The 72,089-nt window shown below is 41.5% G+C and overlaps 1 protein-coding gene and 1 long non-coding RNA gene across 23 annotated transcripts in view; both read right to left on the bottom strand.

Annotated features, from left to right (window-relative positions):
• Nucleotides 1-21,375: 21,375 nt before the first annotated feature.
• On the bottom strand, nt 21,376-25,197 carry LOC136018226 (uncharacterized). Its single transcript, XR_010614307.1, has 2 exons — nt 25,166-25,197; nt 21,376-23,539 (listed from the first exon to the last, which is right to left on the bottom strand). It is a non-coding gene; the product is annotated as an uncharacterized LOC136018226 (long non-coding RNA).
• Nucleotides 25,198-47,791: 22,594 nt separating this feature from the next.
• FOXP1 (forkhead box P1) overlaps nt 47,792-72,089 on the bottom strand; it is a 386,150-nt gene continuing 361,852 nt past the window's right edge. For 20 of the 22 annotated variants that reach the window (XM_065686924.1, XM_065686908.1, XM_065686906.1 and 17 more), the window contains 7 exons: nt 70,139-70,340; nt 69,954-70,033; nt 69,199-69,300; nt 64,444-64,565; nt 62,283-62,352; nt 58,618-58,784; nt 47,792-52,781 (listed from right to left, as the gene is read on the bottom strand). In XM_065686924.1, the coding sequence (XP_065542996.1) occupies nt 52,637-52,781; nt 58,618-58,784; nt 62,283-62,352; nt 64,444-64,565; nt 69,199-69,300; nt 69,954-70,033; nt 70,139-70,340 (888 nt within the window). In that variant the 3' untranslated portion in view covers nt 47,792-52,636. The remainder of the gene's footprint in view (nt 52,782-58,617; nt 58,785-62,282; nt 62,353-64,443; nt 64,566-69,198; nt 69,301-69,953; nt 70,034-70,138; nt 70,341-72,089) is intronic. The other 2 variants (XM_065686928.1, XM_065686923.1) reach the window with 1 other exon arrangement.

The following is a 72,089-nucleotide window of genomic DNA, read 5'->3' as shown; positions in this document are numbered from 1 at the left end:
ATGTGATGTGGGTGTGCTAGGAGAATAAAGTTTCTTTTTCAATCTCCCATTCTTCTCCTTTCTCTTGATCAGGAACTTTTTAGGAAAACTGGTCAGAGAGAACCGCTTGGGTCATTGAGTCCAATCTCTTGCAACCTGCAGGAAATGTTAAGTTGAAATGTCTACAAAACATCTCCTCTGCTTGACCCCAACTCTTCAAATTACAAACTCCCTTCCCAACCCTCTGTTCAAACTGTATCTGTAGTAAGAGACCCAAAGCAACCACCGTAGCATGGCACTGGGACTGAGGACATTGGGTTGCCAGCTTTGTATTGTGCACTGCTGCTTGCTCTCTGCAGAATCAAACCTTTGGTCTTGGTTCAGAGATCTTGCAAAAGTGCATGTGAATACAGGATTTTGTGGAACTATGTGTTTGCTCAGGGCAATTTCTGCTTACAAATTTGAATATTTTTACTATCCACTTCTAAGTCATTTGAAGGTAAAGATGTTTAATTATGTCAGTAGTCAAACTTGAGTCTCTGTCAGCTGCTTTTGGCTGTAATATCTGGAAACTCAGGGGCACAATCAAATACGAATGCCAGGAAGACTAAGAATAATATAGCTTACTAGAAGACTTCTCAGCATTCAGTTGAAGGGTCCAGGTGCAGCCAGTTTACCAGCTTAAAAAGAACCACAAATGTTTAAATCTCATGTCTCTCACTTTATTTTATAGATAATACCTGTATATTATCAAAGAACAGGTGAAAAATGATGGCTAACTCAATAAAACACAAAAGCAAGTAGTTCTTTTGGTTCTTCTGGTCATTTTTGCTTGTACTAGGTCTTTCAGCAGTTAATTTCCCTATTTGTGTTAAGGTTAAACCACAAAGAGATAATCTTGAATCCTAGCCCTGTTTAATCCAGTACTTAGTCAAGTGAAGTTTCTCTGTCTATACAGTAGGATGGAATCAGAATTAAGCAAAAAATATTCATACAAATTTCTCTGCTGTGCATGGGATGAGGAACTAAAAAGCAGCTTGCAAAGCAAGCTACTTCCAAAGACGATAATTCCATATGATAAGTTTTGTACCAATGTCATATACGGCCAGTTAGAAACTATTTCAAAATCAGAGGCATCAAATTTCATACTATTTCATGTCAAAGATGCATGGCTGAATAATTCCTATTAAAAACATGAAAACACGCCAAATGCCGAAAAGTGAACAACTGAGCAAAAAGTGAGGCAAAGTGTTACTAATGTCTGCCAACTGGTATTATTCACAAGTACCATCAATCGCACATGAGCAACCTCCACTGCTGCTCCCCCAGAACAAGAAAACCCAGCTCACCCCTAACTTCTAGTACTGTAGTTGTCCTGTTTGTGGCTAATGCTCTTCTCTGTTGTTCAGAGATATCCTCTAGTTCTGTGCATCTGTTTTAACCCTAGCCAGTCACTTTGAAGCTGACAGTAAAAGGGAAGAAAAAGCTATTCAATTAAAACATCTTTAGTGCTATTTAGAATGCAGATGAGCCCCTCAGCAATGAGGAAATTAGTGTTTTATGGTGAAGCATTTATATAGTTTATTCTATATTTGAACCATAATAAATTACATCCATTTTTTTACAAGAATTATAACTGACATGCTGTCAGAGCTGTACATGTACAGGCTTAGAAATATACATAATACTTTGAAAGCTGTCACATTCAGTACAGTTGTAAACATCACCCTGGGTTACCAAACTGTTATCTTTAGGTTTACTTCTTCAGATAAACCATGGGATCTTTGCACATTTCAACCAGAGAAAAATCAATTCTCTCTCAAACAGTTGCACAGTAGTTTGCCACCCGTACTTAAGTGCACAGCCTCATACTAGCTGAATTCTAGTTTGTGTCTGTTTGCAAAATATCCACAGTCATGGACTTTTTAGTTTGGTCTGGAGAAACACTAGAGTGACTCATTGTCCTCCCTCATGTTGGCATTTTTCAACCCTAAAGTGCCACTATTATTCTAAATTAATAATTTTGATGAAGAATATTTAAATGTATGTACTACATTGCAATGCTATTACTATGGTGTCACTTCTGTAGACTGATCCTTACGAAATGCTTCTACTGTGTAAAAGGTTTACAGCTTTTAATAAGTCTGTTGAATTGTTAAAAAATATCATTGGAGAATGATAGCTTTGTTATGGGATCCTCTAGGAGGGTTCAAGTTCTACAGGAATACCATTACTCTTGATTATGTTCTTTAGGATGCTGAAGTCAAGTTACCTCAGATGTTACCTTATAACTGAAATTAATTTCATTTTACTTCCTTGTATACATTCTTTCCTGTTTCTAAGTAGAAACCAAATGCAAAAAGAATAAGGGTTTCCTACTGGAAATTTTATATAACTAATTAATAAACTCTACCTTGGCCTTGAATGAAGAGGATTTTAAACAGAGCTGTGATTCAGCTGCAGAAAGTGTGGTTAAATTGTGTCACCTCTGCCTCCAGAAGAATTTGCCCTGAGTTATCTGCCCCAAAACAAACCCAAGGGCTTCTCTGGGTCTCAGACTGCTGCAGGGGTCCTGCAAGACTTGCTGGGCTAGATGAAGCTAACTTTGGGGGAAAAAATGCTTTAACAGCTATTTCCTTGGGGTTTTTACGTCCTGAAGAGAGCCTGGAGCTTTGTGACTGGTGGCATAGTGCCCTGTTTCTGCCCATTAAGTAACACAAGTGGGAGCAGGTGCTGACGGCTCTATCCAGAAGAGGTTTCTGGGTCTGGCTGAAGCAAAGCTTGAGGCCCCAGGGAGCCAGAAGGTCAAAAAAAATGAAACTGAGTGAAATTCAGGTGCCTCCACCTCAGCTGGCTCCATCTCCTTTTGGGGCAGCCCCCAACACCCTGACACTGCTGTCAGGTAGTGTCATGGGTTTTTTCCACTTCAGGTGGTAGAGGTCTACACCAGAAAACCATCTTCTTGAATGGACTTGGATGCTTTTCCACCAAAAAGCATGAGCAAGTCTTCCCATTCTTTGTAGCTCTATTTATTTGAGGTCTGGTAGTGCCAAATGGCATCAGGGGTCCCACTGTAGCGGGCTCTGTCTCACAGAAAGAAAAGGAGGTGCCAAGCCCCAAGAGCAACCACCACTGCACACAGCAACGCTTATGCTGTTGTTACAGTTAATTTCCTCCTCTCTTTGAACCATCTAAATTCAGCATGCATTATCCTTCTGTTATTTATGTAAATGTTTAGATTAGGTAATATTTTATTCTACAGTGAATGACACCATAATCCTCCTTATTCTTTTCCTTTATCATAAATATTTAGTTTGTTTTTAGCTTGTGGGACTAAACACAACGTTTTCATTACTGTAAAATCTTCCCCTTTTCTTCTCCTGCAAGCATCCCTGGTCCCCTGGCAGTACTCTGCCTCCCAGAACATGCTAATATTGCTTGCATTACTGCAGGATTACCACAGTGAAGTATACACTTGGTATTATAATTCATAATGTTGCTTTAAAAGATTAACCACTCCCACGGCTGTGTCTGGTAATTACAGAGCAGAGTTTTTTATGTAACAAAGAACAGTGTGCACAAAATGACTGGCAAGGAGGTGTTTGGGGTGTGCTTTGTTTTTCAACCTCAGAGAAAACCAGATGCAAAATTGATAAAGGAACACGAGAGTGGGTTTTAAGCTGAGATACTTCAGTATATTAGTAATTTAACGGATTTACATGAAGGAGATGGCACGTTGGCCCCTGGAATGTCACAGACTGATGCAGTTGGCAAATGCTAGCTCAGAATACTTCCATGAACAAATCCAAAATAATGAATAGACCTTCTGGAGTTTTCCAGGCAAGTGAGTGCGCTGGTGAAGAGCAATAGTTAGTTTAGCCTGTCAAGGTTCATTCTTTTTCAAAACTTCAGTCCTCCCTTGATGCCTTCTAATGGTTTTTTGAAACACCAAAATGTTTTTGCATGAACAACATTACCCATTGTGCTTTAGCTAAATGCATTTCAATGTCAGACATAGTCCTGGTTTGAAATTGCCTGCTACCTACCCTTTCCTGAGAGGATCTCCAGGGAGGGCAGCCAGATTGACTTTAATCGGCCAAAGATAGAGAATAGGTTCTTAATGCAATAAACCAATTGAGTATGCAAAGTCGCATTAATATGTGGGACCTTGATCAGTTTTTATTAAGGGATCAGGAAATGCTTTAATTGCTTAGTGACAAGAGCATGTGTTTGTTAAATTGCTTATTTGTGTTTATTTCAAGTCCTTGGGGAACATGGTAATGTGTCCCATTGTTGTTTGAAAATGTGGGTCTGGCACCCAAACCAACTGCACACAACAGACACTGGTCTTGTACCAAGTGTTGTTTCATTAATATTTACCACACTCCCATTTGGAGAGGATGGCAGCCCTTAGAGGAACCTCCGGTCTCTCCTCGCTTGGCTTGTCCAGAGTCAGTCATGCTGTGACAAAGTTGGAAATCTTGTACTTAAATGAGGAGTCACTCACTGTCTGTTAAATGAAAGTAGCTTTTAAAGGCTGCTGAATGGTAGAGCAACACTTAACGGATTGTTCTTGCTTTCACAGCTGGAGATGTAATGGTTGCACACTCTTACAGAAAACTCCTAAAAGATCTCAGAGCCTGAGGCAAAGCCCGTTGAAGCTGTTTGTGTCTTTCCATTCATTGGACTGGCCTTTGATCAGGCACTAATACATAACGATAGCTTTCCTATACCTTTTCTGAATGGGGTTTTAGAGTAGAATTGTTCCCTACTATAGGATTGCAGCAGTCCTGAGGATAGATCTGCTTTCTTGGCTGGAGCTGACCAGAAGCCTTGATGGTACAATGATGCCTGGCACTCTGTGCTGGGAAGTATTAAGTTTGCTGTGAATTTTCTTGAAAAGTCCCTGGCTAGCACTCATTCTAAATATAAAACTTCCTGACATCCTAATACTTCTTTCCTCTCGATTCTTGCCTTACTTTGGAAGGTCAGTTTTCCATCCAGCAGCACCACCTGGAAAAGCTTTCCTTCCTGTTTTCTCTAAATTAGCAATTTAAAATACCTTTTTTGATGGAGAAGGATAGACAGTTGCAGATGATTTGGGTTCTAACCAGCTTTCCAGTTCAGTATCCAGCACTGTAGAATGCATCTACTTCTGTAGAAGGAGCCTAGGAACGGTCGTATCAATATACATTACAGGCTTGTCATAACTCACTCATTTCCTATTTCAAACAGGAGGAAATATACTTGAACATATCTGTTGTATCTGTCAAGACTTCTCATTTGTCAAACTATTAGTGGTCCCTCTGTCAACATAAATAAATCTGTCCATAAATCTTGACAGGTATAATCATTTGTTGCATTTGAAAGGCAAGTCTCTAACATTAGACCCCTTTTGATTCCTAACATGATTATCTTTAAAGAAAGACATTTCAGATGCCTTCTGAATCTGGCCTCTGTCAAATGATTTCTCTGCTCTTGCTGAGTTATCTACTCTTACGAAGTAAGCAAAGGCATAGTTCCTGCTGTCAACTCTTTTGAAGACTACACGAATCATTGGCATTGTGGCGGCTCTGATGCCCTATCCTGCAAGCATTTATGTTCCTGTTTGTCAGACTATGCTCCCAGTATGCTTATTGTTCTTTACAACTAGGTTTCTCATTCCTATTCTGAGCCATTCTCCTGGCACCAAGTTGCCCTTTCTTTACTTTTGGGAAACTATCAAAGAACATTCTTTGAAGGTATTCCATCTGACGCTGCCGATCTTTGCAACACTGTTGCTGTTGGCAAACAATCCGTACCCATATAAGAGAATTAAGCCTCTGAAATAGCCATTTAAATATGGGCTCGAAATGGCTGTTTAAATATGGGCTAGCATAACTTCAGATTGAATTCCATAACACCATCACGCACTTTGCAAGCTCCCCTGCTGCTCTGTGGCACACTGAGGAGCTCCAGCCTTACAAGGCTCTCCAGAGAGATATGAAGTGACCTTGTTTCTGTGCTTGATGGCCTTATGTTTGTAATTTTGCCTGCCTTATTAAGTTAACAGCTATCCAGCATTCACCAAGCTGGAATCTGAAGTGAGGGTCTTTGGCCAGATTTCAGTGTCTCAGCAGACAGCTCTGGCGTATGACCCAGAAACTGGTCAATGCACAACTGCCAGAAGGCAACCAGCAAGTCCACAGCTTGCATGGCTTCATAACATTCCCTGCCACATGGAAAACCTAAAGCACATGCTTTTGCAAGTAAGAATGAGCCAGGAGGCTGCTATGGCTGGGATTATGGGAACTACACTGAATCTCCTGGGAGCTCCCGCAGGAGCTGTGGTACTTGGCACCCAAGCTCCTGTGTGTCACAGGCATGCCCAGCTTACACAGCCATGGGAAATTAGCTAGTGAGTGCTGAGGATCCCAAGACTAATGTGTTCCCTTCAGTCTTATGAAGAAAGGAAAACTCTAGTGTCTTTCTTAAAATGTATTTAAAGTTCTTCATATTCCCTCTTTTAACTTTCCACTCCTTCAAATCATCTGTGGTTTACCGCAGCAAAGATTTTTAATTGACAGAATTTCAACTTGTGCTCTGAAGAGACTCATTACTTCACAGGTCCTTTAGCTTCATGGGGCCTTGGTACCATGTGGGATATTTCCTGCTTTCTTCAGTGGATCCTTACCACTGAAATTAAGTTTTTTTGATGAGTTGCAGAAGAAGCCTATTTACCAAGAACAATTATTTCAGAGACATATGCTTTTCCTCCGGACTTTATGATGCTTTATACAGGATGTCCAGATGCAGAGTGTCAAAATGCAGCAGTTAGATAAGGTTACCATCTGATTCACAGCTCTCAGTGCAGACAGTTATTAAACAGCTTTTTTTTTTTTTTCCATGTTGAGTCACAATTTAGGATAATATTTTATTAGAGCTGACAATATGCCAGAGCCTTAAAGATCTATACTCACATGTAGGTTGTGAGTAAGGGAGGGAGTTCAGTCCTTCACTTCAAGGCAGGGAATCTAGAGAAGTATTTAGTTACATTTGTGTACCAAGTCGGTTCTAATTAAAACGCTTAGAAATATTTAGTCGAAGACAGCTGTCTATAACCTTGCTGACAAAACACAGCGAGACTCTTGGTTTGTGTAAACCTGTTGAAGCCAAGGAGATAAGCACCTTGCTTTCATAGAGCTGCATGATATGGGTTATGTGCTTAAAAGCAGAATACAAGTTCATCAGGGTTCAAACCATCACCTGCATGTCTTGATACCACTGGAGGGTCTGCAGGACTCTGCAGCCTCCACGTGAGAACTTCTGAGGGTCTGAATTATGGAGGTAGATGCATAAACTAATCTACACCCTGACCTTTCGCATCTGTGCCTATCAGTGCTCCCTGTACAACCAGCATCCACTAGATCTCACCACTGCTGTTTCTGGTTTTCTTTCTCCTGGCCAGGAAGGATGCTGGGCTCTACAGCTTCCTTTTCTGTTGACTGGCAAGATGGTACTTTGTCAGGTAACTGCTGTTGCCACCAACTGCAAAGCTCACTGCATCTAGAGTATAATGACACCTTCTAAGCGCTTCTTTTATGCGTTAACCTACTTGGAAGCAGAGGCTTATGTGCAAATTCTCTCTGTATTTTGTGAAGCCTGGAACAGAAGCCAGATCTGAGCTGAATTTCCCCCTTCCAAGAGCCAGCTGAATCAAAATTCCCTGATGCAGACATCCCCAAATTTTATGGGTGCAAAAGATGTCTTGATCCAAATTTTGCAGTTTGCTCCCATCTCTGCTTAAAACATAAAATGTATGTTTTTAGGGGAAAAGGATATAAACATCTTGTTCATGTTTGAGCTGAGAATGTCTTTTTTCTGTAGGCTGTCAACACAACTTCAAATGCATGCAGCCTGTCCAATCTGACAGACAATTTGCATATTTGTGGAATGCTAATGCCAAGTTACTGTATACATTTGTACATGAAAGCATTAGAAAGTTTGAAGGATTAAAGGTGGAAATGTATCCCCCTCGGCCTCGATTAAAGATCAAGACAGCACATCAATAGATGGCTGACAAATAACTGCTGCTTTGCCGTTTGGAATGGCTTAACCCAAAAATAATAAAATCCAAGCTATTTCCTAGGACATAAATAGCTGAGGGCTTTACACGTGCTAATTGCCAGAGCGTTGTTTTAGCCTTTTGAGAGTGCAATGTGGAGTCTGGCACATTCAGTGTGAGCCCTCTGACACAGTGACCCTCTTTTGTTTCTCTGCTAGCTGTCTGCCTGGGACACAGCTAGAGCTCCAAGGGCCACCCCAGTGTAAATGCATCAGTGTCTATTTCTAGGGCTGTACCTTCTTCAGTTTTCTTTTGGGTCCTGGAAATTTCTTTGAGGCCAGATGGAGGTGCTTGGCCCATGTAAAAGTGACTTAGCTTGCCATGAGATGGGTGTCAGGAGGAGCAGCAGCAGGTGCTCCACGGTTTTCCATAGAAAGATGCTTGCTTGGCTGCATGCGTCAAGATATATTTTAGAGCCTGGCTCTAGACACACTGATTTGAAAATGGAGACTTTGAGTCTTAAAAACAAAATATGCTGAAGAACGAATTTGCATGGTTCCTCCTAAGGATCAAAACCTGATATTATTTATTTTACATGCACTAAAAAATAACTTCAATAAGATGTTCCGTGTTGGCCAATGGGTATAATTTAGGACCAGACATTGGCAGCACAGGACAGAGAAAGCAGGAGCTAGTCAAATCTTTCCCCAAGTCTTTGATCCAAAACATGAATATCGCTTTGATTCAGAAAGAGTTTGGCCAGCCTTTTTTTGCAAACGGTTGCATGTCTCTGCGCTTTCTGGCTGGGGGAAGTGGAAGTGGCAAAGCCTCAGATACCTGGGAACCAAGAGCTGAAAACTCTCCTGGAAACTTCTCATGGTCTAACAAAATTCCCGGGCCAGCTTCCAGCCTGAGCGGATACAGACAACCAGCCAAACTGAACCACCAAATCTGTCAAGATTCAGTCATCATTTAGGAAAGAGGGCCGGGATTTTCGAGGGAGTTTATAAGAGCTGGACACCCAAATCTGTTTAAATCCCAATGGGAGTTTTGCTCCTCAATTTCTTGTACTCCACTGAAAATTCTTGTCTACTCTCTTCAAAGCCCTTGGGCAACACTTTCATCACAGATACACCTCTCCACCAAAAGCACAAAACCTCAGATGCAGTTGCTGGAAGTGTGCAATTCAACACACCCCGAAAGCCCCAGGCTACACTAGAACTCTTGACCACAGTGAGCTCTGCGCTCTGTGTACAGGTGTAACTCTAGGTACCCCAGTTTGAAAACTTCATCCTTAATGCGTTCAGAGAAAGTATGTTGTTGTTTTAAAGCACATTACTCAGAGGCTGAGATGCCTTTCTACTGGGAACAGCATTACAAAGCCAGTCTCCGCCTGGATGGCTATTCCAACATGGACCTGACAATTCACATGTAGGAAAAGCCTTCTCATGCATTCACGGTTTAGATGACCTCCATATATTTGTTTAAAAAATAATTAGGCTTCCTTAGCCTCTGTACTGTTGCATTTTCCTTGTTTTCCTAAAGTAGCTTTTCCTGTAGCACTCCCAGGCCAGTACAATGCTGGCTTTTAAAAGTGATTTGTCTGTTACCAGGCAGTTTTAAACTTTTACTTCCTAAGTCCTTGCAAACCAGCAATACAAGGAGACTAAAAAAATCTCCTGGGGATTGTTTTTATAGTAACAGTGAAAGCTTAAAATGCTGCAGCAGCAGCCAAATTATTTTTCTTTTAGTGGAAACAATACCAACAACTGGAGTCTACACACAAATCAGTTTAAAGCTGCCCATAAAAATGACTAACAAACAAATGAGTACTACATTTCTTTTTATCATTTACTCTTTATAAAAAGCGACAGTTTGAAGGCTACTAATTTGGCAAGTTATTTGCCCTCTATAGTCAATGGGTTGTTCAGTGATTAAAGAATATATAAAACATGAGCATATACATGCTAATACAGTCAAACATTTTTGGGTGGTTTAGGACACAGTTCACTTTCTCACCCACTAATAGAAAACCAGGTAAACCTGCGCAAAATGTAGTCACGGGGCAAAGTTTGATTTCAGAGATCATTTTCAGGAACATGCTCATGACTAAAGTCCAAGTTCTGTTTACTTTCTGTTACACTCCTAAATTGTTCAGAAGGAGGGTGTCCAAAGATGTGTTGTTACCTCAGGGCATAGAGGAGTATTTTCTCCCATGACAGAACAAATGACTGCTTCAGCACAGTTGAAATCAAACATTTAAAATATTATTAATTACTAATGCTAATTGTTGAGAATTTTTTTGAAGAAGTCCTACATGCTATCCTTAGGTAATTACTTTTTTAAATCTATTCCTAAAAATTGTACTTGTTGGCATCTAAGTGTCTCCATCTCTCTTGAAAATGGCATTTATGTTTTTAAATCACTTACTTAGGTTGGTTTTGAAATCTTTGCCTGATATTTCATCATCTAGTTGCTGGCAAAGGCCCTTTCCATACCTGCAAGCAGTAAAAAGTGTATTACTCCTGAAAGTAAGGAGCTAAAAATAATACTGGACTCAGTCAACATAAAGGCAAAATAGAAAACCATTAGTTCAAGAAACTGAAACAAGAGAACTTAAAGCTCTGGCTGCAGAGCAGGGAAGTGTTTCAGAAGAGATTTGCAGCAGTCGCTGGTCTAATGTATTCATTGCAGCACATGAAAAGTTTAGGCAGATCCTCGGGGTGTTGTTAGATGTTGGCACCATGGCACATGCACCCCGGCTCATGCACCCCTGCATCTCTCTATTAGGATCTGTGATGCAGGACCCGTTGCTTCAGTAACAACTGTTTTACCTGCCCAAATGAGGTACTGAAGGCAAGGGCAAGTATTTTATACGGGGTGTGTGGCTGTACTCTGAACCCGATCATTTATCTTCAAATTCAACATGCAAGCTCTTATGTGTTGGGCATCCAAATAGTGTGTTTACCAATGAGGTGAAATAATAATAGTGGAGTTTATCAAGTCCTACAGAAAAGGAAAAGTTGCTCATATTCTGAATCCTCCACAAAGACTGCATTAGCTAATAATTACTTACTAATTTGCATTAATAGTAGCCATGAGAATTAGACAAAAAATCCTGGTCCATAAGATGGAGATTAAGCCAGTAACCTTCCAAACCAAAAAATGTCTTCGTTCTAAGTACTTTCTAAAATGGCCACTATTACTGTGAGAAACTCTGTTCCAGTGTATATAAAACACAGTGGAATAATAACATCTCATTTGATTATACAAAGTAGTTTTTTCCTTAGTGTTTTAGTTCTCAAAATTCCCAGAATACACCACATTGAAACTGCTCACTTGAGAAATTAAGTACCGTATGTGATAAGACAGTCATGTGAAATTTTTAAGCTGTCATTAAAAATGATTATAATTAGGACAAACTATATGAAAATGCTTTAAAATTGAGACCCTGGTGAATTAAAAATTAAGGGGTATATTATGTATTATCATGTTGAAGGGCAGGGATTTATGCGTGTAACTCCCATTAACACTTATGTGTGTTGCAGTCACAAATCCCTATGCCTTGCGATGAGCATACCCCCCCCCACCTCGTTTGTTGTTGCTGAACCACCTCGGCTTTCACAGTACTCCAGCACAATACCTCTGCCTGCTGAGAAGCAGGGGAACAGCAAATCAGAAGTTTAAACTGTTTCCTTTACAAGTCTAGGCCCCCAGATAGAACCAAATGTAATTCCTCTAAGCAATACCTGTACTCCCTTGAGTAAGATTTACTTATGAAAAGTAACTGTCACAGAGTCTGCTCTTCCCTGTAACTCCTCCTGTGCTTTTCCTTATGCTTAATAACTAGGGGTTGGGCTGCAATCATTTTTATTATGTCTCCTCTAAATGTAGGAAGCCTGTTGCTGGGGATGGGCTTGTAAAAGCATCTCAGTCAGGAGCCTACAAAAGGAACTGCGTTCATGGCAGTGTGCAATTCTCACGTGGCGAGCGAATGTACACATGTATAATACCATAATGACAGTGTACCCTAATTAAACACACTTCTTTCTTACTCTGGTGGGGTGTAGGACTAAAGCCTGAGCGGTGAAGAGGAGTCTACTCAGTGGCTATACTGGGCTTTGTGTCATAGTTAGGTGAGGGATGAGCTGCTGTGGTTTAGGCTGCAAAATGCTACCTGTTCACTTTAAGTCTCAGGATAGCTGGTGCTTTCCTTATAGCCCCAGCATTAGTAATTATGTGAGTTTGTATCTTGTTTTTTACTGGAAAAAAGGTAGCTCATGTTCTTACAAAAGAAACTTTAATAAGTGAACCCTAAAAATTTTTTTTTTAATTATCATTATTTTTTAATTTTTGATCTGTATACAGAAATATATAGTTTTGGTCATGGAGTTTGTCTTGTGCTCTCATCATCCCCTTAGCTCCTTTTTACGTCCTTGGATTTGTCAGTACTGATATCACTAAGGTAAGCTAGCTCATCTGTAGCTTGGGGTTTGCTAAGAGTCTTCTAATAGCACTAAATAGAAATGTCTTGTCCTACTGCTTTTATAAATGAACCCATACTACTTCTATTTAAAATACATTAAAAGAATGGTCATATTACCACACTACAGCTTACAGCAAAAAAACCCACAACAAACCACAGCTCATACCTCGTACCTTCCTGTGGCATGGCAAAATTATAATTATACTAATACACTACATTCTTCACAACATATTTTCCCTGGGGCCAAATAAATAAATCTAAATAAAATAGATATATGTAGAGTCAGTACCTCTCCTATTTTATTAATTAGCACCTGAGCAAAATGTTTTTCCTCCCTGTTGCCAAGTCAGAAAAAGCACTGATGAATTTTCAAGGAAAGTAATGAATGCCAGGTTTATTTCTTTATTGGTACCTGTGGATTCTGTTGTATTGCTGGTTAACAGATGCAAGCGGGCAATATAACTATTACATCAGGCAATAATATAGAAACCCAGGCAGTTCCTTAGCAACAGCCCAGCACTGATTCTTGCCAGCTATTCTCTAGGATTCCCTCAGACACAGTAAGTGAAGAGGAGTTGGACAATATAGTCTAATTTTGAGAAAGGAATAAAGCATGAAACTGGTGATTTTCAAAATCATATTTTTGCAGATTTCTTACCAAATCAAAAGAGCTAAAATTGAAAACTGTCAAAAACATTTCAGCTCAAGAGCTGCATAAACTTTTCCATTGTTCAGGCAGCTAAACAGACACAGCTATTTTGCTTTGTATCTTGTCCACAAAAATAACAAAAAATAAAGATCATCATAATTGAGCCTCTTCAGCTTGTTGGACTGAAACTGGATTTTGTGGTGTTTCTTTTTGCAGATTCACTCATCGATTTAGCCCAGGAGTAAAACATTTTTCGTCTGTTCTGTATGAATTCCACAGTCAGTCAAATCTGGATGCTGATGGAAAATTTCATAATAAATCATTCTGCTTAAGCCATATAGACCGTGTGTGTGCGTGCACGTAATTTTGAGTGTACACAAGATAAAAAGGTGCATTTCAAAGCACTGTCACTTTCAGATGTCACTAGATGATACAGTTTCTTAGCTACACATTGCATATTGTAAGAAGGACATCTGCTTTATATATAACTGGAGATTCAATGAAGCAGCAATCTGGGATCTTTTTTATTATCCATAACTTTCTTTGCAATGGACCAATCCAAGCTTGGACTGTCTCGGTATTTGGAGAACATTGTTTCCACACTTTGGTTTAGTCCAATATGGCACTCTGTGTCAAGCTCAGGTTTTGAGCCAAGCTTCTATGAAGGATGGTGCTCTTTCATCTATGTATGAATTATGTCCTTTCAGAAAACAGTTTATATTTAGAATAAATAAGAACAGACATACATGCACAAGCGCATACGCTTATGGACCCAAATGCACATGCTTCCAGGAACACAAACATGAACGAGGAGAAAATATTGTAAACCAGATGTTCTCTGGGTTTGAATGCTCCATTGGTTTCCATACACCATGTAAGGTTCTGGTCTGCTAAGGGAGCAGAAGTAAGTTCGGCACAGGAGCTTGCAGCACTAGCAGTTTTACCTTGCTTGGGAGGTGGAAAGTGGTGACTTTCTTCACTGAAGACTGATTTTTGCAAAAAAAAAACCCTGATGACATTTCCAAAACAAAATTCTCTGTTGAGATATTTGAGTTATGGGCCAAAATACTTCCCCTTTTTGGCCAAAAAAAAAATAAATCAAACTCATTCACAAGAGGAACGGTTGCATACCTCGAGCCTCTTGCTGTCTGGGCTTATCTCCCCCTTCTTGTTTTTCAGACCACGTTAAGAGTGTGCAAGATGGTGACACTGAGCTTCTGGGCACTGCAGGGTGTGTGGCTGCAAGGGTGGGAAACATCCCAGGCACCCAGACTGTGCCCCCCTGCAAAGGTACCGGTGCAGTGGGTATCACTCAGTGGCTTTTCTCTGATTTCTCTACCAAGCTGTTACAGTTTATTAGATATTTTTCAAATAAGCAATAAAATACTGTTTGAGAAACAGACACTTTCTGCTCCCTCAAAGGGAAGAGAAATAACGCATCTCAATGAAGCCCCCTTTTCTATTAAAAACCTGTTTTGGTAAAACAGAGTCACCCAACCATACAACCCAGTCCACACAATTCCCATGTGTTTCCACCCACACTCCTCCTTCCCCTCCCAATCTCCAAGCCATTCCCTTCCTGCCTGATACATGTTGACATGAGAATTAAATCACTAAGAAGTATGAATACTTTAGCTTTAACAGAAAGCCAGGTTACTATTCCTAGCATGGAAAGTTAAATGAAATCATGCTGTGAGTGAATTCCTATTGATTTCTTCAGGATTGATCAGAAACATTTGTCAAACTTTTGTTTTCTTTCTGTCCTACATCTTCTTTAGACACATAGTTAAACATACTAAGGAACGTTTACATTTTAAAAACGTGTTCTAAGGTCTTTATATAAACATACATGTAATAAAAGTGACTGGTGATTTATACTATCTGTATACATTTGGATACTTTATTTTCTAAGCCAAGGTTTTAAAGAATAGGTGCCTGAATTCAGACACCTAAGTCTATGTTTACAGTCTTTGGTTGCATGGTTTTCAAACATGTTAGTACTCAGAAACTCTCTTTTTTCTGTAAACTTTAGGTGCCCAGAAGTTTTACGGTTTTCACCCTTTAGAATCAGAAAGGGAAAAATTAAAGATTATAAACGCACAAAAAATGTAATGGCAACAATAAGAAAATTATAAATCCACAGGTTTTTTTCCCCCACATTTAATTGGAGAAAATGCGGTGCATTGGTGTAAGGCACATGAGTACAATCCAGCAGATTTATGCTCGCTAACTGAATTTGACCTAAAGTCCTCATTCAAATCATTTGTCTTTTCTCCTTTAGGTTCACACTGAGGCCTCCAGTTTCAAAAATGTGTGTGTGCTTCTGCACCTAATGTATATGCATATTCAGTATGACTGCATATGGAAACGGAGCATCCATGCCAACAATTTTACAGCTAACAGGCTTTTTGAATGTGCGAGTCTCTGAGGGTTGTCTGCTATTGGGGTAATTGCGCATGTAGATCCAGTGGGCAGTCACACACACAGTTATAATGTGTACAGCTGTATTAATACATTTCTTTTTTAAACCAGCTAGCAAAATGAAGTGAGAAAAATGATACAGTTTTACACACCTGGACCTTGAAATAACAGTAATAGAAAATCCCTAAAATCTGATTATGGATCTTGAAATTATGTGGTTCAGCTTTCGAAACCTGCCCCTGAGCCCTCCTCATAAACACAGGTCACTCTTATATTCAGGCACTCCAAGATTTGTGGGTTTAATTGCAAACAATTTTTTTTTGATGTAGTAAATATAAATTGATATCGTTCTAAAGGGAGAATATGCAAAAAACAAAGCAAAACAAAACAAAATGTAACACCCAAACAACTAGGAAGAAATAAATAATTATACAACTAGAAAAAGTTAGTGGAGCAGCTGTGTAAATAATATGAACAATGTTAAAGAATAAAAGGAAACTTCCAGAGCCACTTGGGATGAGGAGGGAGCCTAAAACCACTGACTGCTCTAACTAGGTCTTGCTCATTGGTGTGCCTGTTTTTACTGCCAACTCCAAGTCTGTATTTTCTTGAAAGGCACCGGAAGAAGAGAAGGAAAACGAGGTTATCCTATAAAATAATCTACGACTATTTGGTAAGGGCACAGAAATAGAGAATGAAGCAATGGTTTAATATTAGGACTAGAAGCTTCATGAAGTAAGTCATTAGCTGAACATTTACTTCATTCATCATTCCACAGCAAATGTTGAATTGTGTTGAAGTCAATGAAAAGCTTTCACAGTTTGGCTGCAGGCTTTGCTGAATGACACCACTTGTCCATGGAAATGCTTTGAACCTCAAACACCAAGCTATGTTTGTGCACAAGGACCTCCACACTTGCAAGCTAGCGAGGTAAGAAAGGCGTCTTCTAATGTCCTGGGGGTAAGGGATGTGTGGTTTTGGACCTAGTGGGTGAGTTCTCCATTCTTAATCTGAATTTTGTAACACTTTTCAAGGACTTGAAGATAGAGTAGGATCAGCAGAGAATAAAAACTAAATCAATCCACATGTTCCTGTTGTTGCTTAGAAGTTACATATAGTAAGCCAGTACTATAAAATACCCTGGTTTAGTCTAACTAGATATCTGCTCCTTGCATGTCTCAGGATGTCAGTTAAGTTTTTGAGACCTTACTAAAAGACAGGGTGCTGGGAAGAAACTATTAACTAAATCCTAATGATTATTATTTGTCAGGTCCTTACTCTCTAAATGAATGCAAGACTTCGAAAAGGAGCCAGGGATGCTCCCTCTGGACAGGAGCTACATATTTCTCTGCAGAGACTCAACGCAAAAAGTTGAGGTCATGCTGCTTTGCAGACATCAGCATACTTTGATCACCACAGAGAACAGAGCTACCTCTAGTGCTCAGGATTCTCCACATTGATTTACTCTGATACCTATGATATTACTGTGTACAAGAGATGGGATATTTTGCGATGCTGATTCCAGTCCACAATGTGACCTGCATGAAGACCACAAGTAACTAATTTTCCATTAGTGTAAGAGCAGTTCCTATATGGAGAAGGACCAAGCTGCATGCAGACTGGATGTAAAAGGTGTAGAAAGGCTGGGGAATTCATTAACAGTTCTCTTGGCAATCACATCCCTTACCATCCTCCTGCCTTTCCAGCAAGGGCTTTACAGCAGGAAACACACCTCTCAGCCCTGCCCAAATTTTGCAATGATAGCCAGGGTTGTTATTAAACAAGAAGACTGAGCTGACACTGCTCCTCAGCTCATTGCAGCATCTACTCAGCACAGTACAACAGCTCTGCCATGTACTCAAGCTCACATATTGCCAGTCCCTAACCAACACAAACTGAGGTGCACCCTGCTGTTAACTTGGCAAAACAACGTAACCTACACAAATGTATACAAAAATTGTTTTGCTGTCCTGCCGCAGCCATGATTATTGCTGGTATGTGCTAAGCACCATGAGCCACTGTTGGGCTAGAAGTTGTGCAAGACCAAAGTTACTAGCTCATGGGTCTGACTTACTTAAACTGGCAAGGAGCCAAAGCTCTGCTGTAGATCTGCTGGAAGGCAGAAAAGAAACCTGGTGAAGAACGGTCTGAAAAGACTCCCTTTGTGCCAGTATGCTAAGTAGAAAGTCACTGACGAATACACATGGGTCAGATCCAAACTCTGTTTAACACTATGGGAATATTTGTGGTGACTATGACGGCCTTTGCTGCAGCCCATGGGCTCTGACCTTCTGCATCCTGTGCAGCTGTACAGTCATCTCTGTGAAAGCTCACATGTTATAAGCATGAAATTACCTGTAAGCTCTCTCAAACAGATTTGTGTCAGTGACATGAACAAATCAAGGTACACGACAAAAGAGACAGGATCTGATACCTCTACAAGGTAAGTCCATTTGTTATGGACAGGGTTACTTTAGAGAACTCTGTAAACAGCAAGAAAAGGGAAATAACACCACTTGGGGAAAATCTTCAGGCCAATGAATCCAGAGGGGTTTAACCATTGATGTCAGCGAGACAAATATTGACATTACATAAAGCACATGGAAGTTATGGAATACAAAGCCTTTTAGAAATAAGTCCAAGCTCACTAATTGTTTTCCACCAGATTCGTAGTTCCCAGCACAGGACCCCATCCGCTGACACAGCTGTTGTTTTCAACCTGGCATCTTCCTTCTGCTATTCTTATTTTTGCATATAGGTGGCTGCAAAATTACTATGCCATCTCCTTCAGCAGTCAGAAGGGCTCATACTGGGTGAAGGCACGTGTTTGGAAATTGGTGCCTAGGAACTGAATATCCCTGTTTGAATTCTTTCACTGCTATGAAACATGTGAAGCCTGCCTGGTGCCTACTCAGTCCTCTGAACAAGGGCCATGGGGAGAAGAAAGCCAATGCAAACTGTGCTCCAGCAGGACTGGACTTTTAGAGGGTTTCTAAGGAAAGGCCATCCGGCACAAATTAAAGCAGGCTTGTGGGTCCTGGCCCTCACCAGCCGCACTGGCACTGCCACAACACATGTATTCAAGGATGGTCATGCTCTCTTTGACTTTGAGGTTGTACTGCTGACCCAGTGCCTGGGCCACCCTTGGTGAGCTTGCAAAGCATTTGCTGTCAGTCATGCTCCCATGTCCCACATCCTAGGTTCACCAGGATGTGGGCAAACTCTACTGCTACTTTTATACAACTGATTGACTGCGAGCCATATCCTTCCCTGAATTTCATCACAATTTTCTCTGGTTAGTAGATGCTTTATTGCTGTTATTATGAAGTGCAGTTGCTGTATTATGTCAGATAATAGTCATGTTGAGGTTGGGGTTTTTTTCAGTCTCTTTTGCCAAGTCTGAGTTACTTGCTTCCTGACTGAGTTGATTCACTACCTTAATTTTTAGAATATATTGTTTTAGTAGCTTCATGATTTTATGTGTGTTCATGAAAACAAGCAAAAATGAATTCTAACTGAAATCTATCTATCTGTCTACCTATCTATCTATCTATCTAAATGTGTGTGTAGAATAAGTAGATATCTATTCAATAAGGCAATAGTGGTCTTCGAATTTAATTACAACCAGAGTTTTAATTACTTGGTGCTCTAAATCACTGTCCCATCCTGCATCTAGGAGAGTTACAGCGAGAAAAATCACCTCCATGTAGCTTTTACCTGATAGTAGCATTTCTATGATTGCAAGATCTGGCAGAAGAGTCAAACACCACATTTTTCCAAAGGTATGTAAAGCATGCAGAGCTGACGGAGAGATTAGCAAGTTTTCTGTGGAAGAAGCATACATCTGCTAGGGTGAGGAGAGCCTTCACTGATGTGCCACTTGTAGACGCACATGAACTCTGTAATAGGTGTGGTGCTCTTTCTCAACAACTGCAATCTTTTCATTGTACCCCTTTTGCTGAATTCAGATAAAAGCACTGAATTGTCAACAAATCTAATATCTGTTGGTGTCCCACTTGAAAGGGTCAAATGAAATCTCACACCAGAGAACAAAAAACCTGAAGCTCCCTAGTGAGTATGGGTGGCAATATGCCAAGAGAGAGGGGAAGAGAGGTAGCATCTCTGGTGCCTCAGCAGAGCAATGATGTCAAGAAGCATGAAAAGCACTCTCCAGGCTTGCACACAGCCATACGGCAAGAGGCAGAATAGCATGGCAACCAGACGTGAGCTGTGAAATCACCTCCCTTCTGAGTTGCTGGGGCAAATCCTTCTCCTTTGAGACTGCAAGAGACCAGGTGCAGCTATTTGGGGTTGCTGTCTCATGGTGGAGAAGGTCAAGAGACAGGGGTGTTCAGGCTGGAGTGGGACCCCACTGCAGAGGAGGAACAGCCTCTTGCTGACTTCATGGTATTATTTCCAGTATTTCCAATACTGGCAGTATTTCCAATGTAGCTGGCTCTGCAGGGAGTAAACGTTCAGGAAGCTGAAGAGGAAGAGAAGATGGAAACTTTCCTCTCTTAAGTCTGTCTCCAGTCAGGCTTTGCTCAGGATGTTGGTTGGAGACTCTATGCCATACTGAGAGAAGGACTTACACAAAGGCACAATGACAGCACCAAACCATTAGAAAAATATATGTGCACCTTCAGCAGAGTTGCAGTGTACATTACTGTGTTAAAGACATTTCAGCCATTACACCAAATGCAGAGTCTATAGATTTTTAGCAGCCGAAGGGGAAGCAGGTGTATATTTAGCCCATTCAGATGTGCACTTAGTACTGGTAAATATTTTGCTAGGTCAGAGCTTCTGTGTGCTAACAAACCACACATGCCAAAGTGTCCATTTCCCAGGAGCCTGTGCTTTGCGCATTCTCTCAAGCCTCTGCAGTTCAGTGCAAGGTGTTTGTCTTGTGCTAACCATTTCTCCTTTCTAGTGTCAGTGCAGAGGCAGCTCCCCCTCTGCTGCAGAAAACAAGTTATCCTGCTACTGGCAGGTTGTAGCCCAGCTCACCAGGGACAATGTCCTTGTGAAATGCTTCCTGATAACTTCTTAGATCCCAAGTCTGGAACAAAAGTCACAGAGTAGTTAAGAGACCAGATTTGATTAGAAACAGCATCATCTTAATCTTCCAAGTTAAAGCTATTAGGTACTATAAGCACTTCTTCGTGTTGTTTGCACAGGCTGTGGAATAATAACACCTAGAGAACTGCCACACTATAAATTCAGGGAAAACCTGTTGCCTGTTGAGGGCAGGGGATGGGAAGTTAAGGCACAAAGAAGGAAGCACTCTAATGAGCAAACATGTAGCAGCCCATCGCTAACACCCTCTTCCCGTATCAGCAATTGGACACAGTTGTGAGAATAAAAGGGACCTTGGGTGCAAATGACTTAGGGCAGCATAAATATGTATTATGAATTTTAGTCTCAGACGTAATTAAATGCCATTTGTGAGATCTATGCTTGTTTTTCATCTCATTTGAGTTTTACAGAATGAATTAACTAACAAATGTGCCTCCGATTCTACCATAACAAATCATTTCTCAGAATGGTTTCCTCCAAGCGGCAGCGAGTGACTGGGGGGAGTGACCTTCTGCTGCGAAGTTGTCACGTTCCAGCAGAGCCCTGAGTGGCAATGACAGCCTCAGTAATGGGGAGCCCGGAGTGGCCTGGTAGTCTTGTTGATAACTTGTTAATTTATTTAGTGCAGTGGTGCAGAGGCAAAGATCTGAAGTAAAGGGTTGGGTGAGCTGAGCCTCGGGGTTGGAATATGTGAATATTCTGGTTTGGAGACAAAAAAAATAGATTCTTGCTCATTGTCACTAAATGAGGTTGGGGATGGGTGCCACTGGCAAGCAAATAGGCAAACGTTTGTACCAAAGCAGCTTTCATTTAAGAAAATGCACAGCAAATATATGGTCAGCATATGCATAGTTTGGGTAACAGAGCAGTAAGAGCTTCTCTCCTGGTCATGTGGAAGCACATTTAGGGTACACCAAGTGACTCATTCTGAGCTGGGAGAGTCATAGGAGGAGAAATAAATGGTTTATTTGCCTTTGACAGGCAAAAGGGAGAAAGAGTTAAAGACCATAGGTGAAGAAATCCTTTAATTGCAGTTTAACTGTCTTGAAAAGTTGTCTCACTCTGTTCCTGACATTAAAGCAAAGGTCCTTATACTTAGCCAATTATTATAGCAAGTGGATGGATTTGTTAGCCATGACTTAGCTATAGCTTCTGAAGTGTGAAGTGGTCAGAAATTTGTGGGCGATGCACACTTTAAAGGATCTGACGTCTTCTCCAAGTGACAAACTCCTTCCAGACACCAGATCCATTGGAAAAATGACACAAAATGGTACCCAAATATCAAAGTATTAATTTTCCCGTATGTGTTGTCTCTAGCAGAAAGCCTTCTGCAGCTGTGTACTACATGCTGCATAATTCATAAGTTTATGGAAGTTGTTCACCATATCAGGTTAATGAAAATATGCCACAAATACTCCAAAGAGAGTGGGAAAGCAACACTGGCAAACTGGTAAGTCAAAAAAATAAACCTGATAAGGGTTGTCCTCTCCACAGCTCTGCAGACTTTATCCTTAAAATATCTTAAAGAAGATGTGGTAGAAAGTATTTAACAAATAACATGTTGTCATTTGAAAAACAAAAGCAGATGGTGGTATTGATGTATCCAGTGACTTAAACATAATGCTGTGTGTCTGCAGGAAAACAATAACCCCCACACAACACAATCCTGCAAACCTTAAGGCATGTACATTGAGGAGTTCTCTTATGAAGGAGAGGAAATAAACAGCACCCTAAGGTCAGTTATCAGTAGGAGCACTGGTGGCAAGCTTTGGATCTCAACCATGAGTACAGCCATTCTCATGGCAGGCTGAGGAGGAAAAGCCAGTTTTCCTCTTGCCCAGTGTGGGCAGTGCTCTGGGCTCCCTGCGTCACCCCGAGCTCCAGTCACACTGTCCACGTGTGCTGCCTCAGAGGTTCAGGAAGCCTGTTCTGTCACACATCTTTTTGCTCTTTGAAGGCCCCAGATGTTTTGCTGCAGCTGAGCTGTGTCCTGCAGCTTCTGGAGGATTTGGAGCGTGCGCAGGACACCTCTGGTCTTGACCTTGGTACATGACTGTGTATAAGGGATTTCCCACGAACATTTATTATCACTGGTACCATAGTCAACAGTTGGCTGGGTAACTGAGCAAATTTACTTGAACTCTTTATTTCTCAGGTCTTATTTTTCTAGGGCAGGCAATAAATCAATGACAGGAAAAGTACTCACCAGGCAGAAATTGGGTAGCTCCATGACTTAATCAGCACTGATTAATGCCAGTCGGGAATCTATCTCTGCATTTCTTTGGAATACATTTTGGAAAGTCTAGTAGTTCCTAGCGGATCTTTGCATGAAAAATTAAATTACTTTATTATTCCTGTCTCTCCTTAACTAGCAAGCTCCTTGAGGCTCACATCATCTTTCCATGTAGGTATGTGCGGGTGCTACATGGACCAGTGCTCCCTTGGGAGATGAAGCCAGATGATCACTGGTCTGGGTGACAGGCACAGGAAAGGCACAGCAGCTGCAGCCAGATAAGACTCTTCTCTTCCTCTCTGGCTGTAACAAACTGGAAACACCAAAGGTACGTCAGAGAGAAGCAGCCAGAGGTAGGGATGGGGGCTGGAGCTGCGTCAGAAACAGCCCTTCTTCTGCAGGGGTGGAAGAGGAGCCATGACTCCTGAGGAAGGTCAAGGCCAGCCAGCAAACAAGCCGGGCAAGAAAACCCCAGACGGATAAACAATCCAGACATCTGGTGAGATCCCGGCATCGCTGCAATCAGTGAGGTTTTGGCACCAACTTTGACACTGCCAGGATTTCCCTTGTAATTAGCAGCGTGCAGCCTGTCTGGGGAGGATGTTCTCTCCGGAAAGCTGCTGGAACTGGGCTCTGAATGGAGCTTAATCTCTGTGAAGCAAAGAATAAACTTAGTCAGTCTCTGCCCCCCGAGTATGAGAAAAACGTTAACTTGAACTCAACAAATATAAGATGTTACCGATAGCTCTGACTGATGTCTGGTTTGGTTGCTGCCAAGATGTTTTTAAGGTGTTCACAGTGGATACTGAACAGCCTCCCAGCACAGCACTGGAACACACTGGGAGCATCCATGAGAAGGGAGTAAGAGCTTGATGTACGGCCAGGGGCGAGTAAACCTCTGAGCATGCAGAAGTGTTTGCATACCCTTCTTCAGCACCAGCAAGATAGGCAGGCACATATGAGCTAGGCAAATTAAAACAGTGTATGATATAAGACTTACACTGGTGGACCATCAACAGTAATAGATAATTCAGTTTCTACATGATCCACCCACACACATAAGCAAAACTCCTCCACAATAGGTTTTTTTCTTTAAAAAGAAAGAAAAAAATTAATCTGTGTTGTTAAAGACCTCAGCTACCTGTATTTGAAGATCGTTGTCTGAAAAGATGAAAAACATACATTTTCATTTCATTTCAGATTAGCATGGTAAACAGCTAGATCTGTTCTTTCAAGTGGAGCATTCAGTTCCATTTGTTAGCTCTGTTGCTGATATTTCACCTCTTTAATTTACTTAACATAGTTTGACAAGAAATTCTCAGTGAGATAATGTATCTACATGAAAGACTGGCTTGGGGAATAAGTCTAGAGGTTTCAGTTGGACAGAATCAATTATTTATGTCTTTGTCATTTTGGTCTGCCTCCATTCCACAGAAAGCCCTTAGAAGAGCAACCCAACCGGCTGAACCTTTTTGATAGAAAAATATATTCTCTTTTTAGAAGAAATAAATTTGTAACATTAGTGTAAATCAGGATTGCACCCACTTGTGGCAAACAAAAAAACAAATCAGGGTGATGGAAGCTATTACACCACCTTCTCCCCAGCCAGGCAGGATGGCCACTGCTGCAAGAAGCTCCCAGTGCAAGGTGAATTAGCAAATGCTCTTGTTGCCTTCTGCCACACAAAATTAGACAAACCTCTATACATTCTATACACAGAAGTCAGATTTATTTCTCCTGAACAACACAGTAGAAATTATCCTTACACAGTAACCAGCTGGTGCAGGGAGTTTCTGAAGCTGAATTAAGGCAAGTGATGGAGGACACCTACATTCTTCAATAGATATCAGAAAGAAAAATTGCTTACCTAGTCTGGATGGCTCAAATACATAAAACAGAGCAGTTTCACATACAGTCCATGCCAGCTCTAATGAGCACTCATACCCTGAAGAGACCTAAGTCCCTGGAGTTTGCTATGTTTCAGCAGCATATGATGGGACCATGCCTGACATTAATCTAAAAGCCAGCACATGCGTTGTAACCAAGGGCTGACAGGCTGCAGGTACAGCCGTGTAGCTCCGGCTCCTGTCTCAGTGTTGCAATAAGCGATGATGGGACGTTTTACGACCTGAGAGCGCTTTGTCAGAGGCCAATGAGAAAGGATGAAGAATATTAAAAAAGGCATAAAAAAATAAATAATTATGATGGAGAAATCAGAGGGAACAGGCATGGCATTTTAGCAGTAAATAGAGAAACTAAAGAATACTAAAGACTTACCCAAAGAAAAAGCCTGGCCTTCATGATGGTCCTGTAGGAGCCCAGGTGAAATCTTGCCCTCACTTTGATGATGGAGGATCAGGTCCTTGGCAGACGGGGAAAGTTTGAGCATAACGAAAAGAATGTACTGCAAAGTGAAGGAAAATAAGTGAGCAGTCCTGTACAAAAATAACGATTCAGTAGCTAGTAGGCAATATTGTCATTTCTGCACACATCCAAGAACTTAAGTGACCCACTACTCTGAGGATCTGCTCCATTAATAATAAGAAAGAGCAATTTAAACTATGGCTTTTTCATTGTGTTTAATACAGGTTTGGGGAATACGTTATCAAAGGCTCCAATTCTGGCCAAAGTCCACAGGCATCATCACCTGTGGTCAGGCCCTGGATAGAAAGATCAGAGCTATCTTTGCGTAGCCCTACCACCAAAAACAGATCAATCAGAAGTAACTCAAAAGGAAATAGTCTACAGGGAACAGATGAAGATGCATTTAGAGGAAATAATCCCCATTCAGGATGCCATTATTAAAAGAGAGAGATAACTATCAGAGCTAAGATATGTCAGGGCAACCTCGTTGACATGGGACTGGAGAACTTCTGCTGTAAAAGCAGAGAAACTAGGTCAGTGCTTTTTGAAGAGAGGAAAGCTCAGGCTGGACATCATTATTTTATATATGATTCTAAGGGGAACAGCTAGGAGAGATGTCAGAAAACTAGTGTCAAATACAAGAACAAATGGACGGGCTCTAAGAAAGGGAAAGGAACAGAAACGAAAGGAGGCTGAGCTCACGGGAAATAAGCATTTCTGTACACACTAAGTAGTTGATGCAAGGACTGGGTTACAGAAATGGCTAATAGGAGCAACCGATAAGGGTTTGGGAAAGGAAAAGCTTTGTGGGGTACAGTCACCTGAGAGCAGACAAATCTGCCCCTTGATCTTGGTATGTCCCTACAATTGCCCAAGTTTCAATCTCAAAATTATTTCAAAACTCACATAAAGTAAATCTCTGTGCAAGCACAATAGGTTGAAGTGACAATTCAGTTTAGCACTTGAAGATAAACCACAGAAGAACATTTGCCTTCTAATTTTATTAATATAAATGTAATTACAAGGTCTAATTCCAATTCAAATGTTAACTTATAAGGGCTGGTGGAGGTAGCAGCCTGCAGAGACAGAGATGATGCTGGAATCCCTGATCCTTACATTTGATCAATAGTTCAGTGTTAATAGACTTTATATATGAGTTGGAGCATATGGTTTGAAAATGAGCCTAATGATTAGGTTGCATGTGTATAGACACTTCTCTAAACACTAGAATATTTGCATGTTGCAGTTGTCTCTAAAGAAGAAAGAAAAGCCTCTCTGTGGTGGTGTAACAGATTAGAAGACTCTTTACTTCAACAACAACAAAAAAAAGCAGAATGTTAACTACCATTCAAGTGCAAGCACAACTTCCAGAATGTGTTGCTTTAAACACAAATGAAACCAAACCTCTTTGTCCTGAGTATCTAAGATGTACACCAGTCACTAGGAAGAAAAAAAGAAGTAGATTGAGGTAATAGCCTGGGGTGAGGGGAATTTGAAGAGAGAGGAGAATCAGTGGTCTGTGTGGTCTAGGGCTCTTTCAGTGCATTTTCTTATATCCTCTGAATGTAAAGGCAAAACTTCATCTGGCAGAAATAAGCATGACATTATTGAAGCTGATAGAGCTAAGCTATGGATCTGGTCCCAGATATGTATTCTAATACATATAAAGAAGAAAACAGGAAAAAAGGTAGCATAAACATAATAGACCCAATAGTCCCAACAGACCCATTGAATATGAGTCAAATTCTGAGATCCTGTAAAAAGCCAAATGCCAGACCTGTTCCCTGGGAATAGTCTTTGTTTAGAATAATATTTTTTTTCTACTGTATAACCTTAGTCTGAGTAATGCCACAAAACTTCCTCGCTTCTAGCCCAGTGGTTAAACAGGAAAGATTTGGAAGTGAAAGTGTGAGAAAGAAAGAGTTCAAGCATGCAGTAGCTCTGTCCCCTTCCATTCTGCTCAGTGATAGAAAAATGTACTCACACCTTCCGGAGCATAAAGATCCATGGCACTGAGATGCTCAGAAATTTGGAGTTCAACAGAGGATTCCATACACACATATTGAAAACTTTCACAGTACCCTCAGATCAATTTTGAACCGCCAGGATATGATACTGAGATGAACTGGCCCATCTCAACCGTTAGAGGCAATGAGACATTGATGTTGACAGGGAACCAAAATTTGTCATGATGCTGGAAAAGAGCAAGGATCACAGGGGTGAGTGATACTGATCAAAACAGATGAAAGTCAGGAACCATTGTGCAGGAGATGCAAACTCACACACATACATCAGTGATCTGAAGCCATCAGTTAATATGCTGTCTATTAAAATTTGCTCAAATGCAGCACCTGTCATAGCATGTACAGGAAAAGTGTTAGGTCAATTTTACACAAGAAGAGTGAGGTGCAGTAGGAGAGGAGCTAACCCTAGCTGGCTGAGAGCGGGTAGCCTAAGCAGTGTTACCTGTGCACTTTGTCTTCTCCTCAGCACCAAAACACAGAGGTTTTTGCACTATTTCGACTTTAGTTTTAGCACAGTGTGATCATTTCTCACAATCTTGGTAATATTTGAATGTCTGGCATGCTTTAATATTTGTCTTATAGCAGTACTCTGCTAGGAAGGGGGATGCAATGCTTGTGTTTTACTGATTGCTAGTAGAGATGAGATTGGAAATGGGTTTCCTATAGCTAGAGCTTTCCTATAGCTTGGGGCTCTCACCATCCCATTGCACCCTCGTGGATCAGTGCTCGCAGGAGAACAAACAGCAGCATCCTGGCAGCACAGCAGCCACAAGCCCAGTACTGCTGTGCTAACACTCTGCTGATGTTTGGGTAGCATATGTAACAGTGGTATCACGAATACTTTAAGATAGAAAATACGATGGCCAATGAATTTTCACCTCTCACTGGGTGTTTCAAACAACATGCCATTACTATAGCAGCTAGCCACTCTGTGGGAAGAGCTTTTCTATCTGATTCATATACAGGCTATCACAAAAGATTATTTGCATTATTGTGTGTCCTTAAGCAATGGGAAAGCAGCAGATTTGTATTTCAGGCAGTCCCGAATGTCATTGTTATTGTCCATGCCATTGTTGTCTATCTTAATCTGAACTTTGAAAGCTCACTGCATATCAGATAGTTTCAGAGCAAGCCCATGTTCTTAATAAGTAAATGAAGTTACTGTTACTTTAGTTTATTCTAAGTGTTAAACACAGCATGGGATCTAACCTGGAATAGTCATCTTGAGAATATTGCGGTGGAAAGTAGAGCATAGGATTTAACATTGGAAATTAGAAGTTGATCCTACTTCTTATACAAAATTGAGATTGACAAAATTGAGGTTTATCTACATAAACCTTTAAACAAAGATGTGGCTCTGAATCAAAATTAGGGAACTGGAGAAATGAAGTTGAGGACTTTGTTCTCTTAAAGGAAACTTGTCCAGCAAGACTGTCAGCAGCAAGAGCTGCCACAGCAGAGATCTGAACACAGATGTTAATGGAGTTAGTTCTTTTTCTGGAGGTTAATTTTTAATAAATCAGGACTGCTTAAAAATTACAATTATTGATTACTTAAATTTATACATGGACCTTGGTCCTCTTAGTCCTGAAGAGTCTGTACACCAAATTGGTCTGAATGACCAACTGAAAGAAAAATCCCTCTATCATTAGTTAATTAACTGTTGCTCAAATTGGATCAAATGATAGCAATGGTTTTGGAGCTCTGTTTCCCACGAGTACAAATAAATGGGTTTTTTTGCAAGCCTCTCTCTGCACTCAGATTCCATAAAGCAGCCTGTTCTGTGTCTGACTATAAAGGATAATATGCCCATTTCCAAAATGCAATCCTCAAACAGCAGAGTAAGATAGTTTGAAAGTAGCTTATGGGTCCAGAAGTCCAACAGCAAAATGCACAAAGCTGACTTGCACAGCTGTACAAGCAATCTTCAGACTTATATGAGAGTTAACAGAACAAGGCTTAAGACTGAAAGAGAAACACTCAGCACATAAACCAGGAGTATCCAGGAGATACTGCTGCAGCTGTATGCCTGATTCACATCACACCAGCTCACTGTGTGCCAGATCTAATGTGGGAGCAGTGAGGATCAGGCCCTTTGCATAGGGAGGAGAACCAGCTGGAAGAGGGAAAAGAGACGACTTCCAAGGCAATGTGGTACCAAACACAGGGGGCTGGAGGAAAGTGGAATATGAAATGAAGGGGCACCATGTTGGCATGAAGTGATACGCTGTCACAGGCTGCTCCCAAGCTGATCCTGCACTTAAAAATAGATTGACATTTATCCAGGGGGCGAGTTTGTTATTCTGTAACTACAGCATTTTCTATTATGTTTGATAAGGGAAAGAAGATTGGATCTTGGTCAGAAGTATAAAAATTCATCTCCTAGCAGGGGATAATAGCAGAAGAACAGGGGCAGACAACAACTGCGGATTTAAAAGAGTTCAGCGCAGTCCCTGGCAAGGAAGACACATTCGGTGCTGAGCCGAGTTGCTGCCCCATGCTCGCAGCCAGAACAGCCCTGTGGCACTCAAGGGCATAGGCAGCAACACTGCCCAGCTCCTCTCCCCTCCCTAACTATCCCTCTTGAGTCACTCTAGGCAATTCTCCTGTAAGTCAACTTACTGTCACACAGAAAGCCATTAGAGCAAGACAGACAGGGCTAACACACCAGTAAGGCCCTGATCCAGTGGAAGTATTGGGGTGGAATTTGGATTAGGACTGTAGCATGCTTAGGACTGTAGCATGCTGTGCACTGTGCAAAGGAGGTGTTTGTTAGCTGTCGGGGTGCGTGTATGAGTGTGTGCATGTGCACACACACGTATGTGCAACATATCCCTAGATGGATGTGAAGATTATATGTACTGCCTGGCTCTTGCAATTGCACATTAGGTAGCGTAAAACCCTTAACTTTCTGCAAAAAAATCCAAAGCTCTTTTGTTTCATTGTGTAACTGTTGATCTAAAATGGAAGTTCTTGTTTTCTAATTCACGAAGCTTAAAAGATCGCTCATTTTATATTAAAATGATAGCCTTTGCAAGAGACCTTCAATCTAATTAAAGCCAGGAGATTAGCATCCCTTAGAATATTTGTGAAGCCTGCGATGCGAAGTTAATGAAATGTGTACACTTTTATAAAGCTTTAATTTTTAATGAAATAATTCAGGACATGAACCCTGCTCCTCTGCCTTTGTCCAAAATGGGGGCTGTTTACAAACAACACAAAGTTCTGGGGTGAGGAAAACAGAGGACAAAATAATCAAAAGGCTTCTTCATACCTGCTGCGAGCCTCTCTTATCTCTGCTATTAAGCCTAGGAATTTAAGTATTCCTGACTAATAATAGTGAATGAGAATATGATTTTGGAGTGGCAGTCATTTCTTAAAGTTATGGATATGTGTGTGTGTATTTATATATATAGTATTTCAAATGTATCCTTTATTTATATATATGAATGTATATATATGTACCTATTAAATAAAATATACAGCTATATATAAAAACAGAGACTGCTAAGAAACCTTAAATAAAGCAAACAAGGCTAAAGAGAAGCCAGTGTGGCAAGGGAACGTCTTGTATTTGGAGAAATGGGCTGAGCTCAGCGGCGAAGGGAGCAGCCAGGGCAGTATCAGTCTAGCTCAGAGGGGATGACCAAAGGAAAACCTAAGCAATTCCAACCACCTTTTAGGTTAGGCTCCTCTAATGATGGCCCCACTCCTCTGTTATTGCTTGAGAAGGAAGAAAAGAGGAAAATAGCTGAAACCCAGAGAGCAGCAAGCCCTGCTCAAAGACACATCTGCTCTCCCCAGTGTCATGGGGGAGTGTGTCCCTAGGGACCGTGCACGCCCTTTTCCTGGGCTGCTTTAGAAACAGCTACACCGTTAGAGCTATTTACTGTGCCTCCTTCTTTCACCCTTTGCATTAGTGACTCTGAATTTTGCCACCGGAAAGAGCTGGGAGTTGCATTCAAAACAGTAATTTTTTATAGCAACAGCCCTACTTTACATTATGCTCACTGGGTCTTTCTGAAACCCAAACGTTAGAATATCCTAATCTTGCTCTACATTTTAAAGCTGAAAGATAAACCTGTTGTTTAATGAAATCCACAACACTACAGAAATAGTAACCATTGTGTTTCTTCATTTCAAAGAACGGCTGAAATCTAACATCTGGTGTAACTGTACAAACCTGACCTTAGGTCACAGTAAGTATTGTGTTGTTGATGATGGATACGCTTTTTTCATTACCATGCTGTCTCCGTTCCTTCAGCATCCATGCTGTGAATCCCCAGTTACAGCCAGGACTATGGATAAATACTGATTTTTTAAAATACAATTCTTCTCCTTTTTTACACTTTTAAGCAAGCATTGTAAGATATTCTTTTAAATGGCTCTTCTAGCTTGTTGTCAACAATATGCTATTATATGAGCAAACTCTTCTGCATGATAGCTCTGACATACAAGGATCAAGAACATGTGTATGAAGACGCAGCTATGATCCTAAAAGAGCAGTGTCACAAAAAGGTGATCCTCTGCGTCTAATGCCTTCCCCTGTACTTTCCTCTTTGAATGCTCATTTTCTTAAAGCCCTTAAAGACTGGGGTTTAAGGTTTAAATTGTGAAGCAGATGTGGACACCTGCCAATGTCCATTTGTACATTGTGGTTTCAAGGTTTGAGTCCCTGTGCAGGAAATGAGGCCCTGCACTGTCCTGCATGATTGATGTCCATTATTTCTAAGGCCTGGGGTAACATGGAATAGATCAGTGACTGTGAAGCAGCTCACAGTACTGGAACCAGGGCTTCTAACAAGCCTAGTGATTGCTAGGAGCTGCCAGTCAAGAAATGAAGATATTGCCCTGGTAGCTGGATATTCTGGTTGAATATTCAGTACACAAAAGCTACCAGAAGCTCTGCCACTGAACTAAGAGGGCAGATTTTAATGTTGATTTCTATTTGTTTGCTTTGCTAACAGCATCTATCTCCAGCACCTTTTCCTCCTTGCAACTTCCTTCTTTGCACCTTAACAAGACTTTAAGCACCATAGCTTAAACTTTTCCCAGAAAGCTATGAAAACTCAGATTTCTTTCCTATTCCTTTGGGTGTAACGAGCCCAGGCTTATTCACACTTGACTCTTTAGGACAGAGATGCTGACTGGGATTGCTGGACACACCAACAGCAATGGGGAAAAGTTTTCTTTCCTAATCCATACTTAAGATTGTAATGGACATATTGTGTTCACCCTAGGTTGCTCCATCGTGAAGCAGAGGTAAAGCAGAATATCCTTGGCTCACCTTGATGCCTACAGAGATGTGTAGAATGAAGTTCTGAGTCCCTAAAGTCCCTATGTTTTCGCTAACCCAACACTAACTAGCACAGAAAATATCTGAAGGCATGGCATTTACACTTTTAATAAACATCTATTCATTTCAGCTCTACCAAAGCTAAATACATTTATAGATTTGTTCATAATTATTTTTAGAGTAGAATTCTGTTTGTTTGACAATATCTGAAAAATTAAATACCTGGGGCAACACTGCTGAGTGCTGGTACATCGGGAACGTGGTGAAATACTTGCTGTAATTGTGAGGGGTTTATTTAATACCTCTCAACACAAAGTTAACCCATTCGGTGAGGACAGCTTGTCTGATGGGCAGATAGTGCTGACCTCTCTGTCGCACTGAGCAAGCTGACCACCTAGTCCTGGCCATACAGACAGAACTGCACTGCCCAAGGGCTGAAGCAGTGTCAGCCTTTGGCTTTCCTCCACCTGTTCAGCTCACCAAGACACATACCTACCCCTAAGAGGTACAACAACAGTCTTCTTCCTTACTCCCTTAGAGGAAGTACGTATGCCAGAGGGCTGGTGCTGGGACTCTGTGCCATACGGATGTAGAAGGCTCTGGACCTGCCCAACTGTGAACTGAAATGCATTGGCAGGACAGTTAGCAAACCCTCTGTATTCTTCCCACCCATTCTGCACTTTCCATGACCTCTTCTTTTCATCGGTACAAGTAAATTGAATTCAGCACCTTTAAAGACCCTGTCTGGATCCATAACATTCATAACCATGTTGTAACCATGAGTGAAAAGCTAAGAGAGAGTATGGTTTGTATCCAAGGGCTCTTTTGCCTTTTATGTGTTTACATATACCAGTCAATGGTCAGCAAATAAGCGCCACGGCTTGTAATGAAATGTTAGAACCATCTGGTTTAATCTGTGATTTAATTTCACTGTAAAATATTAAAGTTGTTCCAATGGTTGGGTTGGTATGGCTGCTTTATATGAAAAGGATTGAGTATCCCAGAGCAATTACACTGCACCAAACACATGCTATGGGTATTATATCCTGTATTTTTTTTTTGTTGTTGTTCCATTAAGAACGTTAAAAAGCCTTCTTAATACAGCATGACAGAGTTTTAGGTCTCTCTTTTTTGTTAGAAACAGGTAGCAGATGCTGAGGACAAACATTAAGGATCTTTTTGAAAACAGCATGAATTTTTCAAAGTGCTAAAAATAAATAAAGTTTCAAAAAGCTAGAACACAACCAAGCAAAGAGGGCCTGAGGAAGTGGAGATTTCCATGTCACACAGACAAAAGTGCCCCAAATTCGTGGTCAGCACGTGGCAGTGTCCGCGTGACAGCATCTGGTTATCCCCCTAGCAATGTACTAGCACTTGCAGGCTCAGAAGGCGGCTGGGAGCATGGTGCCGGCATTGCCTTGCCTGCCATTCTGCTGCCCATCAGGGGGATGGAGAGGTATTTTGCCATGTGTCATCTCCCACAATGCATTATGTGAACAAAGTAATCATTCCTTACATTAGTAAAATAATAAAGTAAAACTAAGCTGTGTGGAGCTATTTTACATCCCTTCTGACAATGACTTTTTGCCTTTGGCAGCTGCATTATGGCACAGGATTAAAATAACTGCTCTTGTTTATGGCAGTGCTAACTTTAGGTGGCTGATCCCTCCTTCCTGTGCCCCCACATCACATCCTTGCTGGACCATTTCAGGCCACTAAAGAGGATCAGTGGCCTAGAAAGAAAGAAACCCCCTTAAAAAACAGAATTACTTACAATAAACTCACTTCTTTTTGGCCAGTGGGCAGGGTCAGTGCAGTGTACTGCTGTGTAACCACCTTCCCTTATTTCATATGGCTTGATCACTTACGTTCGTGGGTGCCTTGCAATACCATGAAGCCTTGAGCTAGTTTTCACTTTAAGGAAGCAGTTCACAATCTTACTCCTTTTTCTAGGTGCACCAGCACAACAGGCCTGTGGGTTGGCTTGAAAGCACAGCCAGAGGTTGCCCTTTTGGCAGGTACAAGTTTTATCCCTGCCCCAGATTTCACATGTGATCGCTAACAAGTCCCATTACCCTCAGTGAGCAGCATCCAGTGTTCTGGCCCTACTCTACCTCACTTCTGGGCTCTCTGTCTGGCTGCTTCTATGATGGCTGGAATGGATATAGAGCAGTAAAGAGGAGCCTGAGTTGTACCACTGGTGTACCAAAAATACAGAGCCTTTCTCCACGTGCTGTGACTCATGCTGTTAGGCATCTGGCAACGACACGCATGTATTTCCCCCAGCAGAAGCTCACCATCTCAAAGGCAGGAAGCCTTGCAGCCCCATGAACCTGGTGCCTTAGTTAATCTAAAGCCCTATAGGGAGTCAGGGCTAATTAACTCAAGCTCTGTGGCATCCTGACATGACTATATGGCTTCTAGGACCCAAGCTAGTATTTCTACCCAGCAGTCTGCTGCTGCACTACGTGATATATCTACTTGGCGAATGCTTGGTCAGGGGTTCCCAGCATAGGATGGGGTGGAAGCATGGATTTCTGCCCTAGACTGCAGCAGTCATTCACTATTGTACCAGTTGCTTGGTGTTCTTTGGGGTATGTGCTACTTGCAGTGCGTTTTTCCTGAACATAAGCTGGAAATTACTGATTTTTACCTTACACAGCTAGTATAAAAGCACTAATGTCCTAATGAAGAGTCTCACTTAGCTAAATGCCTTATACAGCTGAGTAAAACAAAGAATTTTACTAGAGCTTAACCCAGTCGTTAATAAGCTTTTTAACCCTGACCTTTCAAATCAATGATCTACCACTGGTTTTACCTTTCAAGAAGGAATTCCATTTTCAAGTGATAAAACATATTTTGCACTCCTTACAATCTAATGATTATTCTCAGCGTTACTGGATATATGAGGCCATCAAACCATTAGAAGGTATAAAATGTATTAATGTACAGCATTCATGGCTACATTTGCTTTAGAGTCAATAAAAGGGAAACAATTTATAAAGGGCATTTATGCTCATTACAGAATATCGATAGATTGTTTCTCCCATCATTTCTGAAGTATGAAGGACTCCCTTTCATGATGGATAGGGGAGGATTTGCATAAGCTCTTTGCTTACGCCCTGAACTTCCCCGGCACAGACCTGTGTGCAGGGGTTTGCGGCCAGGCTTTGGGCTGAGATGCATGTGGGGTGAGCCCATGATGGTACCCACAAATCCTCCTTTCCCAGGGGACAAAGCATCTCCATTCAGGAGTTACTCATAGCAGCCACGTGAAGGCTGTATACACAAATACAGTGCTTTCAGCACCAGACACGAATTATCATGTGGCTGTGGGCAAATTGGATGGAGTTTGGAGAAGAAGAAAGGAATTTATTTGTTTGGGGCTGAAGTACACAAATGATAGCAGAGCTTAGCGGAGTACCGTCTTAAGCAGTAGGAGGACAAGTGAGGCTGCTTGATGCATATGGGGGGTGTGTGTGTGAAAGGAATTATGTGTGGGGTAGAAGAGGATATAGGAGCTCCGGCACTACAGCTAGAGGCAGAAATTCACCCAGTGAATAACTCAAAAGTAGAAATAAAATCTATGAAGAGACGAGTGATTAAGGCACTGGCCTGAGTCTCAGCAGACCTGGATTCGGTTCCTGGCTGTTTGCAGCTTTCTGTCTGACTTTTGGCAAGCCTCTTCAACTCTCTGCGCCTTGGTTTCCCATCTGTTAAAGAGGAATAATAATATTTCCTTTCTTTCCTGCTTATTCCAGCAGTAAGCTCTTCTGGGCAGGCACTGTCTCTCTCTCCGTGTCTGTAGAGGACTTCTTGCCCACTGGAGTTTTGATCCCTGCACTAAACTGGGACACACAGGGCCAGCGAGTGCCATGCCATAGAAGCCCACTTATTTGCAAGTTCTGATTCCTAAGGGACTAAAAGGTATGCTATAATTTGTTAAACAGCTTTCTTAATATCAGCTCTTCAAGGACAGACAAAAGAAAAAGAATCAGCCATTAAATTAGAGAAGGAAAGTGATTCACATCTCTGTTAAGATTAAGAGTCTGAACTTCCGAAGTAGAAATATCACGGTTTGAGAGAACAGAGAAAACGTTAACCACAGCTCAAAAGCAGAGAGTTGGCCTTCTCCATTTCTGCTCTTGCTTCTCTACACACCTGGCTTCTCTATCTGGACTGACCTTTTCAATTTCTCACTGACAAGACGTCTTCTTGATGCACATAGTGGCTTCCCGTGCCTGCATATGCTCATGCCCATCTGGTAGGGTGAAATTGTGCCCACTCACAGGCGCACACACGCACTGCGAGCGAGACTAGGTAATATCAGTTGCAGAGCACTGGTAATATCAGTTGCAGAGCACTGGTTTAAGAAGACAACCAGCAAACATATAAAATTAAATCCCAGCTGCAGAGACTTTCTGGTAATAAGCAGTCCCGATTAGAAATGCAAATGTCACTGAAAGGGAGCATGTCTGTTGACAGTAGACTTTGAGGAAAGCTTTGGTTTTAGTGCTAATAAATGAATCTTTAATTATGAGCATGCTCACTCCTGAAAGAAGTGCCCTGGACACACTGAACTGACAGCATGTGAAACTTTCAGGCTGTTGCTTTTTTAATGTCAAATGGAACATCTCACCCCCAAAAATCGGATGGGAGCCCCATTGCTGGTGGTGGGTTTAGTACTCTAGCTTAGCTTGAGCTATGTCTAGCCAGTGTCACTGACTCTCCAGATGGCATCAACCTGCTAAAACCACTGGTATTAAACCAGCATGACTCGCACGCTCTTGATAAACACAAATATCTAGATGAATTATCAAGGTTTGGGTTTTACAAGGGATACCAGAAAACAGTTCTTGCTCCTGCAGTTATTTCCTTCCCTGGCTTGGTCAGAAGCAGAGAGAGAATCACAAGATGCTACAGCAAAACCTTGAGGCCAGCAATGAGAATGTCCGACACCTCCACTCCCGTGCTGGCTGGATTGTTAAAATAACATTTCCACTTCCAAGTAAGTAAATAAATCTCCCTGGCAGGTTTGTCTTGTGACAGCCAACATCTTGTCTCCCTGAGAACTGGGCTGGTGTCCTGCAAAGCTGAAAACCCAGTGCTCTAAAACCTGAGTGCAACAGCCAAGAGATACATGAGATCCATCCTCTGAGGTAGCAGATACAGTGAAGTAAGCAAAGATGTTCTAGCAATCCTATTATTAAAGTTCCAAAAATAGTTTAATTTCTTAAAGTTATGAAATATTGCTGTCATTTTCCTAGAATCATGGAGTGGTTTGGGTTGGAAGGGAACTTAAAGATCATCCAGTTCCAGCCCTCCAGCAAGTTTTTGCTTTTTTAGCCTACAGCTACAAAGTTTTGCCCCAAAACCTGCATTGCCCGAAAGAGGCCATGCTGCACACCCACTTCAAAAAGGCCCAGAACACCTGGTTTCAGACACAACAGGAAGATCAGAACATACCTTATCATAAATATGCATATGTGACACGAGAGCCTGCCGCCTTCTTGGAGAGATGCCATAACTGACGGAACAAAGTACAACAAAACTTCACATCACTGGTGGATCAGAAGAACAGAGGTAACTGAAAGGCTAGAAAATTACAGGTTTACTGACATTCTGCTCAACCTTACCCATTCTTTACTGAAAAGAGATAATAACTATCTATAGGAGAGCTGTCTTGCGGCTCCATTCATTCCCTTTGCTAGCCCAGCTGAGAGGTGGTATAATATAACGCACACTGGCATCTGGCATGTCATTTAATTACACCTTCAGCTTGCTGGGAAAATGTTTGAAGTGTCAAGGTAAGCAAACTATAAAAAATATATTTCCCCTGCTACAGGGGAGCTCCTGCAATGGCAAGCAGAGAAGACAGGGCCTGCTCCAGCCACTACTCTGGGTCTGTTTGAGGAAGGTGATGCATAAGATCTAATCCATGAACAATTATTGCCCTTTGATAAGACACCATCTGCTCCCAGCAGTCTGGCTCCCATTCCCAACAGATACTTGAGAACTCTTCTCCAAATAAGCCATTGGTACAACAAGAAAACAGCACCACTGCATCCAGTTAAGTTGTGCCTTCTGGTGTCAGCACTGAGTATGCCCCACTCCTTTAACAAAGAAGAAAAAAGAAAGTCAAGGGCAATAAAATACAGCCACCACCACCACCACAAGAGCCTGGTAGTGTTTGTTCTAGCTCATCAACCAGATATGCGATCTGCTCAAGAGTGAAAGCATGCTAGACATCACCTATAGTAAGTATAGCAGCAAAACCATACTAGTAAACAACCCCCAGCCAATAATAACTTCCACCCTAAACTGATTCAAGGAGCTCTTTTAAAGAGCACAAACTGATCAGCAAACCAATCAGGTGTTGTATTTCCCTAACTAAGGCCAGTGATATCCCCCATTAGCCAAGGTGAAGTCTAAACACCTGTGAGGTAGTCAACAGTTGAGGACTTCCAGGTTCTTGTTCCTCCTGTGCTCTGTTTGTAAACGAAAAAAACCCCAAAACCTAAAGCTCTCTAATTCCAGAGAGACGTGCTGAGACAGTTGCCCCCTGCTATTGTGATGGGAATACTCCAATGCATTTTGTTTAAGCTCTGCTCCTGCAGCACCCTTTTGTTCCACTCCACCACTGCTTTTAACTCATATTTAAAAGCTCAGTTCTCATTGTCACTGATGTGAAATAAGATTGGCCTCTCCATCAGTGCTTCTTCTGGGCCTTGTTGCTGCACACACGAGGCACAGGAGCAGATGGAGGGGGGGAGGAGTCTCACCCCAGTTCAGTCTGCGCAGTATTAAAGCTGCAGATAACCTCACCACTTGCTAAACCAAAGATGACCCCTGAGCTTTTGACCCTATGAGCCAGTGAAACAAAGCAGAGTGCGTTAGGGCTGAACTTGTTACAAGTAATTGAGGTGAAAGAAATAAATCACATATTTTTTCCTCTTTGTGCATCGAGGGGGGTGGGGGGAAAGGAGAAGAAAGCTCAATGCAGATATTAGTCACCTTGTTTTGTTCTTAGCAATGGAAATTTCTCAGAAACCTAAATAAAGGTTGTCGTATAAGAACCTGAAGAGAATAAAATTAGCTAGAAGCCACATCCTAACTTTTAAACCCACTGTATGAATGCAGGTGTCTGCAACTGAGCATGGTGGTTTTGTTTCAGCCCATCCGAGGTGTGAGTCATTTTCATCAAAAGAGGAGGATGCCCTGATCTCTGTGTGAGCGAGCGCTGGAACAGCAGCTGTTGAGCAAATAAAAACATCCATGCCAAGGATTGTAAGGATGGAGTTTATCTAATACGTAAAAAAACACCTGCTGCAAATGAAAAATTACACCCACAACCACCTGAATAAGATAAGCACACGATGGGGGAAATAAAGAGACAGAGCTATTATTAATTTGTTGGAACTTTTGAACTGTCTCTTTTGCAACTCTTTTGCAACACAACAGCAGGATGCTCAAGGAAATAGTACTCCTTGCCCCAGACCTGCTCAGTAGCATTTATTTTGTCTGAGTGATTTTCTTTTCTTTGCTAAGTCTGGTGGAGATGAAAACACTAACCCAAAGAAGATAATTAGAAGCTAAATGAAACCACATACAGCTGTGCTACTACATGGCTAATGAACATGCAAATATATACATATGATAAGGACATAATGCAGTCTGGCTGCCTTGAGTGGTTAGTGCAGATTTCCAAGAGCTGGAAATGCTATTGATTAGAACCGGGCTAAACTTCCTGACTTCAAAGATCAGCCTCAATATAATCATCACGCAGCATAAGGCAGCGTGGCCGCAAGGAACTGATGAATAATGGCTTTGGGGACCTGGATGTTCACACATAGGATGTTGGATGCCCGCTGGGCTGCTGTGTGCAGGCTTCTTGGCAGCAAGGACCAGTGCCATAAAATCCTCCCCAGCATCCTGGCATACTCGGTCTTGCTGTCAATTAAGATTCTGAAGTTGCGGGGTTTAGCTGGGATATTTAATTTTGCCTTCCCACCTCGCTGGGCAAGATGCTGATATGTGGAGGACACATTCTGGGGAGGACCAGGGTTGACAGTAACATGTATAAGTCAAAGCTTCTGGGATCCTGTAAAAGAGAAGGCATGAGCAGCATGGAGAGGTTCTCTTCTGAGTGTCCACACATCCACATGAAAGATAACCAAATCAGATTTACCTTATGTAGTTCAAAAATGTAGTTCAAAACGAGAGTAACTCTGCATCCTACCCAAAGATGAGATGAGTGAGTCAGGGCTCTTCCCTGCACAGAGCAGTTCAGTGGAGGGGACCCAGTCCTCCCCACTGCCCCCTTCCCCAGACACACCACAATGGAGACGTTACAGAAACAGAACAAAGCTCGTTCCTCTTCCATGATAGCCAGAGAAAGGCCACAAAGCCTTGGAGATGGCCATGGCTGGGAGAAAAGCATGGAGAGATGCAGCACAGTCTCAGGTCAGGGCACTGGGACAGGACACGTCTGGAAACCAAATTTGTGCTGAACACAATGGTTAGTGCATAAAAATTAATCAAGTACTACAATTACTTGCTTTATTCATAATACTTAATGGTCATGTAATAGGAGTTTTTATTCAGCAGTTAAAGTTCATAAGTGCAGGTTTTACATGTAGAAAGGTATTATGCTGATAGTTTAATTACACACCTTTCTGCACACCAAAGGAAATGGGTTATGCGGGTTTTATAATTAAAGAAGGACTTCTGAGGGGAAATGAACTTTGCAGTTAGCAACATTATATTTGATTTTTATCAGATGTTTTTGTTTTGAATTTGCCAGTGCTCCGCGGTGTTGTAAACAGGTGAGAACCTTCCAAACTGCATGAGGTGTCAGGGGAGGCTTTGAAAACGCAGCATAAAGTAGAGAGTTTAAAAATAGCAAGGGTGAGCATGAGGCATAAACATCATGTGTTTGGAAGGCTCTCCAGAGCTCTGCCCATGCAATTATGTACAGCAGAAGTCTGTCCAGTACGTCTAGGAAACAGGCGAAAAACCCAACCCGAACAAGTAAGTGAAAAATAAACCCTCATCCTTGCCAAAATAATAAAAAGTTTTCCTTTTTATTTTTCTTCATTTTGTTTTCAATAAATTTCATGGCCAGTGAATGTAATTTTCCCCTCCTGCATGCCTACAAAGGCAGCAAAGCCAAAACTGTGATGGATGTTTGTGTGTGCGCGCTTGCTATTGGAATAACAGGACTACTCTCAATACTGAAGGCAAAGGTGGGCATGAGCCACCGACAGGTCAGGGCCGGCTCCTTTCTCCCTCTGCTAACAATGTGGACATCTGTACAAGGCACACGGTGTTGGGGAAGTTGATAGTCCTGGGCCTCCTCCCTTTTCAGGTTTTAAGAGCATAACTTCATTGCTACATACATTTCAAAGCACACCAAAAGCATACGTGGGTATACATACATATATATACATTTAGAAACTAGCAGGAGAAATCCATTTTTGCACTATAGTGAATGCACTGACAAGAATTTTTCTTAAGTCTAAAACATTTCAAACATCACCAAAAGCCCCTCCACTGGTATGATGTGAACTGACAGGCTCTTATCGTGCCCAACACAAATGAACGGTAACAAGCGGGTTGAACCAAAAAAAGGACTTTCCAAAAACAATAAGCAAGGGCAAGGCCTGAAATATTTTGAGTACGCCCTTTCCTTTCTGGCAGGGCTGGAGAGCAACTGCCCTCGATGTTATGACTTGCTGGTGAAGGTGGAGTCCAGGTGATGGCAGACGGTGGTGCCTGAGACAGGGCTCCCTTTGCTGGCAACAGCCTCCTTCGGCATTCTGGACCCACCAGCGACATTTAAAATCAGGCATCTCACATCCAAATACAGTGGAGCAATTTCAAAATCCTTTTAAATCGGAGCAGACACTCAATAATTACAACAGGAAGAGTTGTGTAAAGGGTGGATCCAAATACAACTGGACGGGTTTTTTAACTTCATTGGCCAACTGCATAAATTAAAGACAATGAGAAGGAACTGTAACTGTTTTTCTCTTATTAAATCCATATACTTTGGCTGTGCTCATCATCGTTAACATACTGTTAGAAGAGCTGTCGCTGTATCTTTCAACCCCCATCCCACAATCAAGCCCTTGCTGCACGGTTGTGGATTTCAAATAGTCACTTGCTTAAAAATAGAATGTGGGGTTTTTTAATTAAAAAAATAAATAAATCTGGACGCAAACAGGTAAAAATCAACATATGCAATTGTCAAGTATCAAATTCAGCTCCTCAGTTTGAATTTACATCGCCTGGTAAGTGGGGCTCACAATGCCATTGCTACCGTTTGCGTGAGTTCTCCACCCTTGCAAAAGCGGATACTCTTCCAAGTATATTATTTTTAAGACTAAGAAGAGTAATTATAATAGGATTAACAGATTTCTCTCCTCCCCCCCACCCCCCCGCCTCATATCAGTGCGAGTATTATACCAGAGTTAAGACTAGATGTGTTTTTACTGTATATGGAAATGTATTACAATGAATGTATGCCTCAAAGCCACTCATCATCCATTGCATTGTTTTGTAGAAGCCACTTCTCCCATGAAGGGCAACCACACGTGAAGGGAAGGAGTCCAAGTAAGTGTTTGGTAAACATCTGAAAATGAGAGACAAATAGCGCTGGGCTGTTGTGCCATCTTACTTCAAATACCCACTTGAAAAAGACCCAATTCCTTCCCCACAAGCCGAGCCTGGCTCCCTAAACCGGGAGGAATCGCAACGCTGGTAAACTTGCAGAAATATTTTTACAGTTTTATTAGAGGTTTTAATTCAGTGCTTTATCTACCTCTGTTAGTCGCAAAATAGCTTTAAATATTCAAGTGGTAATTAATGAATCTTTTATGTTGCAAATCAAACATTTTCATCTGTGCCGTGGTACGGTGGCAGCGAGAAGGAGGGGTTTAAAGTGTAATTGTTTCTACTGTTTCCCTCGCAGTGCTGAATGCCTCTTTACCCTTTATTATATCATTGGCTTTTGCTTCAGTTCATCAGCACTTCGCCACATCTTATCGTTCGATATTTGCTGTCTATTTTATTATTTCTTTTTTTCAGCTCAAGATTTCTTACTGTGCCTTTGCCAGAGACATTCCTAAGGAGATGGAAACTCTCTGAATGTGGAATTTTCGCATGAGTGCAAAATAATAAAAAGCATGTGTGTATTAAAAAGGGATCAACTTAATGGGAAATGAGCATTGGGTTACATTAATATTCTATTACAGTAAAAATCATATTTAATAAATTTTCTCCAGATTTTTCAGAATCTTACTGTATTTTTCTAAGTCGTATGCCAATCCAAAGAAACAGTGTATGCGATACATTTGATTTATGTTAAGTAAATAACCTGCACAGCCCATTTTTTGGTTAAAAAAAAAATAAATGTGTAGAAACACACACCAGACTGAAATGTGTGCTTAGTTTCCATCTGCTAGGAGGGAATAGTGTTGGTCTTGTGCAGCAGAAAGCCTCTATAAACAGTATTCTATTTTATTGATGCTATATGTGGATTTTTATGTTTTGTGGCAAGAGCAGGAGAATGAAAACATTGTAATTTACCCTAAACCATAAAATTATACTAGTACTAAAGTAATTACTTCACATATTAAAATACAGTTTCCTTTAGTTTCTTTTGTCATCACATAAAACCAGGCGCTGAGCGCTGCAGTGCAAAGGGGCCAGAGCTTTTCTTGCCTTCACAAAGGATTGACACATCCTTGATCGTACACTATATCACCCGACCCTTGTTGTTCTGTGACCCTAATTAATATTATACTCAGTGACATTTATGTATCAGAGCAATAAGCTAAACAGGAAACAATTTATGTCACCTAAAGCTTTTTAACAAATCGATGCAACTATTTGTAATTGCTTGTTTCACAAGATTAAAAGTACTCAGCCTTGATCTTCGCCCACAGTTTTGTGGCCAACATGACCTGTGCTTCCGTTGTAAAATAGGAGTGTTGGTGATCAGCACCTATTTCCATCAAGTAATCCATATTGCTAATATTTCTGGAATTTTAATGTAGTTACAATTTATAGCCGATCAAATGTGGTTACCTAAATTGCTGTTGCTAGTAGACAGTTTAACTGTCTTTATTAATTACAGTATAATTTAATGTTTGAGTACAGGCACTTGTGTTGGTCATTTTTACAGCCAAAGCAGTTATGTGCCTTATGACGAACCATTTTAGCATTTTCAATGGAAATTTGCTAATATGATGAGTGATAAAAATGTCAAACTCTGGTAAATAATGGTTATTGCTTTGGCTGGAATTAATCCTTGAAAGGACTGTTACCTTCAAATTAACATTATAACTTGAAGAGAAAAAAATATGGTTTTTAGGCTTCTCAGATGCATAAAAAATGGCCACTGAACTAAATAAATACACACACACAAACCCCCACAAAATATGGGCTTTTTTTCTTTTCCTCCAGGTAGACAAAGAAATTTCCTGCGCAATAAAAAGGCAGGAGGTGCTCTTTTTTTGTTAAACACCCCAAGGCGATGCTGTTTACCATTTCCAGCTCAGGTGCGCTGAAGATCTCTAACAAAGCCAGTAAGATGGGGCAAAAAGAAGGACTTTGCTGAATCTCAGCACTGGGGGTTGGGGGCAAACCCAGGTGCAGACAGCACAGAGACTGCAAACACATGTGGGGGCCATGTCCCACCGTGCTGGGCATCACCACTGGGGGGGACAGAGGTTTGTTACCATGATATGAGCATGAAGAGCGCTTTGACCTGGTGGAACAAACCACTGCAGCAACGAAGATGAAAGACAGCCCTGATTAACGCACCATTAAACGAACGTTAAACATCATCATTGAAGACGGAGCCTGATTAATAGGTCAAGAAAGGCTAATTACACTTTGTTGTGAGGAAGGGTGTGTATGTGTGTCTAAGTGTGAGCACCAGGCATCGCAAGTCCCTTAAATTAGTCCAATAACGTGAAATTTGTCGTACCCAGTGAGCATGGCCCAAGTTAAATGTCACCATTCAGATCATCTGCAGCGAGCAGCTGGGTGTGCATGGAGCATGTGCTCCCAGGCCTCCAGCTCCTCGGACCCCTCTTCTGCTGCTTTTCCCTCTGGTGCAGGAGAAACCCAGGAAACCTATGCACTGGCTCCGGTTTTCTTTGGAAACTACTCAGAGACACATTGCTTCACCACTGACCATAAAAGTGCTTTTCAGCTGTGGTGGAAAACAGCGATTCTGACTGGAAAAGGTATTTCCCAGCTGGCTGCTGCTGGTGAAGGAAGAAGGCATCCTGTGATGTTCCACAATACAGCCGCCAAGGAGGAGAATGGTGATTAATAACACAACCATGATACAGAATGTTGCAAAGATCCAGGCTCTCATCCACTGAGAGAATCATAGCATCGTAATTTGGGTTGGAAGGGACCTTCAAAGGTCATTTAGTCCAACCCCATGCAAGGAGCAGGGACATCTTCATCTAGATCAGGTTGCCCAGAACCACATCCAGCCTGGCTTTGAATGTCTCCAGAGATGGAGCATCTACCACCTCTCTGGGCAACCTGTGCCAGTGTTTTACCACCCTCATTGTGAAGAACTTCTTGCTCAAGTCCAGCCTTAATCTCCCCTCTTTTAGCTTAAAACCTTTAACCATTGTGCTGTCACAACAGGCCCTGCTAAAAAGTCCTTCCCTATCTGTCTTACAGGCCCCTTTTAAGAACTGAAAGGCCACAATAAGCTCTCCCTGGAGTCTTTTCCAGGCTGAACAACCCCAGCTCTCTCAGGGCAGTGCCGACTCAGGAAGGAGGGAAAGGACCTGATCCCACTCCTCATCTCAGCGCCATTTCTCAGCACCATCTGCATTTGGCACCCGCCCCAGCAGCAATCAGAGGCCACAGGAAGCTGGCAATGACACACAACACACTTGGGCCTCCAAGCCATCACCACTGGAGAGCTAAAATACCCAAATCATCTGTGACGGCCTCATAGCTCACTGCTGCTGGTGACCTGCGTGGGCATGCACTGTCCCCAGACAGAGGAGCTCTGCTGGAGCTCACTTGGGTTGTACTCCCCTACCCAGAGCTGACTCTACCACGTCTTGGAGACAAGAGCACTCCTGATGGAACATCGAGCATGTTCTGGGCTCAACAGCCTCTGCCTATGACTGATAGAGAAAAATTAACCCCTAAAGCGGGACCTCATCAGTTTCCTAAACCTGACTCCTGATAAACGTGCAGTACACAAACCTATCCCAGATTTCATTCTCTATATTAAAATCTACCAGTCAATACCATTTTGAGACACATTAGAATGAGTGGGCAAAGATTTCCCTGCCCCCCCCCCCCCGAAAAAAAAAAAAAAAGTAGTTATCTGGTATAATTTTATGATAGAATATTTTTATAAAATCATTTGTACTAATTTAAGCATTTATCATTATATGCAAAAAGATTTCTTGATGAGAATATTATAGACGGTGCATGTTTTTGACATTAGCATTTTATTTGGATGACTAATCTTGCAGATGTGAAATTTTAATGAATTATTCATGAAAAATCTCTCCTCTGAAATTTCAGTTTGCTGCTAATGCTAGTTATTAAACATTTTATTTTTCTTTATAAAACTTGATGAAGGAAATAAATGTGTGCTTACTCGAAAGAAAAGAAGGTGGGTATTTCCTTTCAAGTTTGTCTTGGGTGACAGTGTGACCTGGGACTTTGCTACTTAGGGTTTTGTGGACCAAGGGGTTGATCCTGCAACCCCCTTTTCACACATGGACAACGTGTATCCAACCCTTCCTACCGAAGCCAGCAGTGCCCATTAGGGCACCACACTTGGGAGGCTCTTCAGCATGAAGCCCCAAACCCCTTCTTCCACACTTTCCCCTTTGAAGTCATCCAATGAGAAAGCAAATACCCTGAACTCCCTGTGACCCCAATGGTCAAACAGTGATGGGCTTGGAAAAGCAGATTAATTCTTTGGATGACAGCATCCTCCTTGCTTCCAGGGCTCAACCAACCACCCTATCCAGACTGGCCATGAAACCAAAACTACAGCATCTTGCAACTGGGGGAGACCCAAGGAGGGCAATGAGACTGTCCATGGATGTGCTGGGACACAGGTGAGATGCTCCATGCGTCACTGCTGGGGGGATGCGACATGGAAGTCATTGGCAGAAGAGGGGAACAAACCAAAAACTTAGGACATGGCAACTTGCATTACCAGTGTGAACAACCAGCATTTTTATTGCATTTGAGAATGCTATAATGTCAGTAATTAGTACTGACTACACAACATTTTTTATTGTCTGTATCAACAGACATGGAATGATGGAATTACAGTTGATGTAAGGAATGAGTTTCTTTTATGCCTTATCAAAAAAAAAAAAAAAAAGAAAAAAGAAAAAAGAAGAAAAAAAAATCTTGTTACTGGCAGCACATACACACAAAGCACCATGCTAACAGTCTGGACTGTACCATTTTCATCAAGGCTTATGGGTAGAAGATACTTGTTTACCTGTTCTGGGCCCATTAAAATGCAGTCCGTAACTGCAAATTCACCTCGCAAGACTAGAATACTAAATGACTTCGGAAACATCTAAAAACTCACTTGGAGTTCATTAACCAAAGGTACCAAAAGATTTCAAAAGAGTTTAAACACATTTGGTGGTGGTTTTCTTTTTCCCATGCTATAATGAACGTGAGATTATTTGCGATCTGAAAACTACAATAGTTCAAAATTATTTTTAAAAACTTTATATATATATATTTATGTATGTATATATATAAAATATCTAATGATCTGCAACAGTTGTAGAACCAGAATCCCTGCCCCGGCCTCTTCCCAAAGCAGGAGCTCCAGGAGAGGGGAGATGCAGGACCTACAGCGGGACTCTTGCGAGTGAGAATCAAAAAAAGGTCATTTTTTGTGGACAGTTATTCTACATAAGCCTTGATTTTTCATTTCACTTCGAGTTGAATGCAGAAACCCAACAGGTTTTACATTTACAAACTTGGGGTTGTTGTTCTGTGGACAAGGAAGGCTTTGACTCTCATTCCTGACAGCGATTTACCTGATACATGGTACTACTTTCATAATGTACGCTTTTCTTTGAGAAAAAAAACATGTAACAAATTGTCTTTACATCTTGGCACCTTGTAAAGTTTTTTTCTTGTTTTATACAAAAGTTCAATAGTTTGACACTCCCCGTTATTCATCACTATTTCACTGATAAACTTTGAAAGTGTGACCCTGGAATTCATCATGCAAAATATTTACTGCAGCAGGAGAAAAACAGTTCTTTTTTTTTTTTTCCTTTTTTTCCTGTTTTTTTAATGTTTTTTCTTTTTTTTTTTTTTTTCCTTTCAAATAGATGAACTTTGTTTAAGACAGCCAGAAAAGGCAGTGGTAAGATGAACAGAAGGGGTGGGAAAGTATCAAAAAAACCAGCTTAAAACACAGAAACTGTACAAAAACGCTTCGATCAATGATAACAGGAGAAAAAAAAAAAAGAGAAAAAAAAATCTGTCAACTATGTTACAATTTAAAAGCTGGAAAAAAAAAAGTCAGGGATTTTCTCCCACATGTCAGCAAATGTCATCCAATATTCTTAAAGCAAGGATAACTAAATAAAATACATGTGCAGCGTATTCTGCAATTCCATTACATACAGTAGGTTTTTTTTTCTTTTCAAAGCTATTTTTTTTTAGTATAGTTAATATAAAGCAGTTGCACAAAAAGCAAAAGGTGTTTTGACAAACAGGTCTGCATTTATTCCTTTTGAGGAATGGTATCTAAAAAAAAGGACCTTTCCACCTTTTCCTCCCTCCCCGCCCTCCCCCCGAAAGACAAAGGCTCACACAGACACAGTGGGATATATATGTACAACATAATAAACCCCTCCCTAAAGAAGCAACTGTATATCCAAAGGGATAGAGAATCAGAATTGTAAAAATCATAGTGAAGTTTGCTTGATGTAAAGCCTGAGATTTTCAGTTGGTTCTTCTGCAAGGCTGCGACACCTGCCAGATATGTTGAAATCTAATTTTTTATTTCTTTTTCTCTTTTTTTAAGTTTTTTTTTTGTTTTTGCTACAGTCTTTAGACTAAGCATGCAAGACATACAACTAAGTGCAACTGAGTGAAATGTATTTTTATTTACTCATTCCCTAACAGTTTGGACTGAGGTATGCGTACTAACAGTTTTCTCATGCTGTTATCTTTACTCATGTCTAGCTACACATGCTGAGGATGAACTAATCTACCAGATTTTAATCCCCTTCTGAATCCCGAACTAACCAGCAAACCACTCAGTTTAGAAGCACAGGGCTCAATTCTCATGATCCCCATCTGGCTACTGCCGGCACGTCACGAAGCTGCCTGGATATAATTTAAATGAAAAGAAAAAATGTTTCAAATGACCACAGACTGCCCTTTTTTTTTTCTTTTCTTCTCTACTTTTTTTATGTCTTTTGAAACAGAAAGCAGAGTTGAGTTTTTATCAAAGTAACTGCCAATAAAATTTCTTGTACCAAAGCTTATGAGTGGACAGGAGTGTTATTTCCTCATGAAAAATGCTGACCAAAAAAAAAAACCAACTGAAACAAAACTGAGCAAATGTGCCAAGATCAACCAAAACTGAAGCAGTCATCCTAGCACAGTCCCGGAACAGAAGTGGCACAGAATCTGTAGAACCAAAGACCAAAACATTATTTTTCTTTTAATTCTAGAAATACTATTACGTTGTCCAGTTTAATTGTGGGAGCTTTTCTGTTCTCGTCTGTCTTTTATTAAACTGTCTCCTTTATCTGATACTCTAATCTTCTGCAAAATAACTGTGTCTTTGCTTTCTCCAGCTCCCTTCTCACAGCTCCACCAGTAACACTGATTCCTAGTTTTAGCCTCAAAAGCTCTCCTCGATTCCTCTTTACAGACTTTCATTTTGGTCACTGTAAAGAATTGCAAATAAAAAGTAATAACTTTGGTTCAGACATCTACTTGGCCTTCTAAATTTTCTAGAATAAAGGAGCAGTTTCCCTCTCAGGTTAGCAATAGCCCACATCTTGTCATTTCCCTCTAAATTCTTCAACCTCCTTTGATCAACAATAAGAGGATATTTGGCTTCATAAGATAAAGCATATAACAGAGAACATAATTTACCTTTGTGTAATATCTTTGGTAATTTTAGGAAAAAAAAAGGTACAAAGAAGAATATAAATTAAGCTCTGAAAGGCTTTTTGAAATAATAAAAAAGCTACAGTCCTACATAAATAAATGAGTGATGGAAAGTGGTTGCAGAATGAAAATGTTTAGGTGTTTGGTGACCGAGGTTTATTGACCTATCGCAACAAATTTTGTATGTCATGTTTGCTTTGAAGAGCCTTGCCAGTCTTCCTTAACAAGCGAATTCTCTCCTGGATCTCCTGTCTCCTACGGCGAGGTTTCCATACTGGCTGGTGTAATATTGCGTAACAATCTTAACTGCAGTACTGGATTTGCACAGCTGAAAATTAACACTTTTAGCATTAGTGGGGCTCTGTCCTTATTAACTCCTGTAACAAGTTCAATCTGAAATCTAATTTGTATTCAAACAGATTAATGCCACCAAGCAATTCTGAACCAATGTTTAACCGTGAAACATCACCATGTACAACAACAATTTAATGAAGTCATCTTTCCAACCACTATTTGCAAATGCAAATGCGTTAAGAAGAAAAAAAAAAAATAGTTGTAATAATAAATGTATAGGTGCCCATCTCTGTAATCTTAGATACTCCAGAAAGATTTGTTGACCCATTAGAACTCGTGTTAAACAGCCGAGAACCTGCCACTGTACTATTCATCCTCTAACAAAAGCGAACTCTGTTGGTGCTGCATATATTTCTTTGTGCTGTTCAATTTTGTGGCATTTGCTAATATTCACCATTGCTGCCAAAAGAAAAGTAATAAAAAAATAATCAAAAAACCCAAACAAAAAGAAAATATATTAAAAATACTGCTTTGTGGAATGAATCTGTGTTGCTTCCTACAGTGTTTCTATGTTCATCTGTCATTCATTCTCATTCTTGCAGTACTTCGTTCCTCTCTCTCCGTTGGACAACCCTTCCACATGTATCGTGCAGCATTTGGGACCTTTTCAAAAAACAACAACAACAAAAAAAGGAGACACCGAAATGGAATGTTTTCCATAGCTAAAGAAAACATGGTGGTATCTGAAGGAAACTGGAATGAATGACAGAAAAAACTACAAACAATTCAATGACATTCAGCTTCGTATAATAAAAACACCTATTAACATTCATCACAAAGTACAGAAAACGTTGAAGCCTCCGAGAGGCCCTGGGCCCAGATGAGGCCTGAGGTCAGAACTTAAAATGGTAGAGGAGAAGTGGGGCGGGGGAATAAAAGCAATACATTAAAATGTTTGGGATAATTTTTTCTTTTAACCCCTCCCCGATATACACGCTCACACGCACACACACATATCCACACACGTGCACACACAGGCCTTCCCCATCCCAAATGGAAGCAAAAAAAACAAGGAAAAAAAAAGGAAAAAAAAAAAAAAAAAAAGAAACCAACCAAAAAACAAAAATATGGAGTAAAGGCAGTGATAATCAACATGCAGTACTGTGCAAATATGTTGTCCATTGGAATCCTTAAAATCTGGGCAAAGACTTGATCTGCAGTTCAGGTGTACATGCTCAGTTTGATGTCCTCAAATGTCCAAAATTGGCAGGACCTGCAGTCCACAGCTGGCTGCTAAATGCAATTGAATCAGTTTAGCAAATTTACAACACTGATGTTGACTGTAAGAGAGGAAAATCCCAAGTACCAAACAAGTCCATCCAATGCACAGAGTACAAATTCCTTTTTTCAACAAAAAGTAGAAAAATCAAAAATACTCCCAAATGGGATACTTGATGGCACTAAGAGTTAACATATTTCATAGTTGTCAAAGTGGACTGAGAATCCTCCAGACTGTACAATAATGGAGAGATTTCACAGCTAAGTTTTGACGCGTTTTTCCAATCTTCATTCTCAGCATAACGATGTCAGACATACTCATTCTATGTCCTCATTTACAGGTTCATCTTCATAATCTCTGTCATGATCGAAATCTGGACTGTGGTTGGCTGTTGTCACTAAGGATAGCGGGCCTTCATTTTCATCTGGATCTAACGGTTCTTCTTTGACATGCACAGGGTGCCTGGAAAGACAAAACCATGGTCAATCAGCAAGTTACTCGTTAAAAAACAATTTTTCACAACTTGATTTGGGGAGAAAGATATGGTGGCTTGGGGGTTCAGACTTGATGCACCAGGTCTTAGAGCTCCAGCTCACCAAGGGTAAGAAAGATCCCCAGCTTCTGCACTAGCCACTAAAGCCAAGAGAAGGCTACAGCAGGAAAGCAGTGCGCAACTTCGCTGGGAAAACACTCTGGGAGGAGCACCTCAATTGGGCTTCCGTCTCGGGATCGAGGGAAAAACGCTCTCAGCTGACATATTAAGTTAATACAATCTTTGGATAAATAAGCAGAATAAGCATCCGAATAGCGAAGCAGTGGTTTGCCAGTCTGCCGAGCCAGCAGAGGCTGGGCTAATCATTGCGCGCTGTGTGTGCAGCGTCTCTCGTTAACATGCAGAACCTGTGAGGCAACTCTCCAGAGGACGACCCCAAGTGAGGTTCTATCATTAATCAACTTCAAGCAAACACAGCAAAGAGACACCATGATACATGCTTTAAACTCCAAATTAATGCATATTTTTACAAACTGTCAATAAGGGAAGAAAAGCCCTGCCAGGAAACACAAACAGAGAGGAAAAGGCTCGCTCAACACAACAATATGATAAGAAAGCACAGTCCTAACGAGAATAATAACACTGTCAGCTGTAAACAAGGCAGAACATGATCCCCAGCTCGTGGTGGGCACAAGGATGTAAGAAAGAGATGAGATCTGCCAAATTTCTCATTACAGCATTGCACATGAATAACCCGCGGGGGAACGGGGCTTGGTCATTCAAAACGGGTATGATAACAATTGAAAATTGTTGTTCGTAAATCATATTTACAACAAATCCTATACAAATACAAATTACCTTCCTCCCCCCCCCCTTTTTTTTTTTGTTCAACAGCTTTTGAAATGTAAAATAGCCATGTGAGTCAATAGTGTCTTGTTACTGGGACTTTAAAGGAAAGTAGGATTTTATTGACATTACCAAGTATTAATAATGCGACACAGCAATGGAGACCCTGTTTGCTTCCTAAATAATTGATGTTATAGGCAATCCCTTAAAATAAAGTGTTAATGAGTTCAAGTCCCACTCTGTCTCTCATTGAGTTGATATCCACCTCCTAGAGTCTTGGGTTTTCTCCATGCAGGCTGACTTAACCCTTTCACATAGGTTCTGTGAAACCATGATCTGAAGCGCAAGCCCTCCTTGTAAGAACTTCTCTCTTGTGCAGCTTTGCTTTAAAATGAATGATTTAAAATAGCTGCATTTTATTTTATGGTCTGTGTGGATAGGAACGACAATACTGTTTGTACTCTGCTGCACTGGTGGACAGCAAGAACAAATCACCAAACAGGTAAAATGGGCTCGGTAGCAGTGTACAAGCCAAAGGTACTCTGCCTACTGCAAATGACCCAGGTGAACCAGTTTCACCCCTGCACGGACTGTGAAGGTGTACCGCACCCTGCTTATTTATTTTGACTTGCGTTTAGGAAGCATCTAACATGCTGACTACAGGCATCTCTAATGCGAGCTGTGAATGCCTTTCAAGTCCCTACATATTTCAACTTCTTGAGTTGTAAAGTCAAGGAGATCAATACTTAAGTATTAACCGCACCTTCCAACCCACCCGACAAAGAAGTGATGCAATATCCACGCACACACACTTTGTCCTTTCAAATTACAAATCAGAGAATGGGTAGGGTTGGATACATGGCCTATCAACATACTCTGGGAGCAGAAAGGTTCCTCTGCATGTTGCATAATTTTTGCAGAAAATACGAGAGATATTGCTCGTACAGTTTTGACCTAATTATTGAAAAAGGAGGGGTAAAAAAATACTGGGAGGAGGTGATTCAAACATCAGAGGTTAGGAATTAGCATAAGCACATCAAAAGTCTCACGAGCAATCGCCACTGCAGAGGTGTGCGTGTGCTAACTGTCCTGGTGGCGCGTGGCCCTCATGAATGTGAAACCGTGCTGATTATCTGCAACTAGGAAAACTTGTATTATGAATAGGCTGTGGGGCCCCTCACATGGGAGAAAACATGACATGAAAAACAGAAGAAAAAGCGGCAGAAAGTGCCTACACATAGAGATGGATACAGTGTGTGATACCCAGCCTTTATGACAGTGATCTCTTTAACTGCTGCTTCAATTTAGAAGTCCTGTTCGCTTGTTTCTGGCTTTGATACTGCTGCTGGGCTTGTGGATTTTGTGTTTTATTTTTTTAAAAAAGTATTATTTTTGAAAATGCAGATGGGAAATTTTAAACGGAGGGAGGAGAACACACATCACATGCAGCAGAGGTGGCCTTGCTACATGGACCACAGTTTGTCCAAAGGCTGCATCCCACCACCTTGTGCTTGGCCGGAGGGCAGAAGTGAATCGGTGCCAGCAGGTATGTATATTAACCACCCGAAACGCTGTGAAAACTCTTTCAAAGGTCCCCAAACCTTTCCAAAGCAAACTCTGGTTTTGTTACGAAAGCAGGTGAAACCAGGTGGTTTTAACTGAGTTTCTCTTTGAGGTTTGGTGTGGTTCCCACAAGTCAAAAAAGCCCAAAACTTCAGGACTGAAAAGTAAAGCAAGCACCGAGTTGTGAAAAGGGCTGTTTGACCCCAAGCAAGACAAAGCCAGAAAGGGCCAGAAAGCCACGGGGAGGCACAGCCACGCCAGCCTCCTCCAGCAGCTCACGTGTTGCACAAACATCAGACAGCGCGCCTGGCAAAAACTCCATCCCCCAAATTAGGAGGGTATCTGGGAAACACACCCCCCAGGGAGAGATCCGTCAGGAAAACAACAACAAAAAATCAACTCCTTGTGTACTCTGTCAGCTGTAACCACAAAGTAGCGTGTGAGGAGGAAACCTTACTGAATCCGTGATTTTGCTCAAACATTTCAGAGCAACTGTAATAAATAAGCTTAAACAAGCTCAAGGGCAAAGGGAGACATTCGTATCTCTCAAGTTAAGCCTGAATCTCCATTTACCAGCTCACCAAAACCCCAAACTGGGGAAGGAAAACTTCCTTTAGATAGTAAAGAATTCAGTTTCTTGAATTACAGAAAAGGTAAATGCTGGCCTAAGCAAAAAGGAGAAAAAAAGCAGAGGGGGTGGGGGGCAGAGAAAGAGAAATAAAAAGAAAAGGCTTCCCCTTTCTGTTTTTGTAGTAGCAGAATCTCAGCACATTCCTTTTATGAAGACGCCTAAGACTCCAGAAGGGGTTAACAATAAATAACCTTGCTGAACACAGATTCCCCCTCTTTTCACATCTGAGTAATTCTTTTGTTTGTCCACTCTGGGAACAGAGGAGTTTTTAATAAAGCTGACTGTTGTTTAAAGCCACTGAGTACTGGTGGTGCACACAGCATGGAGTAGTTTGCTTTGTGGCTACCTTTGGAGCACATCAGGATGAAAGTGTTATGTCCCCAAGCTGTAATTATGCGACTACTTTCTAGTGTTTCAAAAGGAGGGAGAGAGAAGGGGGGGAAAAAAGGAAAAAAAACCTAGCTGTGGTTCAACGTGTCATAAAAAGGAAACGAATGAGCGGTAATAAGACTTCAGCTAAAGTGTTAGACTTCTTAGCTGTCATGTTAACAAGGTCCTTTAAACCTTACAATAAAGTTTAAAGCTTGATTTCTGCTAATACACTGAAATTGTTTAAAAAATAATTTGCATGATGACAAGGGAATCTGTTCAGAGAAAAAAACGGAAAATGTCATTAGCAAAGCAGGCTGACGGGAAAGAAGAGGTTGCACAGCGTCTGGAAATTTGCTGTTGACTCATGACTGTATTTAGTAAACAGGGTAAAACCCTGTGATGAGTGAATGGTGTTCTGGCTTTAGATCCCTTAGAACTACTTAGAAACACCATTTTAAGGGGAAGCTCAGAGGCTGCTATTGGAACATCACCCGGCCACGTTTTACTTAAGCAAAAAGAAATGTTGAGAAGAGAACACATATATTATCAATTCTGAGAAAATGAAAACACTCAGGAAACAATCATTTCCATATTACAAGAGAAAATTGGATTTTCTGGTGAATAATGAAAATGAGGCATCGCTCCCCCCGACCTCCTCTCTCTCCAGTATTTGTTCTGTGCCCCTCACCTTGGTATCAATGTGCTAACAGATGATTATTAAGTGCAACAAAGGCCACAGCTATGCACAGTTCTGGAAGATGTCCTAGCCTGTTTCAACTCAGTTATTTTTCCCTCCTTGCAGTCTCTTCAAAGACAACGAAACCTTAGGTGAAATGAGAAGTGCATGAACTACACTAGCCTTGAACTTGCTAAAAAATAATTACTTGGATTAACGCAACATCATAAACATTCATCCCTGTCTGTTAGGCCAGGAGAAACCCTTGGGAGAAGTCTTGTTTCTGGAGAAAAGCCATGTCCCCCCACTCCTCCTTTATGCTGGCCCGACATGGTCATGGGGCAGAGGATAACGAATTGTGACTAAAACTGCCTCAAGATGAATCCATTTGTGAGGGATGGAAAGTGTGTCATGCAATGCTACTTTGGAGGGAGATAATTAATACTGCACAAACAATCACTGGAAAAGCTAAACACGTTATTTGAATGTTTTGAAGTAAATGGCAAAAGACAATGTTTAAATTAATTATTAATTAAAAATGAATGTTTCCATCTTTAAAGTTTTTTTTTTTCAAAGCACTTTGTGCACTGATTTAAAATGCTGCAATATCAAAGTACCCAGAGCCTCAGATTCCTTCATGCCCCCTCCCCTCTGACAACACATTATGCAGGTGAGAAACTTTTTTTTGCCATTAAATGCTAATTAGTTTCACAACTAATTACAATCATGGTATTAGGTTAATGTTTTTTTACTTTTTGATTTAGACTTACTTTTGTAAATCCCTTATTCAAATTACTTTGAAGTAAAAGACTACAAATTAGTTCTCTTTTTAATGTGTAATGTGAGCCGTGGCAATACAGCCAGTAATTTTACAGCCTGTTGTGAGGAGCAGAAAGGCAGCGTGGCTATTGCGCGCGGTCGTTCACATAGGTACCCAACTGCTCGAGAACTACAAGACTTACAAACGCCAGCTTCCTCACCAGCCGCCAATTACCCACTGTGTAATGTGAGGGGAGGGGAGAGTTTACAGCTTTGCAAACTCACTCCATCACCCCATAAATACTGAGCACACCCATCGGGGCATCACACCCTTCCTGCCTTACCCTTTTCCTGCGCCAGCTTGCTGCCCGGGTGCCATTCACGTTGAGCAGGGACAGCGATCCCCCATTACTTCATGTGGTTATATATGCCCTCATTATACTGCCGTCTGTTGCTATAATGCTCCTATTAATTTTCCTTTTGATATTTTAAGAGCAACCTATAAATCAAGCAGACCTTCACGTGTGCCATCATTAATGCTTAGTAAGGCTGTTGTGTGTTGAGTGGTTCTTTTTAGACCCACCAAACAAGCCCATTTCCTAGCTCTGCTCCACTGGCCACACTTGTCGCATGGACCAAAAGGGAAAGAAATCAGATTTTTTTTCTCCAAGAAACACAGTTGTCTATGAGATTTTGCTAAGCTTAAAGACAAGAATTGAGAACAACAATTTTATAGCTCTGTGCTTGTCTGACTGCACTGAGCTGATGGGTTTTATGTGGAAATTGGTAAACAACCCTTTTATGTTCTAAAGAACCTAAGCATGTCCCCAGGTGGAGATGTCTGCTCTTGGTGCTTCATCCATGAACCTCAGGAATCAACCATGAAGATCTCCAGAATCACACTTCAGCAGACCATAAGACAACGCTAGAGCCACACACGTGCCACTGCTGTACTTACATTGCTTGCATAGGGGAACGTCCTGGACTACTGTCACTCCCGTTACTGTTCGTATGCTCCATTGCACCGTTGAGCTCTTCCCTCATCGCACTGGCTAAATTGCCCAGAGTGGGGTTTCCCATGGAAGCAGTAGTGTATAGAGGTATACTGTTCTCAGCCATTGAAGCCTGCCGAGGACACAAACAAATATATGAGGAGCCATGACTAACATGTACAACATGCTCTCGTCTTCCAAAACATTCTCCACATTTACATTATTTGCAATTACCAGGTTTTAAAATATTGTGCTTTCTGATCGGTATTACCCTGATTCCACCAAGGGAAATTTAACATCATTTACATCTGGGTTTAAGCATTTATAGCTGTATTGGCCTGTGAGAGGATGAAGCTTTCCATTCCCTATTTGGAATTATACCCCTGGAAAAAATAAAACGTCCTTTTCCTATTTTCATTTTGCAAAACTATGTTTGGGGCCTTGGGGTTTTTTGTGGCTTAGGTTTGGGTTTGGGTTTTGTTTTTAATGAAATGGGGAAAAAGAACAGGACTTGCTCAGCTGCTTAACTTTGTACCAGACCAAACGGGCATCAAGCAGGAGGGCAGTGGTACCGAGTTTGGTTTTACTTGGGACCCAAGTGTGAACCGGTGGTTAGCATTAACTGGACCAGTCAAGTGGTACTGATCAACCTGAGAGCTGAACCAGCCCACGTGAATTTTTTAAGCTTCAGCAACTCAGCTCTTACCTTAGCTAATACAGACCTGACCATTTTATTTCCATTTTAACTTGTTCTAAAGAAATGCCATGCAGAGGCACACTGGAGTTAACTTTCTAAATGGAAATCTTTGTAGGAAGAGAACGAACTGTTAAATATTTTCCTTCTGATTCCCACCGTTCTGCCTGCTAATATTTACTGTGTGTCAGTATTAGCTCATGTTGAAGGCACAGTCCTGTGCCCAGTGCAGCAGCGGTGTGAGTGCAGAAGCCCCAAGCCCAGGAGGAGCCAAGTGTTTGGCAGGGATGGGATGCGCAGCTTTCCAAGGCCGCAGCGCCCAGGGACTTGAAGGACATTCAAACATTTCACCCATCCCAGCTGGATCTGGCTGACATCATCCACAGATTTCTGAGTGCTGGGGAGCCACAGACGCTGGCTCGGCAGCGCTCGACCTGCTCCAGAGGGAGGTCAGCCTGCTGCAGCAGCGGAGGCAAAAACTCCATCAGGCTCCAGGTCTGTGTGATGCAAACCCTGCCCATGGGAGGAGAATCCATGCAAATGTACTCTGTGCGAATGTACTCCCCACTGAATGCTCTGGCCTGCTCCTAATTCATGGGACAAAACTCCTTGCTTGCTGCTATCTGAGCCAGCAGAGATATTCACAGGCACAGCCAGAGACTGGGCTGAGGAAAGGGAGGAACGACCAGCACTGACTGCAGCATCTTCAGGAGCACAGCCCCTTTTATTCTTCCTTACGCTGACCTCTCCATGTGCAGCCCTATGTGTCACACATGATTACAAAAGCTATTCTAACAGGGAGGATTATTTTTATCTGCTTGATTCAACAACCGGCAAACTCATTGTGATTAGGGGATGCAAAGAATGGTTCACATTTCCTGCACTTGGCAAAATAATGACTCAAGTTCTTCACCCATAGTGATAACTTGTAATTGCAGTAAAGCAATTTACTGGGGGAGAGGTGGGACACGAGGAGTATCAGCTGTAAAGATAATAAGAGGGGAGGGGGGTGCTTTGGGAGCCCCTGGTGACCCGCTGGGAAAAGAAAGCTCTGGTGAGAGCTGGAGTTCCTTCCACACACAGAGGGGAGAGAGCTGCTGCTTCTTCCTCACACAAGGGAAGACGTCAGAGGGGTCTGGGTGAAGGAGAGGGGCAGCTTTGACACCCCACAGGCAAATAAAACCAGCCTGCTATCCCAGGGATGTGCAAAGAACTGGTCTTCGGTGATGTCCCCAAAAGACTAGGGAACACTGCTCCTTAATTGTTAATTAGGCTGAACACAAGCACTGGCAGGTGAAGTGGCTTTGTGTCCTAAGAGGAAGGCTGCTGCCCAAACGAGGTCTGAAATGCCAACATGGCACCAGCCACCAGACGGATTCACCCAAACCCCTGCACAGCATTCGAGCACCTGCTGGGATTTTGCCTCAAAATTCCAATGAGGGGGGAGAGCAGAGATGAACCTGCTGGTATATTTTCAACCAAAAAGAGGCCCAGTCCAGTGCAATGTATATTGTTCACCCCCATTTATTAGAGGTGTCACAGGGTAGCAAATCTGGCCCAGGCTCCTCTCTCCATCAATTCAGTTCACACGATCCTACGGGGGGTGGGCACAAGTACATGCCACTTCCAGGAAAAGAGGGAAATGGAAACAGTTTGGAGGTTATCGCAAAAGACAAGAATGGATGGAGATGACGACAACGACACGTGTTTCAGAAATAAAACACGAACAGTTCCATATGACAAGCATATTAATTGAAATTAGTCACATAGTTAACAATGTGAAGAAATGCAGGATCATTTCAGTTTTGCCTTTCAGCCTCATGAATGTAAAATGTGCTTGTAATCTTAATACTATTCAAGAGACAAAGCAGTCTTTAAAAAATCACACTTCACAAGACTCAAGGGAAAATAAGTTACTAATGAATGGTATTTACAGTTGCTTCATTTAAACATGCTTTCCTCTGCTTTTCAGAAGTTACTGCAGGAACTCAAATGAGAAGAAACATTTGTTTTTCTCCTAATAATCTGTTTCTTGGTTCTGTTAAACCTTTCACAAAACACAGCTGCCCAAGCAAATACTCACAGCCATCAGTGAACGTCTCGAGAAGCAACCCTCAACAAACAACTGGGGTGCAACCACACACGGATTAATTCACAATGTATGGAACAGGCCTGAACCCCACACAAACATACACACACCCCCTTGCAAATTCAGAGCACAGTAATGCATTCATATCTTTGGTTCATGTAGCAAATGCTGACTTTACCTGATGCTTCTGAGATAGACTCAGGAATTTGTAGAGAGGGGGGAAAACATACAGCACATGAAAAAGAGCTGGAGACATGCACACTTTTAGGCTGCAAGTTATTAATTGTGTACCAACACTTGTGCATGTCTACAGAGTGAAAAAACAGAATTTGTGTCTTACAGTTTAAATCGATAAAAATAATTTTTTCTATAGGAATTGCAAGGTTTATTTTCTACTAACAATAGGAAGATATGCAAAAATAGCCCTTAAAAGAAAAGGGGAAAAATGATCTGCTTTCTCTTTAAACCCATGAACAATAGAAGGTCACGTGCCGCAGTATCCTATCATTCAGCACATTAATAGCTGTGCTAGAGTAATTACACTTGTGGTATTTTTGCCTCAAGTGAAATTCTGAAATAAGAGGATGGAAATTATGATACTGCTGATAAATATTAATAAGTGAACTTTTAATTTTTTTGCCACAATATTCAAAATGCTAAGCATCTAGCTAATGCTGAAGCAGCCTGATATGTGTTTGCCTCCAGGGACTATGATGCTTTATGCACTTAAGAAAAAAGTTTAACGGAATTAAAATTTAATATCTAATTAGAGCAAGGCTAATATATTTTGAAATGAGTGGGGAAGACACACGCCTCTGTTGCATATTCGCTACAGTCATTAATCTTACCTGTAAAGCAGCATTGAGAGGTGTGCAGTAGGTGTGGCTGGTCTGTATGTTTTTAATAAGAGAAGGGTTACTGCATAAGAAAAACATAAAAAGGAGAGTTAAATGCAACCAACTTCTGTGTGAACGTTTCAAGCATGTAATGCTTCCTCCCACACCAGAAAACTAGAGCTGAGACTGTTTTTCCACACAAGTTCTCTCTCTTTTTTTTTAATTTAAAGAAAATATCTCAGTTTCAGGCTACAGTTATCATATTTGCCTTTACTAAATAAGGAACATCATTATCTCTCAACGTTACCTCACCATGTGTTCTACTACCCTGCATTAGCAGCACATCTTGGCATCTCTGCTCATTTTAGCTGTGTTCAGGAGAAATTCTCCAATATTCGCCGTGTCTGGGAGCCAGTTACCATGTAAAGGTCCATCATGAGGAGCTATGAGCAAAAGCATCACGGGACATTTTAAATACTGCTTCATGCAAATCATCCTCAAAGTCGCTGGCAGCAGAGTCCCTTGCAATGGAGCAGGGGATGGTGATGACAGAGGATGTGAGCCACGTTACTTCCTGCCAGGCAATGGCCCAAAAGGGACTGCCTACACCATCACCTTCACAGTCTGGGGCTGCAGGCATGGATGCATGACAGCAGGTACTGCTGCACTGCAGCAACGCAGTACAGACCACACAGAACAACATGCTGCCCTAAAGGCCATTTTAATAAAATCTGTTCTGGTGTGCTATTCTGGACCCTTACTTTACTCATCTTAGGTTTACATAAGGGGTCGGATTTGAGGAAAATGAATGCCAAGCATATCTGCTCTCTCTGTAGCAGGCATCTAAATACCACTGGTTCCACCAGAGGGGGGATAAAATATTAAAAAAGAATTATCAAATACAACCTAGATAAAAAGTGACAATGCAAAAAATCTCCAACAAGTTTTAGCACTTACTGGGTAATACTTATTATTGGGTTATTTTTTTTCACATGGGAATAAATCATGGTGAGAAGAGTCTTAACTGAGTCCCTCCCACAGGGACCAGCAAGGATCAGTTGTCCTGGAGAGACGGACTTCAAGTAAAGGTCAAAGAAAATTGCTTTGGGAACCCCAGGAATATTTGTGCACTGTTGTTGTAGACACAGGTTGGCCTGTTGATTACAATATTTACAGCGGGTTTCACTGCACTTCCAAACTTTTTGAAGTTAATTCAGCGTTTCTGTTTTATAAGCGCCTTACTCTATTTCTTTGCAAAACAAAGCATACAACTGAAAGCAAAGGAAAACATCAGAATTAAGACTTATCTAAAGCCTTTCCTGGCATGTATCTGTCTTCCTGACAGGTCTACAGCAGCATTTCTATGCCAGCGTGGATAATTATTTTAGCCTATATTGCACTATAAACAAATGCTATCACAGGCATGTCAAAGAAGCGTTATTACTATAGGCATTTGGATTATCAGAGTAGGACACACAAAATACACGTAACAACCAAAAATTTAGTTTCTTTAGCAGCAAAGGTGATGTCACTATTTCGTGAAATGCAAGTCTACATGAGATGGGTAAATCATGCAAAGCAAAGCAACAGCAGAAAAAAAAATTAAAGCAAGTAAAAGCTCTTACTGTGCAACAAGCTCGCCAAAGTTTTCATCAGGGCAGTATTTTCGAGGACGGCCTCGTTGAATATGACGGCCACGTTTAAACTCTTCATCATCAACAGTCCAAAAGGACCCAAACTCATCCTCTACTCTGATAAAGCACTTATGCAGTGAGAGGTTGGTGCGAATGGCACCCTGGGACAAGAGCAGCAGCAAAGGAGATGAAGTGGAAACAAAGGGACACGGGATCGGGGACAGAACAGACATCAAATACAGGGAAAAGGAAAAAGAAAATAAAATGCAATAAGCATAAGCAAATGGTTTGTGAGGGTTAATATGCATTGCCACCTAAAAGCTACTAGCATGTGATGCAACAAACACCAAGCAAGCAGGGTCAGGGTACTGGTGGGCATACAAACAGTAGTGATGAGATGTTTGTCTTGGTTTCCCTTAACTGAAACAATGCGAAACCACCTGTGGTTGGTCTAACACCAGCTAGCAGCCAAAAGCCTCTACGTTAAACTGTAAGCATGATCCAAGCTAGGCTAAGAAGTTCAAACATGGTGGACATACCCACTGATCTTTTGTGGCCTTCGTTTTTGGAACTCTTGTTCATCCACTGTCCATACTGCCCCTTTAACGTTTTCTACTCTCACAAAACACTTGTGAAGACTAAGATTATGACGCACTGCATTCTGCAGCAAGTATAAAAGAGAAAACATTCAAAAACTTTCTATGAGAAAATGCTCATCATTGTCCAAGAACAGCAGCACAGTCAGCTTGACAGTCCTCATTTTGCAACGTTAAGCCCCTTCCCCTCCCCGCACCCGCTTGCTTTCCCCAGCTCTTTACATCTTCTTTTGCAAAGACAAAATAAATACGAGCTTAAACCTGAGATTAAAAATTCAAGTTACTCTTATCAATTATCCCCAGTGTGAATGAGAAGAGCCGTCATCTTAAGCATGCACGTTGTATAATACAGTACATTTCATAGAGAATACAAGAGGAACATTGCTCAGACATTTTCAAAACAAATATATACGCTCTGCAAAGAGAAACTTCTCCCCTCCTGGAAAAGAAAGCAGTTAGAAAGGATTTCACGCAAGTACAGACAGCTCAATTTAGCAGGGAGGCACTGGAGCGGGTGTTGTGGCTTCCCACAGCTGGGCTAATGTGAATCAGGCGCTGAACCTCCTTCCATACCCACTGCATGGACCGGGGGCTCGGCAGCACCCCACCGCCCAGCACGGCACTGACTCCTGCCTCCATGGCCTGCTCTTATATGGAAGTTGGCTCCTATTTCTGGCAGACTACTGTACTGACTGATCTGAGCCTCTGCCAAGTAAAAACATGAGGAGGGCCCTCTGGAACAAAGTGATAATATCCCCACAGCTCATCACCCAGAGGGACCCACGCTCACGGCATCCGATGCTCAGATGTCCTCTATGCAGCTTGGTGCTGCAAAACGATGAGCCAGGCCAACCCCTCCAACGTGCCTGGACCTTTAATGAAGCCAGATATAATGAGACACCTCGCTATGTCCTGGCAGGCTGTTGGCTTTTCTGTCCCCGCTCCCTCTGAAACGATGCCGAGAGCCTTGTTATTCCTCAGAGTGCCATGCTCCTTCCCTGTTTTAGGAGCTTTCTGAGCAAATATCCTACTACAACAGTTGGAATTGATGATCTTAAAGGTCTTTTCCAACCTGAACAATTCTATGAGTCTACAAAGCCACTGGAATTTGTACATGGAGCTTGTCCCCAGCACTGCTGAAAGGGGCTTGGTAAACAGGGAAAACAGAAGAAGCCATTTGCTGAGAATATACAGGCGAACAAATTCCCTATCACTGGCACCACTGATTTAGTCAATCTGGTTGACTCGTTAGCAGGCACAATGCCAGCCAAACACATGGCCTGGGTCTAGGCAACTAAGAGACTACAATTTTTTTCCTTCCTTCGTTGTCTTCTTGGGGGTTTTTTGTTGGCTTTTTTTTTTTTTTTTAATGAACATCGGGTCTGCATTGTGAAAAGGAGCTCTAATCATGAATGTCTAAATCACTGTGCAAACAAAGGGTATGCACAGTGCATTTGTCATGTAAATTAAGAGGCAGTGGTGTGTGTGCCTTGGAGGGAAAGGCTAAGTCTTCTGCTACTTTTCCATTTCTCTGCAATCACCAGCACAGTCCCCCCACTCCTGCCCATGGTGCAGGAAAAGATTCAGGGCTCAAACTGCCTTCACGCAGCAGTTGCTTGAGTGCAAACGCATCTCCTCTGGCTATAGGTGCTCAATCCCAGCACTTTGGCTTTTCCACCCTGATCTGCTTGTGAAATGGTGGAAAAATTTAACCTTGAATATGCTTTCCCTCTCAGCAAAGCAGAAATGTAGCGGAGACCCAAACACTCCCATCAAGGCTACCTCCTGCTGTTCTTACTTTCTTCTGCCCTTACTTTTAACGATTTTGTTTTTCCTCCTCCCACCTCTTCCAGATTTCACTACTTTCGAAATTTTTGGCAAAATCCCTGATTTTAAGGTGGAGGAAAAACATCCAAAAGCCCCACACCTTATGGGCTAAAATCAGCCAGCTCAGCAACTGCTGGTGGGTGCCGCATTAGTGCAACCTGACACAGGGCTGCTGGCCCACATCTGGGTAACTCAGGCAGTTTCCTGTGAAAATGGGAACACTGTCAAGTCTGGAGCAAAACGTAAGAATAATAATGCTATTTCCCTCAGTGAAAGCTGATCTTGCAGCTCATACAGCAGTTGATCAAATGCACACAGCGAAGTTCAGCAAAGAGAGATCTCTGAATTTGTAAACAGTCTCTAAATACATGGTTGAGCAGAAGTATTTGTATTCCTCTTTACATTAATCCTGGAAAATACTCTGCAGTCTGGTTTTGTTCTCTTGAAGTCAACGTGCAACTGATGGTTAAGGCTGCTGGATATGTTGAGACAGACAAGTTGAATATTTGCACGACATCCATGAAGCGCTGCTCTCACTTTCTATTTTCCCTGTGATCACTCATTTAAGGAATTCATGGCAGAAAAGAATTGTTTTGTTTCCCCTGCCTCTGGATACTTGCTATCTAACAGATTTATTTGAACAATACCCCAACGTTCTGCAGCCACACCTGCAGCCCGTGCCTCATGGCTGTGACTCTGTGCCAGCAAATTACTCCAAAAACTCAAAAGCAAACAGACATTGCCTCTGACCTGTCAGAACCAGTTCACAGTGCTCCCCCAGCAATCAGCTTAACAGAAAAATTAGGAGCTATTATTGTAAGATTATATATTTACCTTGTTAAAAATATTTGTATGCAAGCCACTTTTGCACAAAAATTACCCTGAACATGCTTGAATGTAGTAAATGAAAGGGTTTGTTATTTTAATAACCGCTCAGGCTCTGCTGTACTGCATTTTGGGAAAGAGGTTCATTTTGTAAAGGTCTTTATTCCTGCACTCTTCTGTGTTTTTAAAAGAGGGCTCAGGGAAGCTTGCTCACACCAAACCCTGACCCTAAACTTGGGGAACACTAACCCAAATGCCCCCCAAGCATTAGCTGAAGGTGAGTGCAAATCAGCACGTATATATTCAAATTATTCTGATTCTGCAATTAGCCCCTTGTGCTTGTTCTGCGCCCCGTGGGCTTCCCATCATGCCAATCCAGAGCTGCATTTTCATCCCTGCTGTTCCTGAAGGCTGGCATAAATCTGAGCAGTCTTCAGCAGGAAAACCTCTATTACTCGAAGCAGTTGAAAATTTCGCTAGTGCTGGTGGAACCTGGGGTGAAGCTCTTCTTCCCTGTTAAGTGAAGCAGGATGTGGGCACCTGCACAAGGTCTCCAAAGGGTACCAGCCTTCCTGGGACACACCTTGCCCTTCTGCAAGCCCGAGGGTCTGCAGCTCAGTTTCCCTTGTCCTCTTCTGCACACTGCAAGTGTATGTGGCTTCTGGGACTAGTTTTTATGTGATGCACAAAGCTAATTCCTAAGACTAGCCTTGCAGGAAATACAACCAGGGCTGCCTGCTGCCTTCTTCGACTCCCCTTCCATTTCCCTTCCCTTTGCTGCTGGAATTAAATAGGATTTTTACTTTAGCACCCACACCTGCAGCTGCTGAATAGTCCTACTGGAACCACTCCAGCAGCAAAAGACAGGCAGGTCTAAAAGGATCTTAAATCAGGGAAAGTTAATTTCCTTTCTGGATAGTACGGAAGCTGCAAAGTGAAACACTGCTCATGTTTTTCAACTTCAGTGAAGAATCAAAGCAGCAATCACAGAGACTTTTCCTGAACCTAAATGTTTCTAGACCAAGGTTAAAAATGTACAACATTATGCTGGGATCTGAATTAAAAGCAAAACATGCTGCTAAAACCCAAGCTAACTTCCAAGGACCATTTTTTGCTCTATCGTCTAAAGGAATTAATTGTAAATGCAGACTGAGAGAGGAAAATCAGGAGCTGATGAAATCGCACGTATGCGACATACTCATCCTACCTGGTCATACGAAGTTGCTTGAGAGCAACAGAGTTGCCTAGATTAAGAGAAACTCACAGTACCAGGGGTGCAATTTTTACAGCAATACAAGATCCTGTTATTAGATTCATTCATTTATCATTGCACAAGCTTCAGAAGCCAGCATGGCTACTATAACGCCACATACAAGAGAAGAAGTGACCCCCAAAATACCAAATAAAATTAACTCCTCAGACCTCTTATCTAGCAATATCTGAGGTAGTTACGATACGAAATTAAAGTGTCAAAAACCAAGTTTATTTCTGTAAAACACCTATCTTATTGTGGAGCTTGCTTCTTCCATGTTATGCTCAATAAGCTTCTGCTGTGCAATTTAAACTATAAAAAAGGAGGTCTGCAACAGATTTGTGTATGCAGTTAAGAGTCAGTTGATTGAGGAAAGAAATCCACTGATCTATAGATCCTAGGGAAAAAAGTGGTCGTTGCGATTATGGTCTGCATGACTAACAGACAAGTGTATCTTCTGACACAATAACTTTACCTCCTTTTTTTTCTTTTCTAATACGTTCCAGCTGAAGGGCTTGAGTTTCACTGCTAGCAGCAACCACACAGAGGAACTCGTGACATAATCGCAGAACATAAAAGCCAATAATGGGGATTCAATTAGTGGTTTTCAAAGGCAGAAGAGTTTTTCTGCCAAATATCAAACTGTTCCTGCAGATAAGGCACCCAGTGTGTGTCAAAACTGCCGATCTACATTTTCATGTCTACACGTCGTTACAATTTGTTATGTCATCAGCAACGCCTATTCTGTAATGTCAGACAGCAAAGGCAAGAGGCACAGGTGGGCCAAGGCTTACCTTCCACGTCGCTGCGTTGCGTCTGAAGTAAGCAAACATTCGCGTGAACCAGTTGTAGATTTCATTTAGTGTTAGCTGTTTTTCTGGCGATTCGAGGATGGCCTTGTGAAGCAAAGCGATTGCAACATCAGTTATGAGCACACCAGTACAAAATACACTCACGGTTTTACTTTATCAAATACAGAAAGGAAAAAAAAAAGGAAGAAAGGAAGAAAGGAAGAAAGAAGAAGAGATTTGGAGCAAAAAACCTAAAGGAGGTTTTTCACAATATGAACTAAGATTAATGGCTGTATTTAACAGTTCAATGGCAAAATTCAAAATGGAATTATCTAATTGTTTTGAGTTTTTATTTCTGTTTCCTTACAGAAATATTAATTTATCAGTCATTCATAAAGCAGAATCAAAGAGAAATGCAAAACATTTCACTAGCTGATTAAAGCTCAGTAATTATTTAGAGCTCAGATTAATTCTAGGGATCAGAGATTACTGTAGCTTGTGATAATTGACTTGCCATCTTTAAACAGGCTCATTTTCACTGTTGTGTGAAATGAATTTCCTAATAATCACATCGTATTGTAATACTTAATCAAAAGCAATTATGCTATATATTGCAGTTCTAAAACCCCTTATAGTAAAGGTTTGAGCATTTGAGCACGCTTACATACCGAAGGTTTGAAAATCTATTTAATCCAGAGTGTGCACATATAGGGATATATTTTTTTTCCTAATCCAAATGCACGTTTGGCTCAGCTTACCTGTCTAATTAAAGATGCATACGTGAATGGTGGTCTAACTTCTGCGTTCTTATAAAATTCTTGGTTCTGGGCAATATCTGCTAAATAAGAGCAGTTGTTCTGTTATCATCACAGCCTGCTGCTGCGGGGCTTCAGGCAACATAAGCTGCCCCACCAAAGGGGCCACACCATCAGAACCCCTTTACCTGAAGAAATGGGGACGTTGTATTTATCCGAGTACCGCCTCCGGATGGGTCCGACATTGTGCATGCTTGTGGTAGTGATGACCGACGGTCCCTGTGTGACGGGAGTGATGGGCGCAGTTGGGGTGGTGGGAGTATGAGGTAAGCTCTGTGGAGACGCCTCGGATGCAGTCTTGGAAAGCGTGACGCTCGATACCAGATTCAGCTGTGGAGGGAAGGATGAGGGTTTTGTTACAAACGGCATTTCTGTAATGAAAGGCTGCAAAAGAAAATTCTTGGTAACGGAGTCTTCCTCAGTTTGAAGCAGAGAGCACTTGCTTCAGCGCCAAGTGCTGTTGTAACATCTCCATCAGGAGCTAGTAAAGTGAAATAAATATATACATTTCTGAAGAGATTTAAAGGAAGAATAATGTAGCCCGCTGCTGGAACTCCAAATCGTGAATTTTTATCTAAACCTTAAAACAAGATCTCACACAGCACATAATAATTCCAGTATTTTCTTTTAGTTCCATTGTTTCACAGTCTAAACCCCACACATCTCTTATTTCCATGCTGTCATTATGCATAGCTTCTAATCAGTCTTCTTGGATATTTTACTGAAGGCATCAGGCTTAAAATAAAAGGCAAGACTTTCCTAGGGACGTACTAAGGAGAAGCTCAATCTCTCTGTTCACCATTTAGGCTTTTTCTTTTCCCCCCTCTGTTCATCCATTTTAAAAGCAAAGCCCAGAGTAGGTTAACATTGGAATAATTTAATTAATCACACTGCATGAAATACTGCAAGGACTCAGTCCTGCAGAAGTGGCACCACTCTTCTTTTTCCTCCCAGGACAGAAGGTATCGGCATTACCCGCACAAAACCCAGCCCAGAATAAATGGCAGCTTGCCACCTCAGGCTGTAAGACACAACTGCCTCCAGGGTTGTGCATCAAATCCAGCTCCAACTCAAGTACTTTCGATACACAACCTTATTTATATAACCAGCATCCACATTCCTCCCTGACCCTTTCTTTTTGTCCTACACCATTCTTTGAAAGACGATTCTCCATCTCAGTAGGTCACTCCTGCTAAAGTATTTTAAACAAACAGTCTGATCTCTTAACTACAACATCAGAAAAGACAACTCAGAAAAGGGCTCTTTGACTACTTCCACATTTCCTTCCCTTAGGCAGTTTTGTGAGTAATATTGGTGAAATCCTGACCCCACTGAAGTCAGTAGCACAAATCTTACTGAATTTAACATGAAAATATTTTACAACTTTTGCTCATTATTAAAATTCCTTTTTTGCTTGACATGAAACCTTTTCAGATGAAGGCAAGGCGCAGTACTCGGCTATGCCCCCAAATATCTCATGTTTATCCATAAGGCACTGTATTAATTTTCCTCGCATGAAACTAAGCAGATAAGAAAACTTCTATTAGCATCCCTCATATGAGTTAATAGCCACAAATAACGTTTCTTTATAAAAATAATAGGTAGTGTAAAACAAAGGTAGTATAAAATAAAAGGCTCTAATATTACAGAAAGGATACCAACACAAAAAGTCCACTGCCCACAGAAAGGGCACAGCTGAGCGGTAGGTAAATCGTGACTGCTCTTTCCCTCTGGATGGTGAGAAGGAGCAAGCAGAGGGAAGCCCCAGCCACAAACACCCAGCACTGTACAGATGCAATGGCGCACAAGCATCTCCAAAGAAAGCAGCGGACCTGCAAACACCCCACCCCTGGGCAGGGGCTTACAACCAATGCTTCGCCTTCCAGCGGGAAGCGCTGAATACTCCATGGCAAAGCCAGAGAGCACGAACCCAGCTAGGGATGGTGAAAGGCGGTGAAATATGGGTATTGATTTCCCAGAGACTCCCACACCAGTGTGAACCGCTATCGGTAGTGTGGAGGTAAGCATGCCTGCCCAGACCCCGTGGGGCCAGCACTGCCGCCACGTGCCACGCGGTCC

This window comes from Lathamus discolor, chromosome 7 (assembly GCF_037157495.1).
Source record: "Lathamus discolor isolate bLatDis1 chromosome 7, bLatDis1.hap1, whole genome shotgun sequence".
NCBI classification, from domain to species: Eukaryota; Metazoa; Chordata; class Aves; order Psittaciformes; family Psittacidae; genus Lathamus; species Lathamus discolor.
Note: the sequence above shows the minus strand (reverse complement) of the source record. Positions and strands in the feature narration are given on the sequence as shown.